We start from the raw sequence: 72089 nt of genomic DNA on the forward strand, positions 1-72089 counted from the left end.
GGCCAGGCGCTCAATCGCTCTGTGTTGGAAGAATGTCCGTTGCCCCTCTCTAGGCCACTGGCTGAAAAACCTAACATCAGGTTTGGCTCTTGAGAAACTAACGTATATAGTTAGGAAGAAAGCTTCTCAGTTTTACAATATCTGGGAGATGTTTTTGGAATTTGTTAAAAATGGTGACATTGAAGAGGCATTGGAAATGTGAAGTTACTAATCTGATGGGAGGAATGTGTGCTGTACTCTGCTCCATGTTTGTGACTGTATTTTATTTACGTTATTTTCATTTATTTATTTATTTCAACTAAATTAATATTTTCATTGTTAATCTTGGTCCTTCTTGAATTTATGTTTTAACTCATAATTTAGCCATTATTTATTTCCAAGTGATATTTGTATTATTTATTGTTATTTTATATACTGCCATATGTTCAGGTTGGGGGAAGGGTCATTTATGTATGTAAATTGTGTTAAATGTATAAAACCAATAAATATATGTTTAAAAAAAAAACATTTTTCCCAGACTGCCCAATAACCTGTTTGAGTACTTGAACGTTACTTAGTGATCTAGCAGAAAGCCTTGCAGAGAAAATCCATGAATGTGTTGCATTTTGCTACGTCTTATAAAGCAACAATGACATGAATGATTATTTTCTTCAAGGGAATGAATTCTCCCTTTTCCTTCAGTTCGCAACTTATGGTTGCATTGCATTACATAGTCTCTACTGAGGCTGTAGATACTGTTGATGTATAATGAATGGGTCTTGACTTTATCTTTTCATACTGTTAGTACAAAAAAAGGAATTGTGTGTGAAAATACAACTAGCAAGAGAAAAAAAAGTAGGAAAGGGTTTAGCTGCCTTTGAGTGGGTAATCTTCAGTAACAGTGACTGTAAACCTACAGTGACTTCGGCAGACTGATCGATGGAACCGTCTGTGTTTATAAGATACAGTGAGGGGGGAATAGGAGATCAGTTCTTACCAGTAACTTCACGGAACGACCTGAAGAGAAAAATGTCCCGAAGTAATCAGCTCCTTTTTCCACTGCTCCCCCTCACTCCTGGACACAAAGAGGGACAAAAGGCAGCCGATTTATAGTAGTACAATATTATTGTCAACTAAAAGCAGATAATCAGATGTGCATTACTGTGGGTAGAGAGACAATATGTCTAAGAAGTGAGAAGTTGGGAGCAAACTAGAAAAAAAACAAGACAGGAAACTTTGAACATCATAATTAAACTTTCTTTAACTCTTAAACTTCTAATGCTAAACAATTCTACGCCTAAACAGACAGATCCCTAATTTCACATTAGAATAAATCTAATTGCAGAATCTGCATTTGCGCTTGATATTTGAGTGTGTGTTGGTTGGCTGTGTTGTGTGTCAAATGTCCTTGTGCATACAATTGTGAGGTGGGAGAGAATGAGGAGAGTGAAAGGACATAAGGGGGGACATAAAGTGAGAGGGAGGGTAGATTAACTCACTCTAGTTTACAGGTCCATCGCCTCCTTTTCCTCTCCCTCACCCACCCCCTCTTGCTCCTTACATTCCTCCTTCATTCACCCCCTCATACCAGAAATCTTCCATCTATAAATATCAACAAGAGGGACTATAGAAGAACACACACACACACACACACACACACACACACATTGTAAACACACACACACACACACAGACCAGTTTAAACCAATGAGCACAGTGGCGTATTGTGTCAGCAGAGCCAATACACACTTCCACGGCCATTACTCCCCATGGAAACAGGCGAGCGCATTCGCGCACACATGTGATGTTGACGTCGTACCCGCAAAGCGGCTGCCTCAGACAATAAGCTATTTCAGGGCCAAATCGCTGACAAAAATCCATTTTTCCACCCCGCTAAAAAAGATCAGGAACGAGGGATGGAGAGAGAAAAGCTGAAATCAAATAAACAGTGGCGTACATCTCTCTTAAGCTGGATTTATCTCTGTATTTTGTCATCATTCTAATTTATTCCCCAACCTGCTTACAATTACCGCCTTTTCAAAACTCATATCGCTGGCTTGTTGTTGTTCTCCCAGAGATTGCGTGGTATCTGCAAATGAATGGGACGGGGGGGCTTGCATAAGGTGGAAAAGCTCCTAGTGTACTTTTGTAGATTATCCACTTGATACCGATTCATTTTCTCTCTCCCTCACTTGTCACAGTTTCTGTAAAGGAGGCGATGTAGGACAAACATGCAATCGCACATGGAAGCACGCAGACACACACAGTACTGTAGAGTGTAGAGGAAGGGAGTGGGCTCATCATCTTTAGTTGTGATTACAACACTTGGCAAGCTCTCCTCCTGCCTGTTTGCCTGCCTATTGCCTTACAAATGGATTAGTAAGCCCCGTTCCATTTGTGTGTGTAGCTTCTCTGAGATTTAGGCTGACTTACAAATAACACCAATCAGATTTGGGAGCAGCCGTTGTGTAGTATTTTCCCGGGGAATATTGGGCGATGTGATTTGGGGACAGCACCGCTTGCATCCACTTAAGTTTCGGAAATCCTTGGGACTGTGTGTAAATGTGTGTGTGTGTGTGTGTGTGTGTGTGTGTGTGTGTGTGTGTGTGTGTGTGTGTGTGTGTGTGTGTGTGTGTGTGTGTGTGTGTGTGTGTGTTGTGAAGATTTTTACACGTTTCATAATAAGGAAGTCTGACTGCAACTTTTGGAGTCAGTTGGCGGTTAATCCGCGGGAGGCCTGCTCACTCATCCCTAGTTTACATGTAATACAGAAGAGGACAACGCTGATCTGAGGAGGGAGAGAAAAAGAGGTATTTAGAGTGTGTTACAAGGGGAAAAGGAGGATATTCTCTTACATTGCTGTGTGGTGTTTGTTTCTCTTATTGGTGCAGCTGGCTGGCCAAATGCACAAAGTGGACCCAACGAAAGAAATGCAAAGAACATTGTCTTTTTCTTATATTTAAAATCTTAAGTCTGTGTTTAGAGCCTGGGGATAAGTCTTATCGCTTCTTTCCATTGACTTTGTGTGCTATATAAAATTCACCTCAGGTTGTGTCTGAACACACAGCTACACTGTAGTAAACGTAGAACCCAGGTGATGGACGCTTCATATGATAACTTTCTCCAATTTGGACTCTCAAATTCTTTACATAGAAGAGATGGTTTGCAATTGGTCATTGGCGGACATATGCTAGTCACAAAAGTTGTATTTTTAACTAGGGCTGCCTTTGTCGATTGGTCGACCAATCAGTCGTTTTGTTCGTAGTTGACTATGATTCCTTTTTTTAATGCTGAAAGACTTATATCCAATAAACTTGTGAGCACATCTCTGGTTAACAAAAGATTTAAAATGGTGCTTTTGTGCGATTCATTGAGGACAAACTCAACTATTGATAAGTCGACAAAATAGTATTAGTGTTGGTGAAAGTTCTTTGATCGAGGACAGCCCTACTTTTCACAAAAGTGCACTGTGCAATGTTATTTGCCTTCATAAGCAAACCGACTGTATTGATTCCAATGAAATTAATTGATTTTGAGGTTTTTTTCCAGTCAATGCTGGTGTGAGCACTTTGTTGTCCACCAACACTTAACCACAAAGGAAGTCTTTGCCTAACCTAGTGGTTTTATTTGCCCAAACTTAATAAACTTTATCAGGCACAGATTATAAAACGCTTGCATGAGTCAAATTTGGAATGCAATCTGAAAACCACAAAACCTCAACACAGTATCAGAGAGGTGCTGATTCAACCCTTCGTATGTCTAGAGGCCTCTGTGTTCTACTGAGAGCAGGATACGTCATGGAAATTCTTTGCCTTTCATGTGCTGTGTGAACCTTTGCAGGAATAAAATAATATAACAAAAAACATGTTGATGTATTACAAGAGCACACTGCAGAATGCCCCCTTTTTTGCTTTTTTTTAAAAATTATTTTCTTATTGTGCTTGGCATCAAGGATCCAGGTCAGTCCATCAGGGTTAAGAGATTTCTTTACTCAGGCACTACCTACATGTAAAACATTTTTTTTCATTTCCATTTATTATTCTTTTTACAAACAAACCCTGTCACACATGCTATTTTAGAGAACACCTTAATCTGCTTTAAGTGCCTTGCTCCTGAGCATCGCGACTGGCAACTATCTGGTCACAAACTCTACTCTATCATTTATACATTAAAAAAAACAACCATTAAAAAATTGAGAGCACCTTTTGAATGCAGAAGACCATGGGGTGTTTGGTACATGGGAAAAGTGAGTGCGTATGTGCCCGTGTGTGTGTGTGTGTGTGTGTGTGTGTGTGTGTGTGTGTGTGTGTGTGTGTGTGTGTGTGTGTGTGTGTGTGTGTGTGTGTGTGTGTGTACCAACACATGTGTGTCTCCCGACCCGAGAGTACAGTTTGTGTGAATAAAGCTCTAAGCTGAGCTTCCATTAAGCCTCTTTCAACACAATGCCCTTCTCTCTCAGAAACTCTGTCTGATGGAAATCTGCTTTTGTTGCCACAGTTCAATGTCCTTGCTATCTCCTGATGGAAGGAGAGAGAAAAGGAAGTCCTGAATGGGCCTCTATAGTTTTATGTTCCAGACAGTTCACGCACACACATTTTTTCGCCAAATCACACACACTCCTCGCCGCTCCACAATGAAATCAATGCTCTCAGTTTTCCTCTCTGCGCACAGCATCTCACAGCGCCAAAGGCTTCTTGTGATCAAACACCACATCGTGTTCTGCAACTTCTGATACCGATGCTAACACAGTGGCGCTTTTGTACTCTGGTGTGGCCGCTCACTCACATTGTGTTCAGTCGCAATAAAGGATGCCTTTTTTTTTTTTTGATGGGTGGGTTTGATAACGTTTTCTTTACCGTTAATAAAATATTAACGTTCATTTTATTATTTCAATTCAAATGTTTGCTCTTCTTTTTATCCTTTTAGATATTCTCTCATATTTGCTTTGTCAGGTAGAATATCCCAGAACCTTGTATCTTGTGCGTCATCTTTTCAAAATAAAACCTGCAAACTAAGACGTCACTTTTGCTCTGGTTTATGCTTTTAGATGCTTGTTTAAGAAAACAGATGCACTTATGACTTCTGGTGACTAGTAGTTCTCTTGAATACCTATGTTGAATACACTTATTGTAAGTCGCTTTGGATAAAAGCGTCTGCTACATGACTGTAATGTAATGTAATATATTGTGTAACTCAATTCAACAATGTAAAACATAGCACATATAAAAAGATTTTACCCAAACATTATCTTTGACCAGAATCTTGTTTGCAGTGACTTTTATTTAGCAGAAACTCTTTCCCTAATATTGGAGAATATCTAACCTAATATGTGTAACTTAAGTTGTTTTTTTTGATTCTATTAAATGATTTCTTCACTGTCTGTGCAGTCATGTTTGTGTGTGTTGGGGTTGAGTGGGTCACACAAGTGAACACATGTCTGGAAACATGGCGGCTTTGGTTTGGATAGCGGCGCTGAGCTGCTGCTCCCAGGGCTACCGTGGGACCAGGAGTGTCCGGGGATAAAGCCTGATTGTTGGGAAGATAAAGACTGCTAACAGAGTGGACAGAGAGGGGAGGGACCACAGGACGGTCCTGCCAAAGGCTGCCACACACACACACACACACACACACACACACACACACACACACACACACACACACACACACACACACACACACACACACACACACACACACACACACACACACACACACACACACGAAGGCACAAAGATGTGAACCCAAACGTGCCCATAAGCAGCATTATCTACAAAGATTCTGCGTTCGCTTTCTACGGTTGATATGTGTCAAGTGTGTTTCTTATTTGAGCCACATAGAAGATTGAACAGACTCCAAATATAAATAAGTTAATGCACAAACAAACAACGACCTCCAAATTAAAGTTTCTGATTGTGTGTCCGTCTGCACATCTTAAAGGAAGGCCCACAAAAAAATCCATCAGTTTAAGTATATGCTATAATTTTATATTTATACCTTACCGTGAGGCAGCTAGAAGGATTATGTTTCCGACGGGGAACTGAAGCTGTTATCTATGCTCTTGCCAAAGCCACCAGACTCCTTTGAAAAAAACAGGGAGTTGTTGCTCTACTGCTGCCTCAATGTTTGTGTTAATTCCAACTTTGGTATAGACCAAATAACACATATAAACTAACCAATCAAGGCAGCAGCAGACAAGTGAGAGCATAAAGAACCGTTTCAGTTCCAGAATATTTAAAAAATATATTTTTGGTGCCCCCGTCCACCCTGGATTATCATAAGTAACCGGGAAACTGTTATTAGAGATTCTGTTGTTGAATTGTTGCCATTTTACTAATTATTTCAGCACTAAAAATGTATATCTGTTCACCTTTATAGTGCTGTGGTTTGGAGAAGATATCTCAGAGACGGACATCTCAAAACCTCTGCAATTAAAACCCAAACTATCTGCATAGCTAGATACCATCCATGAGCTATACCCGCTTATCCTTGAGGATAGGGAGGGAGGGCTGGAGTCAATCCCAGCTGACATTGGGCGAGAGGGGGGTGCGCCAGTCAATCACCAGGCATGACTAGATACCACTAGAGGTAATTGATAAAAAAAACACCTCTTTATGTAATTAGAGTGCACTAAGACTTTAAAAGGGCTATAAACCTAAGATTTATTCTGAGAATGATAGAGCTATAACACTGTACGTACAGAGAGCGGGTGTGTGTGTGTGTGTGTGTGTGTGTGTGTGTGTGTGTGTGTGTGTGTGTGTGTGTGTGTGTGTGAGCAGCTGCAGCAGTTGCAGCATCTGTGAGAGGGGCCACAATGTTGAAGTCTAATCTTGTTTTATCAAATTAATAGCGTCCTTCGCATCATTCCTGCATGCATGCGCACACACACACACACACACACACACACACACACACACACACACACACACACACACACACACACACACACACACACACACACACACACACACACACACACACACACACACACACACACACAGTTGCATCACATCTTCACCACTTAATCACGTTACTCGCCGCAGTTCAACACTCTCGATGCCCATCATCCTCAGCAGCCTTGCACACACTGTTCAACTCACATAAAAAATATAAAGTACACAGTGTATATTTGCTGCAAGTAGGGACATAACTACATGCGCATATACACTCGATACACACTTATTATAAGGTAAAGGTCAAAGAGGATCTTTGTTGCTGTAGAGACATTGCTCATAGTCTAATCCTGACCATTATATAAACTGATTATTGCACATAGAAATGAAGTTACTTCTCTCTAATTGTCTCTTGAAGGCACAATTCACTATTCAGAGAGCATTAATAATAAAGGAGTAGCATTGTGCTGCTTACTATACTTCTTCGTCTTCAATTCAGTCCATGTGTACCACAACATCGGCGCGGCACTTTAATTTATTCCTTCAATCCATTTGAAAAGGATTATGGCTGTAACGCCGCATTCTGTAAATGATCATGTGAACAATAATAAAAATGCACTTCATTATATCCCATGGGCAAATTAGTGGCCCAGCGCATTATATGAAACGAAGGCTGTTCTAACATCACACAAACAATGAACCGTAGGGTCCAAAGATGTCATCGTGGACCGCAACTTATTGGAACAAATGTGCTTAGCAATTATGCATCGTGACATCAGGGTATTGTGTTGTTTGTTGTGTGGACAAGGACGCATCTCAGTACCTTGACCCCCTTCTCAGCGCCGGCCAGCAGCTATTCAAACCAAGGGTTCCTTTTGAAATACGACATCACTACTTTCCTTTACCAAGTCTAAATCAACCCGGGTAATTAGAATTATATAAACAAGGAAGAATGAGGCCTTTTCTGTTGCGCCTTTGTGAGACAGAATGGGTAGATTGCATTTCTGATGGATGTCAATAGGAACACCAGATACATGGTTGTGAGACCCTGTGCGGACCTTGAGCAAACACACAAACATGTGACGGAGGCAAACTCGCTTGACAAACACCAGACTGCAATTATGTCCTTTTCTCTAGGACTCTCCAACAGAACGCATCCGGGCTGCATATTTCTGTCCGAACCCGACCAGAGTACCAACGCCGTGAATGAAAGCTGAAGCACTGCGGGCGTTTTACAGGGTTGTGTTCGGAAATAGTTATTTAGGAGGAGCGCATCCACTGGTGTAAATCCATAGCGTTGTTGAAATATCCCGTACTATGATGGAAGAGCGTGCTTCGTCCCGCTTGGTCCTGCCAGACTTGGGTTGGGTATCCACACCTCACCCTCAAACCAAAGCACACATTGAGGAAGTAGTTGATCTGCTTGTATTTCTTATGTCCATTCAATACATTGAGTTATTCTCAGTGCCATTTCCTCTGCTTTATTAATCGATTAAAGATCTCCTGTACTAGCATGACTCCCTGACTTTCTCTCTAAAAGCTCCATATTTGGGTGAAAAGATGGCATTTTGAGGTCTTTAGCTTCTTTCTGACATGCGCTATAATCTGTAAATGCTGTTCACAATATTTGAATAATGAGAGTTTCTCTGGCAACCTATTTTGGAAACCACTCTCGGCATGGCACAATTTTAAATTCTTAAACACTATTTTTTCCACATTTTACTTTTACTACGAACCAATCATTATCTTGAACAAGCCTAAACTGACACTTTAAATGGTGCACGGAGAACATTTCCAAGTTGCACATTTGACTTTGAATTGTGTTTACTTTTTCTTTACAGCATGACGCAGAGAACGGCCCATAACCTCACACACGTGTTGTCATGTGTGAACAATACAAAGCATTGTGGGAGCATTGCATCTCTATCTACTATCATGTTTAGTTGAGAAAACATGGATCATGACAAAGCAATTTTACTACTTTAACAGCAGGACAAACCCATTCAGAATCCATGATGTCTAAGAAGTTGTTTTTTAGTAACGTCAGAGATGCAGCAGTAGCAAAGCTGTAGGTAACATCCTGAAGGACAGAGGGAACGAAAGATTAGGAGAAACGGACAAAGTGATCCACTCAGCCTTGTTTTCCTCTCTTCTCCCTCTCCACCTTTCCCTCTCTCTCCTTCTCTCTGACAGTTGCTGTACCATTAACACCGCCTCCACAATTAGTGTCTTCTCACCGGCTACACACTCGCACACAAACACGGTGACACCCCAGGGCCCTGCACAACCCAAACAGCATAATTAGACATCCCCTAAACAAAGCACACACTCTGTAATTACTCTGTAATATTACATAGCACAGGGGACTCAACAAAAGCCATTTTCCCTGGATCAACCAGTGGCACAGTCACACACACACACACACACACACACACACACACACACACACACACACACACACACACACACACACACACACACACACACACACACACACACACACACACACACACACACACACACACACACACACACACACAATACTCTTGTCCCAAGTGTCTGTGACTGTGTACATTTCTATTGATTTCACCAGACAGAGAATTCCCACTGGCTGTTGTCTGGCTTGTGAGTACATGATAAGCGTGTGTGTAGCAAATATTGTTCCTGTAGGTGTGGTTGCTTACATAGATGAATGTGTGTGTCTTTGCTGAACTCAACAGCGCACGAAAAGGCAGAGCAACTGAACGTCTTCCTCCTGTGTTGCTCAGTCCAGGGAGGCAGCTGAGAGCAGAAGGAGCTCTCACACATCCCAACACCATCCTCTCTCTCTCTCTCTCGCTCTCTCTCTCTCTCTCCTAATCTCCAGAATGGGACATGACTAATTCCTCCAAACAGAGCGACAGCATAAACACACTGCGCCCGATACCGTTGTTGACACGACTCCCCTCTGCTACCTACCACCACCGACAGCCCCCCAAACACACTCCCCTCTGTTCCATCTCCCACCACATCCCCCCCCCCCCCCGCGCGCCTTTTTTCCGCCTCCGTGCCCCTAAGTCAGTGCAGATATTGCTCCAAGTCCAGCGGCAGTAAATTAAAATCTCTGTGCCAAGCCAAGTAGTGTGAAATCACATTAGATCTTAATCAGGGACTATTGTGTCAGCCTTGAGTGTTATCTTTTGTTGTGTACAGTTTTATTTCACAAAGTATAAGCAGCCATCACGGTGGGGAAATATCTGTGAGTGACTGTAAGTTTTGTCTTCTTGCTTAAGTGTCCTTAAGCAAGACGGCAGCTGATCTTTTGGCTGATTTGTCTCTCTGCTTCCACATGGAGAGCTCTGGATGATCAATAAAGTCCCATCGCAGTGCATCACGGTTACTTCTCGTTTGAAGTTCAGGCGTGTGCTGTCGAACTACGAGTAGCTTCACTTTAGATAACAGGAGCACATGAAGGATGAGCGTGACACCGTGAACGATCTCCATGTTACGAGTTTACTTTAATGAGCTCCACCACATTTTACAACAAATAAAAACGAACACCCTGCCTTTAATGATGTCTTTTTGGCTTAAACACCTTCTCTTCTTTCTTATCTCGCTCTGATCCAATCAAGGCATCTCAACAGGTCTTTTCCAAGTTAGCAACCTTAGGGATTCCTAGCTAGTCAAACAAAGAAACTGTGCAACCTCTGCAGTTGCAGTGTGTGCAAAGATGTGGAGAACTAAATTGAAAACTAATAAATTACGACAAAAAATATTGAGCTATAACTCCTGAACACCACATGCTGCAATTGAGAATGCATGAAAACTAGTTAGTTGGCTAGCTGAGAAGATAAGATAGTCAGCTTAATGTTACTAGAAGGATGGCGTGTCATCCAAAATCAGTCGTAACAGTTTTCCTCAGTCTGGTTCACCAGAAACTCCTTTAGTTTAGAACACATATGGTCATGACCTTGAGCTCACCGTTCGCTCCCTGAGAACCAACACCACCACCAAGCCGCTGGAGGCCCAGGCCCTATTGCAAGGCCGACTGGAAGGAATGGAGGCACAGGAGAACCAGGACCTAGAGGGGCAGACTGTCAGACCCGGCTGCCGTATAATAAGAGGTTTTCTAAAGGGAGTCTGGAAAGCTAAATTTTTGCGACCCGAAGCTGTGGTGTTCATGAAAACCACTAACAGTTTTGTCCACAGAAGGTCGGAAACATCAACACACAATGAAACTCTTGTAGTAGCTTTAAAGTAACGGATGTATGCAAAAGTTAACTTCATGCAATGGATAAAAGGTTAAGATTAATACGTTAAAAGTAATGGACTGACATTAGAAAGAGTTAGCTAAACACTGTATGAAAAGTGCTGTAGATGCTGTAGAGGTAACACAGTTGAAACCAGTGAAACTCAACCAAGCTATTATGGTCCTTATGGTCCGGCAGCTCCTAACTGGCATGATATTTTTCATTGTTGGTATCACAAAAGTCAATGTAATTTCTTTATTTTCTTTTTCTTTGAGCTCAAATGACAGTTGACACCGACTTGCGACTTTAAAAACGATGTCATAGTATCCCTTTAGGATGATATTTTAAAGGTGTTTTCAAAAATTGATGGTTGCCAACAAGAAAATGAGCATGCTCTTTTTTTTCCTGAGATGTGTCCCTGAGGGCGGTTTGGACGCGTCACATTTTTTTCCGAGAAGCTGTCAAAAACTTGGTTCACACCATGCAACTCGCTTAAAGTTCGATTGGACAAAGTTTAAAAAAAAGAAAATAGGAAATAATCCCACAAACTTCTGTGCTACTGGAGCATCGACTCCTGCATTTGTTTTAGTGTGTTTTCTCCACCTCCAATTGAAGGCCATGAGTCTCCTGGTGAGAAACTTGTGCAAAAAAACATTTACAGAAATACATTAACACACAACTCTTAGGTGACCTGAGGGAGACCTCCACAGCACAACCATTATAGTACAACCAAGTATTGTCAGAGCACACAATCTGAAAGGACTGACAGGACATTCAGCATGCAGAGTATTCATGCAGAGGCTGCAGCAATAATGAACAAATGTCTGACCCTCACCACCGAGCCTTGACCGCATTGTTGATGGTCACACTAGAGCCGGGCTCTTTAATGAAACACGTATACATGCTGTGATGTCCACACAACATTGTTCAGGCACTTCTCATACAAATACAGATAAATTCAGTGGCACAAAGGAGAAGGCAATAAGTTGATCCAAATCAATTTGCAATGCAAATGATACATAACGAGGAATAAGAAGCGTCTAAATCCAAACAACTCTCATTGAGTTGTGAGTAAGGTGTGAGTTGTTGTAATAAAATAAAATAAAAGTTGTTTACACGGAAAAGGTTGGCAATTGAACTCTGGTCAAGGGAGCCGAGAGAAAAATCTATACGGGGCCGTCCACCACCGTGACCCCCAAGCATCCGCTTTACCTCTGCACGACTTCATGGTCACACTGCTGTATGTTTCTATTTCTATCTGACTATCTTTGATGCACTGCTGGTTCCTCCTGAGAGTACCGCACGCAGTAAACCAAATTTTATTCTTCCAAGAAAGTGAAAATGATCCAGTTTGAGGAGCAATCTTACAAACTCGGTGCGACAGTGACAGACTCGGTGTGAGGAGGGGAAAAGCCTCTTTTCCAGCCCATCTGCTCTGACATGGCTTACCTAACATGCTTTAGCTGATCACATTGCAGCAGAACAGTACATGAAGACATGAAAGGAAGGACCACGCATGGTCGAGAGCAGCGAGCCAGCCTTGATACACACAAAAACACTTACAGAATAAAGGCCTATGAGCACCTGTGTGCGAGTGAAGGCCTGTTGACAAAGTGTGTTTGTCTCAGTACGGAGGCAGCACATTACGTTTCACATAATGCAGCTGTGACACTGCTCCGCTCCTCTCCTAGCTGCCTCTTCTCCCCTTCCTCTTCCTCTCTCGCCCTCTTCCTATTTCTAGAAACTAGAGACAATCCATCAATTTTCATAGTTCTCCCCTCGCCCTGTCGATGCTGGTCCGAGCAAAGAACCGCAAAGATACAAAAGGACACAAAAAAGTGAAATTATTGATTTGATGTCAGCATCAATTAGAGAGGACGAGAGCAGAGGAGCGACACAGAGAGATCAAGGGGAGAGAGAGACAACAGCTGTCATAACACAGGTAAAGCTCATGGAGACGTGGAAAGAATGTAAAAAAAATGTAGACTGAGGAAGAAATATCCAAAAATCCAAAAAATATATTAAATAATGATATATTACATACATAGGTGTATGTGTGGCTGTGTGTGTGTCCACATATGTGTGTGAAAGAGCTTGTCACTGCTTGTGGCGATGAGCGCACATCATTTCTGTACCAATGCACACTGGGAAAAGCAGCAACAGCATCATGCAAACACAGAAATGCACAAACATGCCAGAGAATGCCATCAGCTATAAAGCAATGCACATTTTTTTTATCAAATTATTTTTATGGATTGTTTGTTTGTTTTTCTATCTTTTAGTTTGAAAGTCGTTATGGAGGATGGTATACCAGTACACATTTTTTTTTACTTGAGTGCGTCTTTGCGATGTTTCCAACCTAACAGGAAACGAGAGACATTATACAAAGCTCAATGCATTTTGCTCCACAATATTTTTTGGGGCATCTGCATGTCTCGATATCTACCTGTTGTTTCAGAAGTCTGGCTGGTTGAAGTTCAAAAGGTAGAAAAAGAAAAAGTTGGCCTAAGAATAAAAGGTCTGAATTGTGCTTCTTCTGTCCGAATCAAACGTTGACATTATAATCCTAATTGCCTTGCTTAAGGACACTTCAACAGGCCAGATGTTTGTTATTGAGGGGACTTGACTCCGAAACCAGGGCGAGCTGTAGCCGAGCATGACATACATGCATAATAAAAGATCTGCTTGATGAAATGGTAAGCGACAGATGTTGTGGAAAAGGAGACACTGTATTGATCTCCTCCACAACATCAGAGGGTGAGGAGGAGAGAGGAAGAAAAGATGAGTATGGATGAATAACTAATGAAAAGGGTGACTCCATCAGAGTCCAATGCGTTTACTTCACTACCCTCAACCTATTTGAACTACGATGGTCGGTTCACCCAAATTACAAAAGAACAACATATTTTCACTTATCATCTAGAGATTTTCAGATACCCCATCTGTTTCTACAATACAATTACAATACAAAGTTAATGGAATTCCATTTGGTGTGCTTAAATTAAAGATTTGAAATAAAAAATAAATAAACAGCAACACTTCAAACAGGAAACAATACCCTGTTACTGTGGATCAGAATAGAAAATTACAAAATAAACATTCATTGTATCAGAATGTAGGTAGAAAATGTACAAATGCATCCAATATGTGGTTAAATGAAACCAAAGCTGCTCTATAAGCATGGCTAGAAGATACTTTCGGGGTAATTTAAGTGAACTGACCCTTTAACGTTATCCTTTTCCCCAAACTTTCACTTAATCATTTCACTCAAGCTCTCACCCAAAGAAAACCACTTCAGGTTGTGCAGACCAATCAAACACAGTGCAAGAAGCAAAGAGGAGCAGAGAAGGCAGAAGGGTCAGGATCTGTGTTCGCCATCTGACTCCAGAGCAGATACGTCTAGTGGAATGAGAAGTGTGTGTATTTATGCATGTGTTTGCATCTGTGCACATGTGTAGGAGACGGAAGGGCAGGGTGAGGATACTGTTATGTTTTTCAGAGGACATGATGTCTCATTGCACATCTACACAAACACACACACACAAACACAAACACACACACACGCCGCGTGTCACTGCGCATTACTGTTGCTTTCTGTGGGCGCTGCGTCCAGACAATGACAAGCAGGCAGGAGCCACAGCATAATGAGAGAGAGCAGGGGCCTTCGCTTCACACACACACACACACACACACACACACACACACACACACACACACACACACACACACACACACACACACACACACACACACACACACACACACACACACACACTTCCACGCGCACTCACGAAGGGCAGTCGGCTTCACTCCGTCCCCTAGCCTCTCAATTACCCAGCAGGCTTTTAGTGCCACTCCGCTCCACTACAGCAAATTACCCAGGGCCCTGTCTCACTTAGAGACCTGTGACTGTGTGTGTGTGTGTGTGTGTGTGTGTGTGTGTGTGTGTGTGTGTGTGTGTGTGTGTGTGTGTGTGTGTGTGTGTGTTGTGTGGGTGTGTGGTGCTTGAAAGAGGTAGAGCAAGTGTGTGTGTGTGTGTGTGTGTGTGTGTGTGTGTGTGTGTGTGTGTGTGTGTGTGTGTGTGTGTGTGTGTGTGTGTGTGATGATGATGTGCTAAAGCGAGGGCTCTGAAACAGTGGCTGGAGCCCAGCAGAGGCACGTGAAAAGCTAATAAAAATGTTTGAATGCAACTGCCATTAGGCTAATACCTCTCCACAAGTATGACACACACACACACACACAGACACACACACAAACACACACGCACACACACACACACACACACACACACACACACAGACACACAGCGTGAGAGGAGGGAAGAGGCAAGGGTCAGCTGCTCTCTTAGATCAAATGTAGCTCACCGGCTGGCTGTGAGTGCTGGCTTTTATTGAATGAGATATTAAAGAGTTGTTAGCTCAAGAATACTGATACAAATGGCTACTGATGGCCATTTAATTGTGTGGCAATTTGGGACAACTTCAGAAAAGTGTGCTCCCGCACTCATTGCCATGTTGCACACATTTTTAGATCCTTTTAGATGTTTGGGTAAGTAACAATGAATGCAGGTGACTAGCACAAACCACATCACTTGCTTGCTAAGAAAGCTCCCAGGTCTAATCTGTTTCTGCCTAGAGGTTGAATTTCGATGGCATAATAGGTTATAATATGCAATATTGGCATTGTGTTTTCTTCAGTCACTGGCATGAGGCTAGCAGCAAAGTGCTGATCTACAGTACTCGACCTTTTGTGAAGTCATACATTCATAAATCGCGCTAAGCTGAGAGTATTTTCATTTCCCGTCTGCTTTTCCACACTGCCACCTACGAGAGGGTGACTCGTATGAGTCACTTTTTTATGGTTGAGAAGTTAGAAGTTGGTCTAAACAGTTGATGCCATTGTTTGCCTTCTAATATTAGCAGCTGAGAGACATCAAATGAATAAAACACAAGGACATCTTCCGCTGACTCACACACACACGCTTTGGCACCTTGTGAAAGTTAAGTGAAACTAAATTTCACTTAACTAGACACGACTTGCAATCAAATAAGATGATTTGTGCACAAATAAGACAGAAATGAGTCAGACAGAGGAAGCACGGTGTGTTTGTGACTGTAAAACATTGTGAGTCCACACACTTTTCCTTAGCTGCCTTGTTAGCTGTGTTACTGTGTGTGTACAAGGTCATGTGCACTCCACCAAATGTTTGTGTTTGTTTGTGTGTGTGCTAGTATGTACATGTGTCCATGGCTGTAGATGTGCATGCCTTTACTGGGTGTAAGTATTAAGAGATCTATTAATTAACCAGCAGCTCGGGACCTGGCGCAGGGGCGAGAGACGGAGAGAGAGAGAGAGAGAGAGAGAGAGAGAGAGAGAGAGAGAGAGAGAGAGAGAGAGAAAGAGAGAGGATCAAAGCAGGGGTCTGTGGCCAGGGGGCCCCCTCTGTGCTTAGATGAAATGCGGCGGCTGCAAGCTTTAAAGACTTCCTGCCATTAGCCTGGACCCTGTCCCCTCGCAGGCCTGGACCTCCTCCTGCTCCCCACCCCCACCCCCAAGACAATGAAATAGAAAGAGAGGAAGAGAGATGGCAAGACGAAGCACAATGACCATAGTGACAGTTATATAAGTGAAAAAGACCCACAGACAAAGCAGACTGCCATTACCACAAACACAGTGCAGCTTATAAATAGACAGAGCTACTGATTGAGAGGCCACACTGGAAGGATGCATTTCAAAAACACAGGTTTTTCTCTGCATTTTGGCCCTCAGTCCACACTATACCAACATCTCTCACACATGAAATTACACCTAGTGACCTATTTATGTTGAAATGTAAAATCAAGCTTTTGTAAAGCGTTGCGGATAAGTAAAAAGATAAATCCATGAGATGATTTGTGGGTCAACAGACAAATAATCTGCATCAGTTTTGATCATCAATGAATTGTTGAATCCTTTCTTAAGCCACAATTCACTGGTTCCATTTAGTCCGGTTGAACCGAAACATGGAGCTTTCACCCCCTTGGTGCTGTTTGTATGGGTTGGTGTGAACGCTGGACTCTAACTCTGGTGTGGACCAAACAACAGCTCTCTGGTCTGCCTCGAAGGGGTGGCCTGGCACTGCTGTCAAGCGAACTCCTTCACAGGAAGGGACACAAAGTCGCGAGGAGCCAATCGGAAAAATTTACAATTCCCACCGCACGGTTTACAATTTCTGTACTGTTTGAATTTCTCGTTTGAGAACGCAAAGTGGAACAGTTGAAATACCGAAACAATGTGAATTAATTGCATTGGTTTGATTCAGGAACTGGACCTTAAGGTGTAAAACCCTCACTAAAAGGTGAATGTTTGCTGGTTTACTTCAACCTTGTGGTAACTGTGTCCAGCTTCTTTGCACCCTTGCTGTGCTCAACCGTGGCTCCATCGAGTTTTCACTGTCCAGTGGAACTTATACAGTTGTTTTTGGTGACGTTTTGTCACTTTTTGCAGCAGTTTGCGGTAACAGAGGCCCTTTTTCTGTATGTTAATACTGTCTGTCAATCTTCTGTTTGATCCAACCAGTGTGGTTAAAGTTATTCTGTCATTCAAATGAGACATAATCAACTTTACAGTAGGGGAACTATTTTCAGCCTGGTTAAAAACTAGCATCCATAATCCATGATCAAATCACTGTGCTATGCTTGTTAATCTGAAAACAGAAAAATAAGTGAGTTAAACTTAATCTAAATTGTGAGTTTAAGTGTATTAAAAACACAGTTTATTTGCTCAAAGACTAGATTAGCTGGGTTGTCTGTTCCACTCTTCACTAGACGTCCAACAGGTTGTGATGCACAGTTTTGCTTGCTGAGAATAGAGGAGGAAGAAGGAAAGATATAAGATTTATTTCATGTTGGTTTGTTTCTGTGTAGCTGAAAATTGTTTTTACACAAAAAAAAATGTAGCCAGCCAAGTGTGGACGGGGTGTGTGCCGGCATAAGTGATGGATGTACATTTTCACATTCTTAAACCGTTCATAACCTGAGCACTCATTCATACTTGAGCTTAAGTGTACTTTTTTTTGTGAATTCGTGGCCCCCTTAGATCAAGCACCTCCACCTGGGCTGCATTAGAGAGAGGAAGTGTCTTTACTGTCCTTTTGCCAGGGCGCACACACAAAAACACTCACACTCACACACCTGACAGGGCCGGGGGCGCGATCTGACCATCTCTCTGGGCGGCGGTGAGCAGAGGAAGCTCACCAAGGGCTAACGAGGGAGGATCAAAGGGCGCATTACCATGCCTCCCCTCTTCCTCTCGCTCCCTCTCCCTCCGTCTCCATTCCTCTCTCTCTCTCTCTCTCTCTCTCTCTGCCGTTCACAAGCAATAAGAGACCCGCCGGCTGCCTGTCCTTGTGCTTGTTAGGCGGTGACAATAGGACGTGCCCTGAGCCAAAGGAAATGAATTATTTACCCTGCTCCCACTTGTACTCTTGAAGAAGAGAGAAAAAAAAAAATCATTTTTCTTGTATTACCATTAAAACCATGGCCCTTGTATAACTCGCACGCCTTGTTCTGCGGCCTCAGATGTTAAACGCTCGGAATAATTCTGTTCTCCCGCTGTCGGAGAAGATATCCGTCCTCTTCGCCTGCGCGGCATACACACACAAAAGTGGAAAAAGGACGCATACTTGAAGAGATATGTTCATGTGTATTGTGTAAGGCTACTTCAATGTACACGCACACATGCGCTCAATCAAACGAATCTTTACACACTTAAGCTCCGGTGGCAATCAGGGTGAACAGATGAAGGGCAAGTGAGGGCGCAGGGCCACACAGTGGAGATTGGAAGGTAGGTGCTTGGAGTTTGGAGTGTGTGTGTGTGTGTGTGTGTGTGTTGTGTGTGTGTGTGTGTGTGTGTGTGTGTGTGTGTGTGTGTGTGTGTGTGTGTGGGTGTGCTGTGGGTGGGATGCTGCTCCTGACAAGCATACGTCCGCTAATTAAACTGATTATAAAGAGACAATTAAATTCACAACAAGACTTCATCTCCCATGACTGTCACAAGCTAACGCTGCCCTCACCCAGAGCTGACGAGAGCTGACATGGGCTGACACGAGTGCAGCCGTACAATGTGTGTGTGTGTCTGTCTGTCTGTCTGTCTGTCTGTCTGTCTGTCTGTCTGTCTGTGTGTGTCTGTGTGTGTCTGTGTGTGTCTGTGTGCGTGTACTTTAAGCCGCTTTCTGCACATTACAATATGCCCTTGGTAAAGTGGCTTCCATAATTATTTCCCTTATATTCCCACACGTCCTCTCTGTCTCTCGCCACCTCTCTCCCTTTCCCCAATCACACGTTTCCTCATCGCAATTCTTCATCACACCCCTTCCCTCGTCCTCCTCTTCTTCTTCTTCTTCGCCTCTGTCTTCTCTCATCCGTATGGCCCTCCTTATTTTCCGTCTCCGCTTATCTCTCTTCCTCACCCTGTCCTCAGTCCAGGCCCTGCTCTCTGTTCTCAGGAGCCGTAATGACTGTCTTTGAAACAAGGGGAGGGGGGAGTAATGGTCACCTTGATAATGATGATGGTCATGTTGGTGGAGCGAGTGAGAGGGCTAGGGTTTGGGGGGCGGGGCCTGTCAGCGCCGGCTCACCTCGCTTGCTCTCCTGTCCAAACGTCGGAGCGGGAGCGGAAACGGCTATACAGGGGAATGTTCTTTTCTTTTATTTCCTTTTCTTCTTCCTCTATTTTCTCCGTTCCATCGTTAGATCAATACTCAGAGAACTGGGGCCGACACGATGTGCTGCGGGCTACACTGGGGCCTGTGTGGGCCCCAGACAATCCATGTCTATACACTTCTACTGGTGGGGAGGGGGGGGACATGAAAGCGCCTTCATTAGCTGCGCCAAAAGACTCGTATATTTCTCACAGGGCATAAAAGGCCATTGTAAAAACGCCCTCTGTTCCCTTTTCAAACATAAAACGTGTCAGACGGCACAAAAGGATTCCAGTCGTCAGAGAGAGAGCGGGGATCATTACCGAACAAGTCGGCAGAGCGGCAAAGAGAGCGCAGCGATGAGAGGAAATCGTGATTGCAGGAATATATAGAGAGGGGAATGGGGAAAGAGTTCTGATGAGTAGCCTAAAAGAGGAGGCTAGATGCAAAAAAAAAAGATGGATGAAGGAGGATAAATAGCCTTGAAGAGGAATGCTATACATTCACACATCGGAATATTTCCAGGTAGTCCTTTGTGCTTCAGGCAGCTCTGTGTATTTTTTCGTTCTGACTTCCTGTGTGTATAAACCTTGAGTTAGGGGAGCATCTGCTCTAAAAGCTCCTTTCTGGAGTCCTTGGACAGATAATGACTGCACCTCTGGTCTATTATCAAACACACAGGCCTTGCATGCCGTTGTTCCAGCATCCCCCAAAGCAGAGCCTCCGCCATAGAGCCACCTTTCTGGATTTCAATGGTCCCGTACCCCAAAGCAACTCAATTACTGGTAGGGTGCCACGGACAAAGCCGTCTCAGTTTCGCCATGCCCTAACCGTCATTGTTCAGGTAGAATTTCCGCGTTTTTAGGGAGGTTGTCCCTTGTTGAAATGAAACAGGAATTCAGACGCGGTTTAGTTCTACAGAGACAAAAGAAGATAAATATTATGCTTTCAGATATCAGTGCTGAGACCCCTGAAATCAAAGAAGCTGATCGAGCTTGACCTCGGCTGCGTGCCGCACAGCGGACAATGTTGTATCTGTTACGCAAGCTGTCTTTATGCGATGAATCCCAGACAGCAATGACCTCTCGATCCACGCCATTATCCCGCCAGAATTCTTTTCAGCTTTTAAACCTAAAAGCGAATGAGTCCCGTATCCATCAACGCAGTGGCCAATATTTTACAAACACTGAAAATAAAATAAAAACTAAGGTGAATAGAAGAGGTGGAATGAAAGGGCTGGAAAGACATTGAATGTGAACAAGATATTTATCTTTATCAAAACTATTGCATTCCAATTCGCCTTAGGGTTTGATAAGGAATCCAAGTAAATGTCACATAAAAACAGTTTTGTTCTTATTCTTTATTTCTTCAAAAACACACTCGTCTTTTGGAGAGGGACTCACTGATCCAAAGTATTTAAATGAATTAAAAGACGGATGTTTTGTGTTAGATTATTTCAAGATAGTGTTTTTGAGTCAAAACTATAGATTTAAAGTTATTTATTCCCTGACAAAGAATGTGACATTTTCGAAAGAATTGTTGGCCTGTGCTGTAGCACTGATGGTCTGTGTTTTGTGCTCCTGTGCTTCACTTCAGATAGTTGCAACTCCAAAGCTGTTTCTTAGGATTGACCCATTTAGGACTCAGTGTGCTGATAAGACAACGAAAAAACAACACTTTAGAAGGAGGGGATATTGGGCGGGTGGTGGTCATGTAATGAAAAAAGTTCCCATATTTGTAACGGAGCGGATCATCTTGTCTGCGCGGCTTAAAAGACTCATTACATTATTAAGCCACAGTGCGGTGATTTGTTTTCGAGCACAACAAGGCCCGCTGTGCTCAACGCTAACTACCCGTGTTAAGCTGTGGGTGTGTATGTGGCGAGGGGGAGGAGGAGGAGGGGTTGTAAAGGAAAACCGACCATCTCAGAAGACACGTCCGAGATGGAGAGCCACTGGTGATCTGCGCGGAGAAAGACTGGAGTATTAGTCCAACAGCCAAGATTACATGGTGCTTACAGGAGGTCAGGCTCCAGAGAGAGTGCAGGGGAAGGAAACAAGAGGGGGGGGGGGGGGGGGGGTGTACAGCAAGAGAGGAAGTACATACAAGAGAAGATAGTGGAACTGCCTCGAGTTGTCTTAACAGCTTTTCTATTACGGGGGCTCTGTGTGTTTGCGTGTGTGTGTGTGTGTGTGTGTGTGTGTGTGTGTGTGTGTGTGTGTGTGTGTGTGTGTGTTTGAGAGAGCTAAAGAGAGCCTACAGTAGTTCTGCTTGTTATCATGACATGTCATATTTGGATAACAGCAGTCTATGTCTCATTTTTTTTTTTTTTTTTTTAATCTGAAAATGACATGTACTGCTTAAAAAGGTCACTGTTGCATTAAAGTTTCGGTCTAAATGAAAGTGATTTTTGTATTGAAGGATTTCAACTTCTAGCCTGCAAAGAGGACACTTCTTTCCTAGGATGAAATTATGAATGATTTCATAACTCGTAAACTTTGTTCAACAGTTTGTCCGCGTCTGAATGAGGACGTCCGTTTTAGATACGTTTTTCTTAACACAGAACAACTCAAGTTTTGAATTGAGTCGATAACCATGGTTATGAAATGTTTTTTTGGGGTTGTGTATTCGGGGAAAGTACTTTCTGGATAACAGAAGGACAGACTTACTACCTCCCACCTGTTGTCCCCATTATTTAATCAGGACACACCCCTGAATGAATGCATAAAAAGGTGAGAGTCAGGTATAGAGTGCTGCAATGATGACGTATTTTTGAAGGCCAACCGGGAAGTTAGCGTCGCACCAGTTCCCTCGATTTAAAGTCAATGGGATTTTTCTATTGGATAATGGGGGTTCATGAACAAGCCATGTAACAATAAAGGTTTTGTTTTAAATCAAAATCCCACAGATACCAAGCATTTTGGGCACAGCAGCCTGTTAGCAACCTTCTGAAAAAAACAACATCACGTAGGGATAAGCAGGTGTTTTTAATAACGTAAAGTAAACCTTTTAATCTTATGGTCGTGATCAAGACATCTGAAAAAGCCTTCTGGAACTGTCCGATGGCGGGTCACCCAGCTGTACTATTCTCTCAATTTGATTGTTGTCATTATTACTTATCTTTATTTTTGGTTGTTTTTTTCATCAATAGGGATTTTGTGCAGTGCAGTTGCAAGGACATGTGATGGAAGGACACGCTGCATCATGTGTCCTGCCGCCTTGGCCGAGAAAAATTGCATTCCTACCAGTTAAAAATGCCCCTCAGCATTTTTGTTTATGTCGTACTTATGTGCTGTCATGTGCCTCTTTATACCCTTTTGAATACACACATTGTAAAGGCTTCAGCGCATGAAATTCATATGTTAATCTGTTGTGCCGGGGCAACATTAGTTCTGACATGTGTCCGCATGAGTCCGATAATGCCCCAACAAGCGTTATATTAAGTTCAGTTCAATCTTAAATATACTGTGAGGGTGCTTAAACACATTAAGGGCTGCTTGACCAATGTGACTGGGACTGGGAGTTTTATGTAAAGTGAGTCCAAGTGTATCTGAATACTGTGTTCAAAGTGCAGGGAGGCACAGCTGATGGAGATAACTTATCACTGCCTGTCGGGAAGGGAATACTTCTGTCACTTGGCTGGAGCGTATGATTGCAGGTGTATGCAGATTCTATCGGCGGCTGGGGCGAGTCGGTGAGTACGGAGGCTTATCGGGAGTTTGCAGGAGCCGGCTCTCCTACAGCGGGATCCACAACAACACCTGTTGAAAAAAGGAGCGCGGGAGCTGCTGAACTCGACGCGATAAGGAGGCGACGCATCAGTCGCACTGAAGAGCCGGGATGTTCGGAGAGATGTCGCTCGCACACAAACAAGTTAAAAAAAATAAAAAAAATAAAAGGATGGCGGAAGTTGTCATTTAAAATGTTTAATTATTTTGCTCCGAGTAAACGCGCACATAGAAGCCTTGACAATTTATGTACCGTATATGCTGCTGTTCTCTCTTTTTATGTCTATTGTTAACAAGGTTGAAATGTAGAAAACCAGACTGGCCACGTTGCATCTTTGTGAAGATTAGCAAGCGGAAAGCACATGTGCTCTGAGGGAGGTTCACCGCGATAATTACCAAGCGCTCCCGGTTGCATCTGCCTCATGCTAAACTGGTGGCAGGCCAACCGACAACACGCACCGAAAACAACAGTCCCTCTCTGCTGGCACCGCCGCTCGCTCGCTGCTTCTTCTTCTTCTTCTTTCTTTTTTTTTTAAAGCTCTCTGTGTCGCTCTGCCTTTTTCCCTCCCTCTCTCTGGCCCCATCTGTCTCTCCTCCTCTTTCATCTCTCCGTCTTCTGCATCTTTATCACATTTCCTTCTTTTTTCTTTTTGCTCCTGAGCTCTCTCCACTCCTACTCTTGTTCCCACTCCTCCTCTCTCCGTTCTCGCGCTCCACTCTGCAACCCGAGGCCATGTGGTCCAGGCGAGGAAGCAGGGTGACAGAAGCCGGACCCTTTGGTGTCGCAAGTTCCTTATCTCGCTTACGAGGTGCTGCCGTGCATGCGCACCAAGTGTTTGTGGGAGTGTGTGTGTGTGTGTGTGTGTGTCTGTTCTCGAGGGCAAAGTGAGGTGTGAGAGGATGATGCACTTGATATACTGTGAGGAGAGGAGGAAGAAGTGAGGGAGAGGAGTGGAGGGAGAGGAGGAAAGGAGGGAGGGAGGGAGGTGGAGGCCAGGACTGAGCTGCTTGCGCTGAGTACGCCTCCTACTGGACCTCAGTTGAGCCATCAGAGAGCCATGTGGACCATATTGAAAGAAAATATCCACTTTATTTAGTCGTTAACTGTGAGGTTTTTCTTTGTCTGAAAACAGGAGAAAAACACCAAACTGAATTGAATAGAAAGTTGTCTTTAACACAGGCTTTATTCCTGTTTCCTGTCATCGTCATCACATTATATTGTATGACATCTGTGTTTGAAGAAAGGTTAGTAATATGCAAACACGATTTTGAATGGCTTGCTGAAACCTGTATGTATATATTGAAGTCTCCAGTATAACTCCACACTGATAACTGGGTGTTACTAAGAAGCTTTTAAAGCTTTGCCTGGTGTAACTAGTTGTATGTAATTTAATGAGGGAGATTTAACATTGCAGCTTTGAATCATGGCTAATATCATTACAAATCACTTCAATTCTAGGCTTTTCTTCTTGCAAGATGTTTCAATATCTACATTATCAAATCAGCATAATTAGCCTGATATTTTTCTTAGACTTTTTGTATTATTATTCAGTTTCTGCTTTTGTGATATTTCCCTTGTTTTGATTAACAACAGATGGGAGATGGAACTCTAGATCTATCAGTGTCATTGAGGGGACTTTGAGCAGGACGCTAAAGCCCAAGTTAATATAGAAGTATATAGAGACAGTATAAACAGAACTGCTAGGCGTCCGTGGTGTCTGCAGGTGTGCATGTACGCGTCCATTTTGGAGACCAAGGCTTAGACCTTAAAGTTCTCACGGGCATTGAGGCAGTTGGTCCAGCAGTAGAAAGCTTTGGTTGGACTGGGTGACCCGCAGGTGTGAATTCAAGTGCAAGTGTTAATGTGTCTGTATACTTCTTCTGAAGTGCTTGTTGGATGGTCAAACATCTCACCTCACAGCATTCAGATGTTGGAAGTAGGGCTTCGCAAAAATATCCATATAGCTTACTATCGCGACCATTTTTTAAAAAAATGTATCGAAAGGTCAGCGTCTTTTTTATTTTAATCCTGTTTTAAACAGATTTAAAAACAGTTTAATACAAACTCCACCTCCACTCCTGTAACGCTAGATGATGCTGCCTATTGGCTTCTAAGCTACAGCGTGACCTCCCCACCTGACCTATGAACCGGCCAAATTAATTAATGTGGTCAGTTAGAGAATACAAGAAAAATAATAGTACAGTATGTATATGTTATTTCAAATGAATTGGTGTGCATTTGAGGAAAAAAGTGTTTATTTTCATATAATTTTTTAAGGCAAGTGCATGTCAGTTCAGTGTGTTGTCTGCTGAGTTACTATGTGCAATGAAAATACATTTGAAGTAGTTTTGATGCAATTTGTCCACTGAGTAATCAATATGTTGTGTACGTATTAAGACAATCCAGATTTTCATAAAAAAAAAAATAGAGTACTACAATATATTGCAATATATGGTATCGTGACAGGTGTTTGCATTACGTATTGTATCCAAGGTGCTTGCCAATACACAGCCCTAGTCTGCAGTGGGGAGGATGTGTCTGAAACAGGAAAGATGGATGGAAAACAACGATGAAGAGAGAAGAAGAGCCCCCTCGTGCACAGATTCCCGGGGTAAACATATACCTAAGCTGAGAGGCAGAGGTATTTGCCTGCTCCTGCCTCTCTGAAGCCTGTAGCCGACAGACAGAGCAGAATGGCTTGACTCTTGGATCGGAGCCCTTTTTGTGTGTTGGGCACAGACGCCGAGCAGACATTGCACAGCCGTTGCGTGGACGTGGAGGCCTCGGGTCGCCGCTACACTGTTATTAAAAACAGTGTGATAGCATGTGGGCTGTTCCCTCTCCTCTCTCCCGGTTTCTTCTCTCTCTCGTTTCTCTCCTTGAGCACAATCAATCGCTCCTCTCTTGCCCTCTTTTCAGTAATAGAAGGACAGCAATCCTCAGTTTCTTTTTTTTCTTCTCCTGTGTTTACCAGTGAGGCAGCTTTCACACAGCCAACCTGCTTTTTACCAGAGCAGTCCCAGAGGCCCTCTCTGCCACAACCATACATTTCCTTCACTGTTAATCCCATAAATTATCATCTTTCCCTCTCCTTTTCTTGCCTTTTTTTATGCCCTTACTTCCCACTACACTCTCACCCTCTCAGTGTTCAAAATCGCAGCCTTATTGTGAGTCTTCCTCAGCTGACTTGAGCACCCACCACCCACCACCCACCCACCCCCAATTGGGAGACAAGTGTTTTTCAAAGACGCTCACTTGGAGGTCCTTGAGGAAGACGGCTACAATTCTCTGGGTTTTCAAGTCAACTGTAGGCACAAAAAAAAAAAAGAAAAAAGAAAAAGCATCCCATCATTCAGTGCTACTAAGTGAAATGGCAAGCATTTGGAACCAAAGGCTCTTTTTCTATATCGGTCTGTCTGTCTGCTCTTTGAAGTGAAAGGTTTTTTTAGAAATGGTTGCCGTTTTGGACCTTTTGAAAATGTCACAGTGAATTTTTTATGCAGGTTACACTCTTCATCCAATATCGAGAATACAAATTGTATAAACACACAAACACATATGGAAAAATACTGTAAATTGTAATTGTTTTTAACAGGATTTTTTTTCTGTTTGATGATTTACTGATATGTACTACAATCGAGTGCTTGCAAACTGACTCACACCTAGGAAACAACTGCAACAGCCATCAACTATCTGCAGAAATGATGGCTTACTCTAACAGAGGCAAAAATCCTCATTTCGCTCTCATTTTCCCGTTCACTTTCCCCTGAGAGCTGTAAAATGGGTCGTATTACAATACCTATCACAAGCCCCCTTTTTAAAAAGTGGATACAGATGCACGCACACACACACACACACACACACACACACACACACACACACACACACACACAGACACATGCAGGTATTCAGGAGCGAAAACATTCACATTACAAAGACTTGTGTTCATTCAAGCGTAAAGACTCATATGCATAGGCAAATTGCATGCAAAAAGTCAGTCCCAAAGATCTTTAAACCCAACACGGCTTGGAACAAAGTCACAAACACACACACACACACACACAATAACAGAGTGGAGCATTCAAGCCAGGCTGCTTATAGGTCAGTACAGTAAGCAGGCCTATTCAGTTCAGTCAGTAAGGCCTGTCCGTTAGTTATCCATCGAGGTAGTTGGTCAGTCAGGAACAATAGTAAAACATAACTGAAATATCTGTAAAAGAAAAAGCGATAGATTTCTGAAGAGATGCTTCCTAAAAAGCACTCATTCATTTAGGATGGAGCCATAGTCAATCAAGCCAGCAGCTACTAAAGCTGAGGAGAGACTTTTGAGGTTTTTGTTGCTTATAACCCTAACCATACCTTAACCATAACCACAAACTTGCCTTGAACGTAACCATTTCATGGTTGTCATAAACAGATATTGTAGAAAGTGAGTTTTAAAACACTGCCACTGGAAAAAAAAATTGGAATTTCTGCCTTGTTTACCGCCCAACATATGCCTCAGCCAACCAGTCAACCATGTTAGTCCAACAAATTTCATCCTATTTGAAAATTATGTGAAATTGTTATAATTAGCATATGAATACTTGAATAATAATTTATAATACGTTCAACCTTGTGTGCAAATGGACGTTTATGACAGTTTGAAGAAATTTGCTCACAGTGTTCCTGAGATTCTGTGTTCCCAAGAATGGGACGGACATGAGGTCAGAGTGATCTTGACCTTTGACCATCTGAAAAAAATAATACCTCAGGCCACGGCTGTCGCTGGTATGAAAGCATTTTAGACGAACATGTAGACCCTCAACTCCAACTCGGGTCTCGCATCTCAAGTTGCTAATCAGGCTTAAAACAATGAGCAGCCCACAGAGGTTTTTTTAACAGGTATCTGTTAGCTTCAAGGGAGCCAAGGGAGCCTGGAATTGAGGGAAGGCTGCATCCAAAAACTTCATGGAAACTTTCCAAAACCAACAATCTAACATCTCTGCTACTTTACAGGTGTGCACAGGTGTGAAAGTAGGTGGTATTTGTTTTTTAAGCTCTCGTTCTTTATTCTTAACACACCTGCTTCTGTCACTTGTCATGGGTGTGAGCATGTGCAACACCATGGATGTTTTAGAGTAGAGACTGTCTTGAAGTGTTCATCAACCATGGTGATTACAAACAGGTGTAGACTCCTTCGCCATAAGATGTAGTTAGACTACTATATTCTGGAGAAGAAAGTGCATTATGAATCGTCCGTCATATCAACCATGTAGCCAGTCAGTCATCAAGTCGGTGGGTCAGTTTCATTCTCATCTACTCAGTCCCCCAGTTTTGGCAGGGAGTCAGGTAGTCAAGCAGTCAGTCAGCCAATCAGCTGGTCAATCAGTCAGAGAAACAGGAAGGCAGCGAGTGAGGCATTATTCCTGGCTGCAGTCTGAGCTGATTCTCCCCCGGCCCGGCCTGCTCGCCTCCAGAGACACGGGCGAAAGACTGGGAGCCAGGAGGCCTATCAAAGGTCCGTCCACAACGGGCCTCATTACGGCTTCATGGGGCGCAGTCACACCCCGCTCCAACCATCCCACCACCCGGGCCCCAGAAACCACTCTGCTGTCCTCTTCCCCCCCCCTTGTTTCCGTTTTCCGATACTCGCTCAGTCTCACTCGCCCTCACCGTTCTCTCTCTCTCTCTCCGCTTCCCTCTCTCTCTCTCTCTCATCTGTCTTTCCTAGAAGGGGGCACGTCAGATGTAAACAAAGCCCCACGCCAGCCACTAATTAAATAGATGAGCGGTATTAACATAACCTGAAAGCCCCAGCCAATTGTACCCCCCCTCCACTTCCCTTTAATATCCCTCCTCCTCATCCCTCCATCCATTTTTTGAATGTTTTTTTTTTTCCTTGTTGTTGTGATCCGAGCAGCGAGCGCCAATTGTGGGCAATGTAATTACCATTAGGACAGAAAGCCTAGCATGTCTTTGATATGGTAATGATGCTTCATGTACACCCTGTACACCCTCCAACCCCCATTCCTAACCAGCACACACACACATGCTCTATCACCTCCCTCTTCTCTACACACTTCCAAATAATCTCACCCATGAATATCAAGTGGGGCAACTCGTCAACACCTGATAGTGACGGCTGCAGTTTTGCATGAAATGCTCGAGGGTGACGGGAAAGGGGTGGGGGAGCAAGAGGGACGGAAAGAGCGTATGGGTGATGGATAATGTGACAAGAGGGCAGGGTTGGGGGGCAGGGGTGTGGTACGAACATAAGTGGCAGAATTACACGGACAGACAGAGAAGGGGAGGGAGTGATAAAGAGGAAAGTGAAAAGATGACTAAATTGTGACTAAAGAGGAGAGGAGGTGGAAGGGCAGGAGAGTAGTATTCTTGTCTGGGGAGACCTCGGTTATGGTCACACGCTAGCTGCATGACCGTCGGCTCCTGCTTTAATTATTAATTGCACTTGTCAGGCGTCATTAAGGCCTCTTTAGCACCACAGTGTTGGCCTCGCCGGACAAGAATGCCCCCCTGCTGCTTGCATTGTTCTACTGACATTTTCTTTCCCTTTCTCTTCCTCTCCTAACCCTTCCTGCCTTGGTCATAAAGACCCCATGCCTCCTTCTCCCAACACCCCGTACCTCTATCTCAATCTCTTTCCGCTTGCATCCGCCCTCGCCTCTGACTCCTGCTCCCTTTTCTCTCCATCATCTCTCATCCTCTGTGTCCAGGCTCTGGCCTCCAGCCCGAGGATGGAACGGGAACAAACCGACTGCCCCAGCTCCCTGCTGTCTCCCTCTCATCCCGACTACACACACCATCCCTCCAATGCCTCCGCCGGTCCAAATCCTGCAGCCTTTCCCCCTCAACGCCACGTGGCCCTGGCCAGCCTTTACAAAATAGCCATGGACCTGGATCCCATGTAGAAGAGAGTGTGACAAGTCTCATGGGGACAACAATGCACAATGTCAGATGCACACAGTGCCCTGTACATACAGAGTCTCGCCTTTGTGGTGGTAAAAAAAAAACAGAAGAAACGATGCCATTGGCTCTGCAACATGAAGCTTATGCCAGCAGAAGGGGAAAAAAATGGATTTAACCCCCCCCAAAAAAAATCGCCCAATTAAACTTCAAAAAAAGATACAGTATACAGTCCACGTAATCATGTGAAATTGTGCTGTACAAAAAAATGTACAGCCACATTATTCATTGGAGAACGGATTTACAATGCACATATAGTGCAGCTACTGTATGCATGGCAGTAACCTCAGGTATTGTGTGCCAATATTGGCTCCCAACCTGGCAAAGGCTGGCACTGTTAGTGTCCATACATTTTGTGCATTGTGTGCAATTTGGTCTCAATACCACAAACAGGTCGAGCAATATAGTGTTTGCACTCAGCACATAGTTCCCTATAATAGTATATTCTGCCATGTCTACGTACACATATTACTACTGTCGGACTCACGGTGCACAATTATTGTTTTTATGATATAAATATATATATGTGTGTGTGTGTGTGTATCTGGAAAATTGTTATTTAATATTTAGTTTGAATGCAAAGGCAATTAATATTTAAAAAAAGCGAAACTACATAAAACAGCGTGATTTTATATATTTCAGACAAACAAAACATGCCATTGTAATATTCCTAGCAGGATTTATGTAACACTATGGTGCAGTAACAGGGTTGGTGGAGGTGAGAGAGGCTGAAGGATGGCAGGCCTCGCTGCTCGCTGCTCGCTGCTCTCCGTCTCCGTCGTCCCGCCGGCTCCCCAGTGGGCCACGGAGAGCAGAGGGAGCCCCGGCCGATCAGAGGGGAGCCCAGATGGACTGACACGCATACACACACAAACACAGGCGTACACACACACACATACGTACACACACACTCACTCAGTCACTCACATGTCATATGTTATCCCATCTGCACTGTCACCAAGCTGCCTGTAACCCCAGGGCCTTGCGGGGGATACACACATGCACGCACACAGACACACAGACACACACACACACACACACACACACACACGCAGTTTGTTCTCAAACAGTCACACAGAAAGGTTACCTAAATGTGTTACTGTGCGAGCACACATACACACACAGCAGAGGTGTACCCAGTGTGTAATTGGAGGTGAAGATAAGTGCGGCCTCTCTTGTTTGCTTGAGTGGGCACCCGCATTGTAGCAGTCATAGACACACACACACACACACACACACACACACACACACACACACACACACACACACACACACACACACACACACACACACACACACACACACACACACACACACACACACACACACACACACACACACCTCAAATATGGGCTCTTTCACATGACTGATAAAGCTTTCCTATAGGTAAACACTGTTGTATGATCCACCATGTGTATTTTGTCCTGTGGAGGCTGACAGATACTGAATCCATAAACACACTAGTACATTTCTGTACTTGTGTGATATTTCTATTTTACAGATGACATAAGAGTTTGTGATGGCTGTTGCAGTACAATCGGCAGCAAGATGGTTGGGGCTATATTCTGAATACACACAGTGACAATCATATCAAGCATCACGGAGAATAGTGTATATAGATACTGTTGTTTGAGAGAAAAACAAACTGTCATGCAAATGACATGTAGCAGGTATAACGTTTATCACGTTCACTGTCAAACACAAAGCAAAGCTGATGCTGAGGGAAATGGTTCTAGTTTTGAAGGAATTTTCTCATAAATCAAATTATTTGAGAAATTGTAATTGTGGCCTGATGATCACGCTAGATGACAAGTTAAAGCTACAGTTGGTAACTTTAATTAAAAAAAAAAGTTTTTGTTATATTTGCTCAAACTGTCACTATATCATGAGAGTAGCACATCAGAACAATAATCTGTGAAAAAAAACTGGTTTTAGTAATCTTAATGGCATTTGCAAGATTCCACAGTGCCCGAAAACAACCAACCAGTGCAGAGGAACGCAAATGTCAATCTCTGCTCTTGAGGCGAGTGATCTCCGATCAAACTGTCAAACTAGGCATTGGTGAGACACGTGTTAAACCCACTGAAAAAAATGATGGCCCCAACCATGAAAAGAAAACCTTAAGCGACCAACAAACAATACAGCTGCTAGCATCAGCATTCTATGAAATGTCCCTTTAAAACAAATCAATTTAAAACAGAATTTAAATGAAATCGTACACAGTTAAAGAAATCATAGATATGAAAATGAATCTCTATTGTCTGCTCACACAAACCCACACACAGAGAACTCCAACCTGCTTATTTATCATCAGTCACATAAGAGGATGAGCTAAAGGGCCTAAATGTAAAATTTACATGCATGAAACAACAAATGCACTAACACACACACACACACACACACACACACACACACACACACACACACACACACACACACACACACACACACACACACACACACACACACACACACACACACACACACACACACACACACACACACACACAGGCCTTTGTCTAACAGAATGAGACCAGTAATCTTTCCTCCACTTATCTTGGACGTGTCAGCTAAATGGGAAGTGAAAAGTCAAATATGAGATGTCACATTTAGTTTACCTCCCTGCCTACTCCCTCCCTCCATCCCTCCCTCCCTCCTTCGCCTGTTTTGTTCTGCACATCTCTATTTGATTGCGTCGCCCCCGCCTCAACATGACGTTCACACAATACACACTCGGCTCCCGCCTGGGTGATGGTTGTGTATCGGCATGTTGAGTTAATGGATTTTATACGGCGCGCGGCACGTTTAGTCTGAGCGTGGAGTAAGGGGGTCTTAAGAAACTGACATAGAAAGAGACAGAGAGAGAGGGGAGAGGGGGGGGGAGGGGGAGGAATTGAAGGGAAGGAGGGAGACTGAGAAGACAAAAGGAGATGCAGAATATTCATCTTTGGGATTTCATCCTTCCAGCTATCCCACGTTGCCCTAATTATGACTTTTCTCTGCTGCCACATAGTTGTAAAATCACTTTTCTTCATATCACACCTGGTCAGCGCGTAGCCACATCGGCAGGAGCCAAATCCAACCAGGTACTTGTGAAAATTTCACTCACACTTTCCGACTCCAGTAATCCTCTTTGGCTGCAACTGACTTTCAGTGCTGTTTCACACAAATTCCAGACTCTTTGTGTAGAGGCTTGTGTGGACTGCTTCAAAAGTGATGTGCTGTGAAACAACCACTGCATTTAACGAGCCAGGATCTGGTTAAGACCAACCGTTTGTTATCAAATTATAGGACAAGTGATGTTGCAGAACTGTTAAAGTAAAGGGCTTTTTCACACCTGGATGTCCCAACCAAGGCATTTTTTTTTTTGGTACATTGTATACATTTGATCCGGTTAGTTTTGGTTTATGATTGCAATAATGCGTGCTCGCTAAAGAACTCCACCCGACATAACTACGTCCTGTGGTTACCATATCCTGTTTGTGAGCTGCATCTCCCTATTTTTGGGTTTGCAGACATCTTGCATCCTCTCTGTCTCGTTTTTTTTTCTAACTGACTCTTGAAAAAGTCATGGGACCAACCAAATATCAATTCAAAATTTGGTCTCCTCCTCTCCTAATGCGCTACTGTGCCTTATTTCGTTTCATTGCTTTGTTTTTGCCTTTTTCCGACTGTGAACCATTTGTGCTTGGGCTTGCGGACCATGGTGGGGAAGCAGAGGAGACACTTTGTTTTGCCTCCAGGGCCGTTGATGCTCAATTTAGGCTAACCCCCTTTACTTAACCCAACCGTTGAGAAGCAAGATCAGGAACTTTACTCGGGTCCTGGGGAGCTCTCTCTCTCTCTCTCTCTCTCTCTCTCCGACCTCACACAGATATTCCTTAAAGGTGCTGCGCTACTCCTTTAACATGACGCAGGCCAGCCAGAACTTCCTGTAATTGGTCCAAAAGTTGGAGCAATCGAAATAATTCTCTCACACTAAAAACAAATCAGACCATTGTTCAAGTTGTACCAGACCGAGACCACCTCTTTGCGTCGGACCCAGATTTGGCTGTTTGGTCCAGGGGAGGTTTCCAAACTGAAATTTTGGTTTGGATCAAACTGAAAAAGTCCAGACCAAACAAGGTCCAGGTAAATCATGTAGCCACATTCTGCTGTATTCTTCATAGCAGATATGAAGGAAGCTTATCATCTCTGGTGCCACAGAGCTATATGATCACATCGCAATAAGCTGATAATTCACAATGTCAATGTGTCATCCCCACATCCATCACAAGACTCAATGGACTCTTCCTTAAAAGCTGCACAGTTGTGGTCTCTCTGCACCTCTGAGCGACTGTCTCAAACTTGGTTAATTACATAACAGGGCACTTTGCAGGTGTAAAAATCACTGCGGTGCGTTGAAAAGTCCCTCTGGAGACTCCGACCAACAGGAAATTGCAGTAAAGAGTTTAATTGTAGAATTGAGAACACTGGGAGGTATAAATTATTTCACCGGCACTCTGGAGAGCGTTTTCTTTGTTCCTGTCGGTGGGAGAGATAACAATTCCTCCCACCGTTAACTACCTGCCTGCCTGCCGACCGGGTTTTGTTGTGTTTTGTTGTTGCTAATAGGCCTAATTGGCCATAACCCAGGCACCCAGAGAGAGGGGGGGGGGGTAATGAACTACCTGCTCACTATCTCTCTCTCCTTCGCCTCTGTTCTCCAAATCACTTCTTTCTCCTCAAGGAAAGAGAATTCCACAGAGACACAGAGAGCGCATTAAGGAGGCTCAGACAACATGAGGCCCGAAGCTCTTTGCACACATACACAGGTAAAAGGGGGGCAGAGGGGGGGGCGCATTAGGATTTGCGAGTGTCCGTGCGGTTTCCCCGAGAGCGCAGAACAAAGCCAGGTAATGTTTATGGATGACGATCTTTAAAGGCCTGCCGTTTACTGAGCAGCACTTTGATACTAAAAAAACGCCCTTGATTATCACCCGGGTCAGGCTATAGAATGCGCGCTCTTGATGTTTAATTGATGTGGCTATTTTGTGACAGTTAGACACGTCACGCTGCCGTTTTTTGATCTCCCCATATGCCATATCTTATAGCAGCGGATAGCCATTGATGTGAGATTCATTTGTTCTGCGACCGTGAGTAGAGATCTCCGTATTTGATCTATACGCATGTGGTTCATCTTTAACTGTAAAATCCAACGTTCCTGCTCACCAGGAACAAAGCACGCAAAAACTATACATATGCGTGAAATAAGCACTATGTTACACGAAAAAAACACACACTCCACAACACTGAAACACCTCTGTGTCCTCATGTAGAAATGTTGTGAATCACGGTGTGTTGTATTAATATTCCTCTGAGATAATGGCAGTGAAACCGCCCTGCCTGCACTCCGTGGGAATACTACGAGAACAGTATGTCAGTGGGCAGATTGTTTGCGCGTGTGTGTGTGTGTGTGTGTGTGTGTGTGTGTGTGTGTGTGTGTGTGTGTGTGTGTGTGTGTGTGTGTGTGTGTGTGTGTGTGTGTGTGTGTGTGTGTGTGTGTGTGAGCAATGGGACCTGAAGGAACACGGCGAGGACAATCTGTCGCCCCTCCGCCTGGGCCCTGGGTGACAGATGATGTGCTCCCACTGCTGAGCAGTGTGTGTGTATGTATATATGTGTGCGTGTGTGTAAGAGGAGGGGGTTGACCGTATGGCGACAGCTTGCAACAATAACAATAGCTTCATTCCAGCCATATTGTCGAATGTTTCAGATGTTTCAGCCAACATTAATACAGAGATCGTCCTTGTCCCGTGTCGACGAGCTTCCACACTGCTCAAGTGTCTTTAAGCTCTGGATCTCCAGCGGCTGGGCTTGTGCTGACATTCAAAAGAGAATTCATCTCCATCATGAGGTATTAAAAGTGCTTAAAGTGCTGTAGAGAAGCGAGAAGTCTGGTAGTCTATACTGGCAGTCTACATTATTTAAAAGGTACTGGGTGAAAGCACAATAACTAATGAAAATATAGAAACATACACATTAAATGGCATTATCAATGTGAGGAAAAGTTCAAACGATATTACCTGAAAGTACATCAAATTCTTATCCAGACTGAACCAATTACGACAACAATGGTGAAACAGTGGTCCTGTCGCTGCTGCCACTTTTCTCATTAACAACATAGAAACCTCCTCTAGTGTCGAGATATTTTTACACTGTGCAAGATTTTCTAGTACATGAACAATGCTGCTTTCCTCGCAGCTCATTGTCTGCTCGGTTAAAAGCAAGTACATTATGAGCCATAAGAGAATGGGGCGTCCACGTATAAAAAGCCCAGTTTGATTTTTAAAAGTCAGAACTCTTTACATGCTTGAGGACGACATGCGGTCAACCACAACAGGATACAGGACGGCAGTGCTTCATATTGTATTTCTGGCACAATGCAGAGGAAATCAGATTGATTGGGGTTTTTTTTCACAAAAGGGGAACCAGTAATTTTTTAGGAAATAACGTATTCCAGTTCCTCTGTTCAGACTGCATCAAATCAGCTCAGTGTTAGAACACATACTGGAAGTTCCTTGGGGAATTAATAGTCTGCTATCAAGGCCCTTATTTCGCTCTTCCTCTAGTTTTTTTCCCTAAAAACAACTGAACATCAAGCGACACCAGGGAGGGGAAAGCAACAGATTTATGGAAAATCTGGTTTTCGTTTTGAGAAACCCCAAATGCAACACACATCACCTTTAAAAAGCTGACCAGGGGCGAGACGGTCCTTTGAAAACACCGCCCCACATATTCCCTTCCACTATCTCTCAGCTGTGCACGGCTGCAGTGACCACAGGCTCGTCCTCTTAGCATTGCTCACCATTGTATTTACAGTGAAACCCAGGGATAAACTTACCCTTTGTTACCAAGCACTTAAGACCTGACGTGTGCTGTATACATGCTGCAGAGTGGGGGTGGGTGTGTGTATGTGTGCGTTCATCCTTGTGTGTGTGTGTGTGTTTCGGACAGCCGTTTGTCTCTTAAACTCAAACAAAAGAGCGTACATCCTCCATCGCGGCTTTATCTGTTTATGCCATCAGCTCCTCTGCACCCACATGCTTGTAAACACACAAACCCACCCACTCTGTGTCACACACACACACACACACACACACACACACACACACACACACACACACACACACACACACACACACACACACACACACACACACACACACACACACACACACACACACACACGCACATTAGAAAAAGAAAGCACCCAGGTGGGGGGCCAATGTTCCACGTCTTCGACACGGATTAGTCCTGGTGGAAGTGAAGAGTTCACGTCTAGTATCATGTCTAATGTGTATTACTGTATATGAATGATTTCATGATCACGAGATTTCTGGGATATTATGGGAAATTATCTAGTTCTCTAAAAGTAAGTCATGGACTATCACATATATACACATGCACACACACAACTATGAAAGTGAATGCAAATGTTGGACACAGAAAGGTCGCTCTTTTAACCACCTCAAAATGTATTTTATAGTCCTTTAAATACGTTTTATAATAAGTTTTATGTTTTTGTAATGATCTTTGTATGAATTCACTATGTATCCATTATAAATGTGTATACTGTACATGTTCCAAAGACATCAGAGCGTATGGCACGAACGTCCAAAAAATTAAATGTCTACAGTTCTGGATCAAAACACAAACTGAATGCTAAAGTCTGACAATATAACTGCACACAGTACTGATAGCTAATTTGATTCAACAGGAAACGTTTCCATCTGACAGAGATCGTTGTCAAATAACCATCACAAAGCAGAACAAGGAATTGATCCAGTCAAAAACATTCGTCAGCTAGGTTGTTGTGATCCACCTGACTGATCTACTCCCAGGCTGGGACAAGAACACCACTAAATGGAACACATCACAAACGCTGCCACATAGGAGGATGAAACACGTAAATCATTCAAAGGGAACTACTTTACATGTTCATTTTTGATTATTGTTATTTCAATTTTTTTTATTTTGCTTGTTCATATAATCAAAGAAAAGTCAGTTCTCACAAGGCCTCATCCATTCGAGCCATCTGCTTTTAGAAAGTCTCCGCTAATGAAGCTAAGTTGTCCACGGGAAAAAAAACTTTTATGAAGTTACAAAAAGAGGGGGTCAGAAAATGCGTTACCACATCTCCCTGTCATTCGGAGAGAGCAATAGGTTGCACCCAATCTACTAACCTCATTAGAATTCTGCATAAAAGTGACCTTGAACGCACCACTAACAGTCCCTGCTTTCTTCTGCGTTGTTACTACAAAATAATGCAATTCAACCCAAGAAAATAAATGTCAAAAGAAAGTTGCAAGTCTCTGTAGATTCATGAATGGAAAGCTTTCCCTATAACTTCTTCACAATAAAAGCATCCCAACGATTTGCCTGTGGAAAGCCTTGTATTTGAACAGCAACAGCAGGAAATGCTCGATTTGCATCAGCAGTAACTTCATCTCTGACATGTGTGAAAAACTGTCAGTAAGTAAAAAGTAAAATGAGGTCGACATGTTAATGTGAAAGCACAAACAGGGACACAGGAGGGAAACTTAACTCCCAAAACTAAACTTTCCCTCTTATTACTTGCAGACTCACATATCTGTATACAATGCGAGGAAACGGTCAAGGTTTAGCCGAAAAGAAAGTGAACGAAAGACTGCAGTTTAGGGGCAACAGCAGGTAGGTGAGCTATTCACAGAAAGTGTGTCTGTCCCATTAACTCATGGTAACAACCAACTCTCCCAAACCTCCGCCGCTGACCCAGAAGCTGAACGGGAAACCAACACACAAAAAAGTGACCCAGCGCTGGGGCCGGCGACCCCGTTAGCTGAGCCCTCGTCAGTACCCCAGTTTCACTCTGCTGACATTAAAGACAACTGGACTGCACGGAAACTGCATCCAACCCAAGGGCTCCATTCTGAGGCTGCCCGCTTGGCCCTGTTTCCTGGACAGTGCCGAGGAGTGAAACCCATATGTCAGACAATATAATGCCCTGTGAAGCATGCCACTTTGGTGGCGTCTGACAGGAAGGAGAAAAAGAGCACACACACACACACACACACACACACACACACACACACACACACACACACACACACACACACACACACACACACACACACACACACACACACACACACACACACACACACACACACACACACACAAACTGATTTGAGGACAGGACTTTCTGGATCGCCGCTCTGGCAGATGAAGAGACAGCAGTGACATAGAGTCTGTTTCAGTCAGAGTGTCGGTGTTTGTGCACGCGTGCATGTGGTCAAGTGAATGTGTTTACACACATTCGTTTGCGTCTGAAAGTTTGTGTATACATGTGTGTCCGATGAAAATGTGCATTTGTTTTTTTTGCTTGTATATGCGCATGTCTTCAATGTGTGTGGGTGTGTTTGTGGGCTTACATAGATATATATAAATGTTTATATGTGCCACTCTTTGTCCTTTGTGCAGATGGCATGATGGCATAAGATATCGTGGGTCTTTGCTTTCCTGTTCTGTCCTCGTCGTCCCTCAGTACTGAGTCTTTCAGGAGCCATATGTTCCAATTACACTGACCTAACTCACACCTCACTATCTGACAGTGTGTCAATCAATTTACCTGTCGGCCCCTCTACTTTTCTACCCTCCTTTCTATCAGCCCTCACAAACTCAAAGCCAAATTTTTCCTTGTGTCATTTTTCTTAATTTTACTGAAAATCTAGAAAAAGTAGAGGAACAATTTGACCACAGTGGTACATTTCAGTGCAAAAATAAATAAAGCAGGCTCTGTGTTGAAGCTCCATATGTCTCTTTTGTCTCAGCTGTCCTTTTGCTGTCCCATGGCTTGCATTTTCCAAACAAACAATCCCATTTTCCCTACCCTCCATATGCTGTTCTCTGACCATTTTACCTCTTTGGCCCTCTCACACCGCTCACGGTGTCCCAATTTAAACACTAATTCAACTCCCACCGCTGAAAAAAACGGGGCATACAACAGAACAACGTAGCAGCAGAGGACACATGATTCCAGACAGCAGTCACATGGGTATTGTTTAAGCTTTGCATGGTGTTGCACTTATGCATAAATGAGTTGTAGCAAAGGTTGATCTTGTGTTTCCAAAACTCTACATGGAAGCAAAGTATAACAACACTGAAATATTATAATACACACACACACACACACACACACACAAAATAATTGACCGGATGCACTCAGGAGACTGATACTTAAAAGTTTCTAGGCCACATCCAGCTTGAAAGTCAACGACGTTTAGCCAACCACATGTTCAAAATGTACCACAACTAATTTTTTTGTTCTTTTCCCACGTTAAAAGCATAAATGAACTACTACATTTAACACCTGACACCAATTTGGCCTATTCTAAACCTAAAGGAGCACACAGTTTCAGTAACGATGGATAGTTAAATATATTTTTGTTGCCCTTTGATTGGGACCGATTCCTGTCTCATCTGCAAGGAGAAAGCTGCTGTTCTCCAGAAATACAATCTCAAGCAGCATTACTCTGCTTAACATGAAGTGCGAAGGGAGAATTTGGACAGAGGACAGTTGCTCGGTCTCAGAGGGAAAAATAAACACTGGTCATGTTGCTCTCTGTCCCACAGGAGATGTCGAGTCCAATGAGGGGATCTTGTTCCTTTAGTGTTTACCTGTGTATCTGGGTTGTTAAGTCTGGGCCCGATGGAGTTTCCTACACTGTTTTTGTGACTCCCATTTCTCTTATTGAGGAGAGAGGGCTGAATTTGGACATTCTCATTTGAGCCTCAGTATTCTGTTAAATATGGAAGAAACTGCTCATTCTTTTGAAGGTGTTTACTAAAAATACATGTCTTCATTGACGCATATTACAACATCAACTTTTTTGTTTTCATCCTAAGTGTAAAGAATTGTTGTCAGTGCGCCTTACAGGCCTCTGTACCACCCACCCCTCATCTCACACACACACACACAAAATCACACACACCCTCCTCCCCCTTTTCCCCTCCATGTCAGATGTACAGATATGATGCTTACCGGCTGCCCACTGGCCCCATAGAGGCCAGCAGAGAATACCGATTGGCTGGATGCTGACTGTGTAGTCATGGAAACTGACTTGAGCCCTGTGTGTGACCTCACGGCGGCCACATAAAAGCCGGGCAATTGAGAGAGGGAGCGAAGGGGGGATAGGGTCTGTGTGTGTTATGAAAGAGAGGGAGAAAGGGAGAGAGAGAGAGAGAGAGAGAGAGAGAGAGAGAGAGAGAGAGAGAGCATGACGGAAAGTGTCACCCAGCCCAGTTCAATGCGTGTTTGTTTGTCACAGTTTAAAAGCAGAGTCCCTTGAGCACTTACATATTTAAATGCAGCATGTCTGTCTCTGTGTGTGTGTGTGTGTGTGTGTGTGTGTGTGTGTGTGTGTGTGTGTGTGTGTGTGTGTGTGTGTGTGTGTGTGTGTGTGTGTGTGTGTGTGTGTGTGTGTGTATGAAAATAGCAGCTGACCTACAAGCGTCCCGGGAGAGGTGGCTCGGCTGAAGAGTGGAGACCCATCAGAGACACGAGCAACCCTGGTAAAGAGAAAACAGAGAGGGATTTAGCTGGGTTTCATACTCAGAGACACAGCCAGGTTGACAATAACACAATGACACACACACACACACACACACAGATGAAACACTACTACAGAGATGTTACAGTGGCGAGAGGGCGGGAGAGGACAAATGAAGAGCGGAGCAGACGACATCATAAAGACTGAAGGAGAGTGGAGAGCAAAGCAGAGAGGAACAATTGAGGAAAATCGATGACTGAAAGAGGAAACGAGAGAAATAAAAAAGGAAGAGACAGGAACTCTTAAAGAGGAGAGAGAAGAAAGTGAGGCATAAATAGAAACAGAACTGAGCAGTGAAGAAGGTGTACAAAGAGTAAAGGGGAAGATCTAGCTTAACAACTGCATACACTGTTTAAAAAAAGTGTTTGTTCTTGTAATATCTTTTGTTTTAAATATGCACAGCAGAATGAGTCTTTCGTCCAGAGAATCTTTTCAATGCCAGAGCTCCCTTTGTTAGGAGGCTGTTCAAAAGACTTAATCTTCCAAATTTGGAAATGGAACTTGTTAATTGTTTTTGCCGTTGTGCTTGTTTTCAATGTTCAATTCATTGTGGACTCATTCTGGAGTGGGGAGTTGCCTGGAAACCTCAAGACTCCAGGAAGTCACTGCACCAAGCCAAGAAATAGTCTGGCTCATAACTTACCATGAAACCACAAATTAACATTTTTAAACTAACAGGTTAATTAATAAGTTATAGAAGTACTGGTAGGGGGGTTGTGTTCTGTTCAGACAGAGCCAAGCGTGTTGTTTCTAGTCTTTATGAGAGACATATTTATTCCATATTAATGTGATATTGATCAGCAACCATCTTCAGAACAGAGTTGTCCAGTCTATTTTAGTCAGGTTCGGTATAACCTAGTCCAGTACAGTCCAGTCCTGACCACTGCAGTCCAAAAAAGCCAAGATGAGAGCTATTATTATATGAATGTATATTTCAAAATATAGTGGGTGGAGGAAGTTGAAAAGTCTCTTATTGCAGCGTGTTAACTGGGTGTGGTTCACCTCACTCCTTCACACTGTTACTCCCTTCCTCACGTGTAGATGGCAAAAAAAAGATGCTCACTGATGCACTCTATTGCCAAAAACCGTCCTCAACACTCAACCCAAAGGCACATCGAGTACAGACTCTGTGAACATGGACACAGCTAATGAAGCCGGGGACAAAGACAGCTCATTACCTGTGTGAAATACAAACTGTGGGTAAACATCCAGATCAGTGGATCTCCACTTGGCACGCCTCAAATGCCTTTCTGCCACGTCCAGCCGCAAAAACCGGCACCCTCCTCCCCTCGTTCCAACCCGACGCGTCCCTCTTAAACATCAGCCATTAGATAAACACTCACACACGTGCACACACACACACACACACACACACACAAACACACAGACCGTTCCATTTATTACTCTTTAAAAAGGTCACTGTTTTCTCTGGCTAAGCGCCCCGCGCTATTGATAATTTTATGCATAAACAAATGGCAAATTTGTGCCACATAAATATGTATTAGCAATTAATAATGGTGTGTGTGTGTGTGTGTGTGTGTGTGTGTGTGTGTGTGTGTGTGTGTGTGTGTGTGTGTGTGTGTGTGTGTGTGTGTGTGTGTGTGTGTGTGTGTGTGAGGGGACGCCAGGTGCATGCCGAGTGGGACTGGCTGGCTGGTGGTTGAGCAGCAGAGCTGGACTGGTGGCTTTATGTTGCTAGCTGGTCTCCCTCTCCTCCAATGTGTCTGCACAATGGCCACTTAGGCACACACCAGCAACAGGGCTTAATGTCCTCTCTTCCTCTCCCACCTGGAGAACAATGCATCCATTACATTTCACACACCAGGGAGAGCAAAGTAGGACCAAACCCAGGCTTCAGTCTATAGGAGCATGACAGGTTCATGAGGGGAAACTCCAGCAGGAATCAGCTGAGGGTCAAGCAGAGTGGGTCATAGATTGAGTTTGCTTAGCATTTTGGCTGTGTTGAGCCAACAAGGATTCCTTTTTTAAACCCGATTAAATCTTTAAACCATGTTGCACCAAACTATCTTAAAGTTAAGAGATATTAAGTTTAAACTAGTTAAAAGCAAAATAAGAGCCTAATCCCACCCCACTGCACCCTACAGTATATCTTTGTCTAACTTTCCCTCATTGTCGTATGATAGCGTTTATACAGCAGAGGTGTAAAATTCAAAATTCAAGGTGTTTTTATTCTAAGATGATATGTATGAATAAGGGGTTGCCAAATTCCTTAAAAATAATAAAAACATTTTTTTTTGTATTTTTTATTGCATCATCTACTTCCTATTTCAATGGTTGGCACATAAGTTTTCTTACAAAATATGAGAGTATATCTTGTTTTGCAGTGACAGTTATGAGGCTCACTATTGATCCAGTTAAGTTAGGGGTGATTAATAAAGGATTTAGCTCTAGGTTAAAGTGATTTTGGAAAATAATCCGCGTTGGATCATTTGACGCCAATAGCACACACTAAACACTTAGTTCAGAAAGAAGAAGTCAACATACAGATGTGAGCCTGGATGTGACAAATTTTATAAAACTAGTCTTCTCTATCTTCTCTAGACTACTGATGTGTGCTAATGCTGGGAAATAGGACAGTATTAATTAGGATGCAATGATGCATCTTTAAAGATTTAGCTGATGCTTTACAGAGCAGGGAAACACATTGTAACATGGTGATGTATAGGCTGTGTGACTTTTTAAGATTCCCACTGAAGTCATTTGTACCTCTATTGGCAATACAGAGCTGTTTTCTATGAGTGATTTTATGTTTAGAGCACAAGGATGCACATGCACAAGGAATAAATATTCCTGTTAATGGTTTGAGACTATCCCACTAATTAACAGGTGGCGGTAACACGCCGAAACACACAGCGGAGCCCCATCGCAGGCAGTGAAGAAGACTGCAAGCCAATAAAACTGGATGTAAACAATGAAGGATTTTAAATACTTTTGCAAAGGAAAGGCACTTGACAACTTTGTTAGACCTCAAAGATTGAACATGTTGTACTCGCTCACCAAAGCTAGCTGCATTTCAGAAGCTACTTTAGTGAAAAGTGATTAAAATACTGTGTGAACCCTGATGAATACATTTGAACCAGCAAGGGATATCTAAGAAAAAATATATATTGTGCAGGAGTTGCGGTGGCTTTGTGTGTGTGAATGTGTAAGTGTGCGTGTGTGTGTGTGTGTGTGTGTGTGTTATGTTGTCCGTCTGGCGTTGTGAGAGCAGGCTGGCTCCCCTGTAGAGCACCATCACTCTGCTTGGCTAAACACAATCACACAACCTCAACCCAACTCAAACGGCCCACTGAGAGACAGAGAGAAAGAGAGAGAAAGACATGGAGATTATATATATATATAAAAATATATGTGTGCGCGCGTGTGTGTGTGTGTGTGTCCTATGAGCAATTGTAGGACAAAAGGCAGCCCCATCTGTTCCATTGTCACAGGGTCTTTAATACGGATCAGATAAACATGACATTTGGGATGAGTGGCCAAGCTCACGTCACAAGCCCTGACATCAGACCCTACTGCCTACGACTGCGCGTGTGTGTATTTGTGTGTGTGTGTGTGTTTATGTGTGTGTGTTTATGTCCTCCCATTTCTATCAACCTGAAAAAGCAGTGCAAAAAGCAGTATGTATGATGTGTATGTTATTTTCAATCTTACCACTATTTCAATCATCTCTCTGAGTGTTTGTCCTCTTTGTGTGTGTGTGTGTGTGTGTGTGTGTGTGTGTGTGTGTGTGTGTGTGTGTGTGTGTGTGTGTGTGTGTGTGTGTGTGTGTGTGTGTGTGTGTGTGTGTGTGTGTGTGTGTATTAGTTGTATAACCCGCTCCATTCTCAGAGGTGCATGGCAGGGCTGTCACACTGGATCGGTGGCGGCTGTGGGAGGATTAGCGGCCCATTGGCCTAATCAGAGGAGGTAATCAGACTATTCTCTATCATGACAACAATCAGCCGAGAGAGACACACATCTGCCTATTGAGCTCAGCTCTAATGCCATAATAGTGATGAAACATCTGGTCATTTGGGGCTTGATGCAATCAAGAGGAGGGATTGGGACAGTTGCAGATGGCAAACCTATAGTAATTATGTCTTTTAGGGCAACAGAGGGATTCGCACAACACTCAGGTTCACAGGCTCCCCTGCTGCAGTGACAATGAGCTCACCCGGCGAGAAACGCCTAATCCAAAGCACCCTACTGAACTTTTAATTTGAAAGATAAAGACTAAAATGGATGCCCACGCTGCCTTGGCTGTGTAATTATTCTGTTCAGTATGCAAATTTCTGACCATATACATGAAAATAGTTGATAGGTGCCAGGGTATTTTTCAAAATGGTCAGGCTTGACATAATCCTAAAGGACAATGCATTAATTTAAATGATGACCTTAAAACTTAACTTACTTTTAGTGTGATGAATTACCTTTTTCCAAGTCTCAGTTAATCAAATTAATCAGATATTGATGAATAGTTTTTCAAGTCTTTTATCAAGCAAAAATGTCCAAAACGTGACAGTTTGCTGCTTTTCCTTTTTTTTTTTTACATCATTGCAAATTAAGAAAAATTTAATAAAAACATTAAATATGGGGTTCCTTTTTTTTTTTTTTTACATCAGGACAAAAAGGTTTACTGATTTCAATTTTTTTTTACTTTAGAGGTGGGTTTCAGGTGATGATCTGCAGTCAGAAATACATCAAGCAGTGTTTGGCCATAGATAGCTTTGTTCCTCAGAGCTCGTTGTGTTATACACAATAATACTTTCCCATTTTCCCATCTGCTGGAGGAAATGCTGCCAGCGTTGGCGTTACCCTGAGAATATCTCATGGCAGCCGAGGGTGGAGATAATTTGAGTTCTGAGACCTTGATTGTCTTTTGTTGTTAACTTCTCACACCAAATTGAGTACAGATTTTTTGTCATTTTATATGTGGAGTGATTGGTGATCTTGGTTTTAACCAGAAGAAAAAGTGATGGCTGTCAACTTTTTCCTGGTGAAGAGTATTTATCCAATTTTTAAAGGATGTCATACCCGGATAAGACTTCTCTGTAGTAAAAAAAAAAAAAGGCTTCTGCCACAGAGGTTTACCCTGGTTTGTTTCCTTTGCGTTGCCCACTCAAACCAAAAAGTGTAACCAACGACCACGACCACATTCCACAGTGTCTGAAGCTGCAGCCGAGCCGGCCAAATTACCTGACTAACTACACACACACACACACACACACACACACACACACACACACACACACACACACACACACACACACACACACACACACACACACACACACACACACACACACACACACACACACACACACACACACACACAGAGAAAAACACACATGCGTCTAGTCTAAGTGAAAACTGACCCCTGCTGGATACCCCCAAAGAGTTACCAAATTAATGCCCGTTTGTGTGTGTGCATGGATATGTGTGTTTCCTGTCTGGCCCTGTGTGTGTATGAGTGTGTGTGTGTGTGTCTGCTCTGAGACACAGAGTCCAGTGAAACGCTCCAGTGGAATAAAAGAGCCATTGTTCACCAAGGTGGTCCCTGTAGGACCACCAATCTTTCCCCTTTACACACACACACACACACGCACACGCATAGACTATATACATACAGTACACTCACACATTCACACATAGACACACTTTGTAGGCCGCCAGACAAACACACACTCCCCTCTGCCTAATCACAGCTTTGTGCTAGAGGGTGGCAGTTGCACAGAGGTAAATATTTGGGTGTGGGATGTAAATGCCTGGTCTGTGTAAGTCACACACACACACACACACACACACACACACACACACACACACACACACACACACACACACACACACACACACACACACACACACACACACACACACACACACACACACACACACACACACACACACTTATGGTCGTCTGTGTAATTCAGACATAGCTACTTCCTTCCTGTGGGGTGATGATGTTTAGTCTCACTACACCGCAATCTGATTGGTGCGTTTGATCTCATCCACTTCCTGTTTAGGAGCGCTCCAACCCCCTCCTCAGGCTCAGATCTGGGATCAGCCTCCATCGGATAGATGCATCTGCACCACTAGTGGGAGGCTTGATAGCTAGTCTGAGATCAGATCCATCTGCCGAACGGCTGATTCATCTCGACTGTCCGCGTCATCTGGCAAATGGGATAGAACTGGATAAATGAACTGGTGTTCTGAAGAAAACTGTTGCATCATCTCAAGGCTGGTTTTGTGTTTGTTTGTTTTTGCTACGGGGATAATGTGCAGAAGGGAAACGCGCCTCACTTTGTTTGTGGTGACACATTATTTTAACTGCCATTTTAACTGCTTTGTGATTCTTGCTCCGGCTCAGTCCAGCCTGTTTCTACGAGCATTAACAGAACATTCATAAAAGGACCCTAAAGCCATAGCCAAACACACAAAAGACAGAGTGAACAATCTGTTACTTAGAGTGTATACACCCAAAAAATGTTTCGTTTAGTTGGTGGGAGTGTGTCAGAAGCTGCAGGGCATAAAGGGGAAAACATGACTCACGCCTTTATATGCCGTATAAGCATTTTGGCAGCAAGGCCAGATTTATTTCCATTACATTCATACAGTAAGAATTTGGGGGTATTTGGGGAAGAAGTGAATACGATCTATTCAGTCAGTTTGTAGAAAAAATGGCTACAATTTGTTGCTTTTATTAAATAGTAACAGAGCTTTACTTTATAGAAGCTAATGATTGTACATCCCGTTAGAACTAATACTTTACTAAAGAGGTGAAGCAACAATTCCAGCTCAGTATCCCTAGTATGAATTATGTCTATATTGGATGAATGAAGGCAGTGCTCCACTGCAGAATAAATAGAGGGCGACACACTGGAGTGGATATTTTTGCGTTATTTCTAGCATTAAAAAAAAAAGGTTTGGGCCTGTCGGGGATTCCTGTTTGCACAATTAAAGGGGAAACACTGACGATATTTGTTATTGGGATGCAATAAGTACTTTATGTTAAATAAATATTAAGTTAATGGAAGTATAAACATGTCTACGACAGGGCCTGCTGTGACTCAGCCAACAAAAGCTGTGTGGACTGGCACTATCTTTTTCCAAATACAAGAGTTCATCCACCAACCCAACGTTCACGGAGTATTTTTTTTAACTGTCTGTCCGTCTGATGAAACCCTCCAGTAAACCTGTTGATGTCCAGACCAAACAAAAGTCTTTGTGCAGCCAAAAGCTTGCAACCACTTCAATACAACTGCACACTGGACAGCTTATTCATCTAACTGAGGCCCTGGCCCAAGGAGAGGGAAAACCTGATCACATGGTTAAGAAAGTTACTGTTTGGATGCTGAATGCCTTTTTCTCTGAGATACCAGGAGCTGAAAATCAAGATTATACAGCAGAGTTTATCTTTAGCCTGAAATGAATGAAAGCTATTGCAGGAAGAACATTCTTGTATTGAGGTCACTTAACAAAATTAAGAGATAAATGAAGGGTGATTTACTAAGGGAAACTCAAGCCGACAAAAAAAAACTTCTGCATTTTGAAACCTAAATGTTGGCAGGTATGTACAAGTCATTTTATTTCACCTAAATATGGTTTAGGAGAAATGATTTGTAATGTTTTGTCTTCTTAAGGTTTGGCTTAGTATCAGTACTTGACAGGAAAAAGTTTTCAGCCCTCAGATGTATGAATACATAATTGAATGTGCATGTACACTGAGTGGATTCAGCGGTTTGACTAATTGAAAAGAAGTGGTCATTTATGAGAACAATGCAAGTAAGCAGTAGTTAAAAACAGCATAAAAATCACACTTATATCACCACTCTCTGCTTCGTTGTCCTAAAATAAAAGAATGAGAAACCTCTTTCAGAAGAAAAGGGAAGCAAAAAAGGGACATGTCACAAAGAACAGCCTTAAAAGAAGAGGAAGGAATTGAAGACAAGACAAATGTGATATCTCTAAAATGTTGATTCCGCGAAATGATGCAGAATGTCACAGAAATAAAGACAAAGTTACATTCACACCAGTGATCTTGTGGCGCTCCCTTTGAAAACATCACGACACAATGGCGAGAACAAAATCTCTCCTTTTGATAAAGTAAACAGAGTTTAGAAATGATGTTTAAAAGGGAACACCTTTAAATGTCAGTGGTGAATTCTTGTATTTTTTACAGTTTTGTCTGCAAGAGACAGCAATGAGAACTTACTTAACTTCCCCAAATCACGATAAACAAATAAAGGCAGACAAAAAAATTATAATAACCAGGAGGGATTTAGGAACATTTTCTAGAGGAGTCAGGACTCCACTGTCTTTCCTCATTTGTTAATTTTGTTGTTCGGTGAAGCAATATTCACATATTTATCAACTTTGGCCCCCGACTGGTTTAAGATTCCCCATTTCTTCATGTGTTTCATCTTTCAGATATTGTGCTATACATGTCATTTCCCTCACACCAAATGATTGAATTATTCTGTACAACTGCAACCATTGATAAACAAGTTAACCTGCAGTGGCTAGAAATGTATGGAATGTCAGTGCTTTCATTTGTTTACAAGAGTTACAGAAACATTATGTGCAACGTAGAGACATACAGTTCATTTCTCTGCATAAAGTCTGGAAGTTACACACATATGTCAAAGAAATCTGGTAAAAGCAGAATAAACGCATTTGACATGTGAGGATCAATTCATTGGCACTAGAGCTACAGTCTATCTCTGATATAAACTACACAATCACCATGGAGGAGGTCAATTGGCCGTAGCAATTGATTGTACACGCAAGACTTGACTGTTTGTATTCAGCTGTGGCCCAACACACACACACACACACAGTCACACACACACACAAACACACACTTACTGCAGGGTTTCAGTGAGAACTATGGACTAAGCATGAACTATGGATTTGTGGAGGCTGGGATCCATTGCGGATTTGCCCTTTTGACCCAATCACTGAGAGTTCTATATTATTTTTGCACAACAACTTCTGTAATTTCTGCTTTAGGTAAAGTGGAAGAGGAACGCAGGGAGAAAAGAGGAGAAATAGAAGAGGAGAAGGCGAGAGTTGCCACTGCTTCTATGCAACCATCCAGTTAATAAAACTTCTCACTGTCTGACACTTTGGTTCAGGAGAAGCTCAAATTGTTCACATGGTACTTAAAACTGATGGGAGAACTTGGTTTATTTAAATTTATTGTAGAGGTCAATGGCCCCCAGAAGACAAAGCCTGAAAAGGTTTAAAAATTCTGTCTGAAATGACTGCTAGAGATACAAACATATCTTTAAAAACAGAACGTTCAAACTGAACTGACCATACTGAATCACCGTTGTCCCTGCCTGAACCGGTAGCTTTCAGCAGTGGAGCTCCACTTACTGGTGAATGAGAGCAACAGTTTCAGCTCAGTTGTGACACCCAACACGTTACTTCCTCGTCCGAAGCTTATTAAAGAAAGACCACAAAAGCCACAGAAACAGCCTTGAAGTGATCAGGCTGCTGCAAACTGCAGTCTGCTGAGCTATTAACCTTGTGTGCAGCGCTGGTAAAGTATCTCCTGAGCTGAATGAGACTGAACGTCTGAAGAGAATAATTTGTGAACGTGTTGAGGATTTCACCAGTGATGCTCTGAACGGTCTGGGTTGCTCGTTATTTTAATTCTCCTGAGCTCTGGCAACCCACCGAAGGACCGGAGGGGAGATTTGGGAGGAGAGGACGCAGTGTGTTGTGCACACTCTGCTTCTACCGCCTACCTGTTGAACATTTCCCTGCTGGCAGTCACCAGACACACACGGACTCACACACTTTACCCCACAGAGCTGTGACAGGGAGAAGAAAGGAGGAGGAAGGTTGATAAAAACACTTAGGGCTGTCTTGGGTTTGACAGGGTGTGTTAAACACACCAAGCAAAGATCCTACAAAGATCCTACCTCATGTCCACTACACACACACACACACACACACACACACACACACACACACACACACACACACACACACACACACACACACACACACACACACACACACACACACACACACACACACACACACACACACACACACACACTGATGTCTCTATTCATTTAGACTGTCACACTCACACACCCCCAAGAGATCTCACTTCCTCTATCAGCCGGCTAAATTACAGCTCTCCTTCTTCCTGTCTCTCTCTCTCTTGTCCTGTCTGTCTGTCTCTCTAACCTCAGTCAGAGAGAAAGACAGCAACAAAAGACACACGTTTGGCACGTTGGCTGCCGCTGTCTTGCCGCCTCTCGGGCTCTGTCACAACAACTGTTGTCTGAAGACGTCTAGGAGGACCAGTTGCGCTTCTTAATGTTTTAACGTGATTAAATGTTCCAAGTAGAACAACGACATTAGGGAGGGAAATATCATTTGTGGGTCGGTGCCCTCGCCTGCCCTCTAAAGACAGACGAGCACTGTCTCATGGTTCTGTTTGGCTCACACCAAGTCAGGTCAGCTGGTTCAGCTTCTAAACGTATCACTGTGGACAGTCCGTACAGACCTCACCTGACTGTCAGCCGAACAAATTAGCGATAACAACTTTGCTTTCCATGCCAAATATAATGAAGGCATTTAATTGTGTCATTAGGAAGGGAACATTCTGGAAACTACATGACATTATTCGTGCATGCTGCTGGTGCTAGATGATAAGGTGCAGGCAAAATGTTCACATTGTAAACATGCCATCATGTCAACTATGAGTCGCTATTTAACAAGACTAAAGTCTACAGCTTTGCTAGCAGCTCTACAGGCTGTACTAAGGCGCAGCGGAGCATTGAGCTAAATGCTAACATCAGCATTAGTACATGGTCACAATCATCATTTTAGAGTTAGCATGCTAATATTTGTTAATAAGAGCTAAAGTAAAGTAAGATGGGGGTGATGGGATTGCATTAGTTTTTGCCGTAGTTTGGTCATAATGTGAAATTTTGGACAAATGGAATTTTTTTGTGTGTTCCAATACCAATTATTCCATACTATTTAGTATACCAGAAAAATAATTAGTAAAATAGGATGCTAATGTATCACATACACTGATGTAGAAAAAACATCAAATCAAGTGAATAAAGTAAAACAAAATATGTATAAAGCCAGAGGCAATATTTATACAAATCTCTACCAAAAATAGAATGTACTGAATTTCAAAAGGGTAGAAATACTTCAACAGCATATATATATATATATATATATATATATATATATATATGTATATATATACATACACACGCTCTCTCTGACTCTCTCTCATACACATATACATGTACATCATACCCAGATGCGGAACAAGAGCTTAAATTCTATCTCAGCGTGGTAACAAACACTATTCATAAGAGATTAATTTCACAAGAGGATTATTCTCCACATTAGAGATAATAGGAAGTAGTAGGGGGATGGTGGACAACATTTGATCTCACAAACATCTATCTAATCCCAGGTGTAACACATGTTGGTGTTCAAAAGGCAGCAGTATGCGGGCATGTGTGCATGCTTAACCCATGAGTGTATGCCTTTGTGTTCTGTGGGTTCTGTGTGTGTTTCCCTACCTGCTCTACTTTAAGTGTGTGTGTTTACTGTGGGTGTATGGATGCTGATACATTCCCGTAGGCCATAACAGCAGCTGTGCCCCCTGGCCCTCTTCCTTACAGTGATATCATTGATGTCAGTTTTGCTACCGTTTATCTTTGACTGACATATCCAGTTCATGAAAGAGCTTACATTTGCCGTTCTGAACGTGCAGTGTCAGGCTGGGGAGTCCTTTGTCTCAGAGGAAGTGATGTGATTTACATTTCTGGTTGAAAGTCACAGAGATCTGGGTGGTTAGCATGGCCGACTACGGATGACAGAGCTGTATAGAGTGAAAAGAGATCCAGCTAAAGCAAAGTGATCAGAAAAAGGTCGCAGCGGGCCTGTCCATACTGTTTGATTGATAGATGATCGCTGGGAAGCAAAGCATATAACCTGTGAAATTGGATCCAACAAAATCCCGCATTAGTGTAGATACTGATTATGAATGCAAAATGAACATCACAAAAAGATACTAAACTTAATTACTCAACAATGTCCCATAAAACAAATCATCTTCCCGCGTCATGCTGTTTCGATGGTTATTCAATTAGAGTCTTAGGTGTCTTTTTCAGTTGGAACTTAACTTAGCAGGCTCACTGCAGAATTAACACATGCGCTCTAAAGAAAGCTCTCTGTTGGCAAAACGTCATCTACATTTCCACTACTTTCTTTACAAAATACTGTATTATACTTTTTTTCTACCTTAGGTTAAACTGTTTTGAGCGCTTAAACTATAAGACATACACTCTGTCTAAACATGTTTCTGTGTGTCCCTGACTTTCTGTATTGTAGCAGGATAAAAGCTCTAGATCCTAATCCAGCTAAAAAGTTAGAGCATATTCTTGATGAAATATAGACCTAATTAATGCAGCTAGAGCCTCAACTAGAAATTGTTTTCATTAGCGATTCATTTGCTAATTATATTCTCCATTAATTGACCATGAGGCATGTGACTCTAACGCCCACTGAAGCAACAATCTGATCTGTGTGGGACGATGAGGAGACTGTGTTGTTCCTCAAATTAATACATGAAACAAACATGAATAATATTCATTATTTTTGCATTAAAGTATTGGCAACAAGCAATGATTCAAATCTTATTTAGAAAATGTGTGTGAAACTTAAATTCTGTTAAAAATACACCCTACTAATTTGAAACGGAAGCTCGACTAAACGCTAGATAATTTAAGTTGTGAACGTAAACATTATAAATGGCTCCAAGATTATTTCCTGTTGCAGTGGATGTGAATGACAACAGGAAGTAAACATGGACCCAAGCTGTTGCCTAGCAATGCAATGCTGTCGAAACGGTCTACACACAGTCACACTGGCAGGTTGTCTGTGTGTCTGAATTTGAACCTACAGAGATCAATCTGTCCACATCAATAAGAGTGCTTAAACTAGACCACAATGTCTTCCAGGCTCTAAGGTACAGAAGCAACACGCTGACTCGCGTTATGTGTGTATCAACACAAATGTGCAAATATCCTCTCTCTCTCTTTCTCTCTCTATCACAAATTCTCTAGAGCCCACTTAACATGAATGGCCTCTGCCTTGATCAGCTCTTCGCTGAGACTTAAAAACACACACACACACACACACACACACACACACACACATATAGGAATTAACATGCATGCACACACACAAACAAACCATGTAAGACTTCTCATCACTTGAACAGCATTGTCTGTCTCGGCAGTAATAATCAAATCAAGGATGCCTCTCCTTTTTTAGCCTCTCTCTCTCTCTCTCTCTGTTTCTCTCTTTGTTTCCATCTCTGTCTTTCTTTGTCCTTCTCTACCTCTAATGAGAAGCTGGTTGCCGCTCTGTGTGGTTGTTTGGTGCTCAATTCAAATGCTTCCCCCCTCTAATGAGGGTCGGACCGCTTGAGTTTCTCCAGGTTAATCTTAAACAGCAGCAATAAAAACTTGCATTGACTTTACACCGACAGAAAACTGTTCTAAGATTTATAACAGATTAAAACAACTGCTATGGAGAGGAATCACCCTAGATGTATTACTGTGGAGCTATATGAGCTATTTAAGCATTAATTAATCATTACAGCACAAACTGTGGTGCTTCCTGTTGCACGGATGATGTTGCTGTTCATGTCCCTGCACTATTTTGACATCCCCTTTATTTTTTTCCCTTTGGATTTACTAAACAGGAGAAACATCTTTATCATTCAGTCACTCCACCATCTGTGAGAAAAGCATCAGCTCATTTAACTTTCTGTTCTTTCTTTTGCAAACTTCTAACAAAGGTGAAAACATTTCTAGGAGGCCAAATATCTCATAAACAGTTTTAGCTTGTAGTTTTTAGGCTCACTTCAGTTCAATATGCAATTTTTTCAAAAGTATAGTTGGCCCGATCAACCTTTACCGGCCAATGTTCCCATTTCAATAGTTTGATAGGTGGTCTCTATAAAAGGCCAATCAGATGATCTTTTGTCTGTAGCTTACATTACATTACATTACAGTCATTTAGCAGACGCTTTTATCCAAAGCGCCTTACAATCAGTAGTATATTACATATCATTCACCCATTCACACACTGATGACAGGCTACCATGCAAGGTGCCACCATCAGACTCTAACTAACATCCAGTCCACACCGATGGCAAGCCTTCAGGAGCAACTTGGGGTTAAGTGTCTTGCCCAAGGACACATCGACTGCCGAAGCCGGGTATCGAACCACCGACCCTCTGATTGGAGAACTACCTTGCTCTCCACTACGCCACAGCCGCCCCGTAGCTGTGTATATATGACCCCCCCGAAAATGAGTTGAGAGCGTTGAGATGCCCCGATCAGGTTTTTTCTGTCGATACCAACTGTCGATGAGCCATGTAGGCTGAAAAATAATTTCAACCAAAAATTCTAAATATTATCATTTTACTTTATCATTGTCATCTATAGTTTGCATATAACAATTCAAATGATTAGGACATTTGCACATTTTTCGAATATTTGCTTTGATTTAAATAAAGGTTGGCATTTGTAGTTGAAGTGATTTGTTATAATCTGCTTAGTGCTAGTGTTAGGAAATGAAAAAGGGCATAACTCCCTCTCTTATATCTATTTTATATTGCTGTAAAAAAAACATCTTCTAACAACTGGATGTATTTTCAAGTGTCTCAACAAAAACTTCCTTCAAGATAACATTTGAACACATCCTAATAACGTTATAAATTACCTTTGCCAAATACACATTTTTAACTGAATAGAGCTTGAAAGTGATTTGCGACCAGACAGCAAAATATGTTTTCCAGATTATCGGCCAATAACCATCCAATCAATCGGGGCATCCTTAACAATAAATATTGCTACTTGCTTCAAATAGACCACGTGAAAGGTGATCGGCCCCAAAAATCCGGATCGGAGCCCCTTTAACAAAAGGTGTTCATTTTCTTGCATCGTTTAGTACCAATATTCACTTACACACACTAGATGCATGTGTTATTGCGTTATCATTATTGGATTATGTTTGTGTGTTCATTTAGAGTCATAGGACAGATGTGGTTGATGTCTGCATTTAATCGTTCACCGAGTGTCAGCATGTGTCTGATGTGTCTGATTTTTCTATTGTCACTAGAAAATCTTTGCAGTTGTTACAGTAAACCAGTAAAGCAGGAACAGAGGTGTACCACTTTACCTTAAAAAGTACAAAAAAAATGTTTTTTCCCACATCCACTGTTTCAGAAGGTGGTGGTTAGTACCTGAAGGCACCTTTGTCAGCTCAAACAGGAGGAAGGCACGAAGCAGAATCCTGCACTGTAATGTAAAAAGTAATTTTAAAAGATGACACGGACACGAACACGGCTGCAAAAAATCACACATTGCGTAAACACGAGGTGGCGAGATGTTTGGACGGACCGACTGCGCACTCCTCCCCTCCGCCTGCACAGAACTCGCAGCGCCGGCTAATCATCGTCATTACAGCTGTTTGAAAAACTGTTTCCAAACAGGCAATCAAAGCCTGTCTCGATAATTAGCGGAGGGGAAGACGTCTTTGTGAGCAAACGGCTCCTCTCCTCCTCCCATTGCCACCAATCTGAGAACACAAAATCAGATCTGTCTCCGATGAGAACACAAAAAACCTGTACATGTGTTTTTGCATGTGTGATTCTTACTGTGTGTGTGCGTGTGTGTGTAAGTGCGTGCACCGGTTGCACTTATTGTGCTGCCGAGACAGCTTGACTGAAAACAAACTGACAAAAAACATTTGAAGCAGAAAAAAAACGAGGAAAAAAACAAAAAACGCACACACACGCACACGCACGCACGCACGCACGCACACACACACGCACACACACACACACACACAACAACCTGTCAAGAGCGAAATGCCTCTAATTTTTCTGTCATCTGCCAGCCGTTTAACAAGACGGGAGCGCTCTGCCCCCACACTCTTTCTTCAAGCCACGAGAGGCAGAGATGGAGGGAGAGAGAGAGGAGGGGAGAAGGAGAGGAAAAGATGAGGGTGGGAAAGAGACAGACAGAGCATCAGATACGTCTTTTTCCTGTCTCAAATCAGTCGACTCACTTAACCTTTTATTTCTCTCCAGGTTGTGGTCCTTTTTCTCTTTCTTTTAATCAACCCCCCCTTTTCCCAACCTCAGACGGCGGAAGAACAAAGTGTATATTTGTAACTATCAGGGGAGGCAGGGTAATAAGCACTTAGCCATTGGCCCTGTCTCTCTCAGACCAAACCTCCAGCTCTCTGCCTAAAACGCTCTCTCTAAAGGGGGGAATGGTGTTTATAGTTAAGGTCCTGTTCACTTTAATATGGCACATTATGCTGATGCTGCTGTCAGCTTAGATGAGGACGCAGGCAATGTGTGTGTGTGTGTGTCTCAGCATGTCTATTCCTGTGTATGCTGGCTTTTACATTCACTTGTGTGCATGCATGTGTACATATACAGCAAATTTGTGTGCATGTGTGTGTGTGTGTGTGTGTGCGTGTGTATGCGCTGTCAGCTTGCCTCCTCTTGCTCCTCCAGCGGAGCTGAGGATCGGTGGAGACAGGCGGATAGATGAAATATTTAACTGTCGTGTGTTTAAAAGAACAACAGATGCTTTGTTCTGCTAATTAGCACCTAGCACAGAGAGCAGCTACAGTACAGGTGTGCCTGTGGATGGGATTGTTATCAGAACTCAGCTGGGGCTTTAAGCACCCCCACTTGATGTGCCAAGTCCTATACGGTTTGCTCTCCACTGAACAAGGTGTAACGAGCAGGTATCCAGCGTCACAAAAGTCAGTGGAGAGCTTCGGCCAAAGACCAGCATGATGTAAACCACTGGAAATATAAAGCAAAGTCCATATTGATTCTATAAACAAAGGATAAAGGTGGAGATTTTAGGTGGTTTTAGTCAGTCAGTCGGTCATCCTTACAGTCTGCCCCACGCTTTGGTCAAGACCAAGGTATCGTGATCATTTCTGGCAAGAATGCATTGACATTTTGATGATTACTCACTTTCTTTAGCAACTTTTGTTGCATGTGCAACAGTGCTAACAGTGCAAACTAGGGCAACAGTGCTGACAGTGCAAACTAGGGCAACAGTGCTGACAGTGCAAACCGTGTAAACCGGGGTGGGGACCAGAGGGTGGGCTTTACGTTCCCATAACAACACCATGGATCGCGATGGCCTTATCAGCTGTAGCAGCCCGAGGAGAGTAGTGAAGAGTGGAGGGCATTAGCTAGTCAGTGGAACACACAAAACACGGAGTCACGTGCATTCACATGCATTCACATGCACACGCTGCCGGACCGGCGACGTAAACACAGAGAAGCTTTAAGGGAGCACTCAAAGAATCTGAGCAGCAAGAGGTTACTGTTGGGAAACTAGTCCCCCTCTTAACAAACACACACATGAACATTAAATCTCAGTTAATTTAACAATACTAAAAGTTTAGCATTTAAGGTAGTTATATCACTCAAGTAACGTAAGAGGAGAGCATTAATGCAATAACCTGACGAGGTCTGAGGAGAGTCACCAAAGCTGCATGCTATAAGGATCCTAAAAGAAATGCAAGGAAAAGAAAAACAAAACTATGACCGAGCTAGAGGTTTAGGAAGGATTCTCTCACTAGTCCTCTGGAATGCAGTTTGGCTTGAGGTAAAGTGGACAGGCAGTTGTGGAAAGACTGCAATCCATTAGCACAGTTCAGCCCAGTCTGATAGTTTTGTCCTTATATAGGGCAGGCTGGCGGTCGGTCGTATATAACACCCGAGTCAGACTCAGCCGCAGCAAAACATAAATTAAGACGGAGACAACGGGGGCTGGTCCGAGAAAACCCAAGACTAAGACTGTCTGCTCCGATTCTGTCACATAAAACTAAAAGAGAAAGAGAGCATATGGGGGCAATGTCATACTGTACACAATGTGGGTCATTATTACAAACACACTTTCATATCCTTTTGTTGGTGCCTTTTTCAGGAGCCCAGACGTCATTCTCTATAACAGTGACAGGAGAGGAAGAGGCTTTGCATGTGTGTGCGCGTGTAAGAGTGTGTGTGTGTGTGTGTGTGTGTGTGTGTGTGTGTGTGTGTGTGTGTGTGTGTGTGTGTGTGTGTGACAGGTCGTTGCCCCCCTTGTCGCTCTTCTGCCCAGAGATGCTTGTCTCCTCTCCTCTCCTCTCATCTGACACTTAATCAATGCACTGGAAGTAGCCTTTCACACACAATCTAATTATATGGAAATGAAGGGAAACCAGGGGGCTCGATGCTAAGTGCGCTAGCACACACACACACACACACACACACACACACACACACACACACACACACAAGTACTCACTGTGACACGGAGAGACGGAGAGCTGTAGGAAAGTAAAGAGAGGGAAGGTTACAGGCAAACGGGGTCTACGTTAAGTGCTACTCATATCAACAATACGGCTGTAACTGTAGTAGGTAAAGAGACAGCGCAGCTAGAACACACACACATACACACACACACACACACTGCTCACACTCTGCTACGTCTCTAAAGTAAGCCTACATATCATCTGTATTGTCTGTTTATTGGTCCCTATTGGGCTTTGTTTCTGTCCATTTATCAGGCTATGACACATGCGTGGAGTTGTAATCTTGGGCATGAGTGTGTGTTGATGAAGGTGATGCTGTGAGGTAGAGTAGGGTCAGGGTTAACTCGTAGAATAAATCAGGCTTGTGCAGCCATTAAAGCCGGGATACTGCTCAGGCGATCGTCCAGGGAATCATCCATAAAACGCGCCTGCTCAGCTCTGACTGCCGACTCACACTGCACCGTCACCGCTCCTCTCTTCATGCTGCTGGCTTTGGGAGTCACCACACGGGGGTTACATACTGTAATGCTGTAACATTTTCCAATTTGATGGCATAAGGTCATTCTTTTGTTGTTGATAAGTTATTATCAATGCCTTTTCTGTGTTTAACGGACCTGGTGCTTATGGCGTACAACGTTGCCATGGTTGCATGCTGTGCAACTACCATATCAGTCCAATGGCAGTTGTGTATATAGCCTGCAGCACAGTCGGTGTCACAGCAAACACAGTTCACAAAGAGCAACTGATGACCGATATAATGAACTTTATACTTAGAGGCATATTTTAATATTCAATTTCAATCCATTATATAATGAACATGAATGTTTTGCCGAAAGGTCTCCACGTAACTGGATGCTGTGTCTTGGTCATTTTGGTGTGTGTGTGTGTGTGTGTGTGTGTGTGTGTGTGTGTGTGTGTGTGTGTGTGTGTGTGTGTGTGTGTGTGTGTGTGTGTGTGTGTATGCGAATGTCAGAATATGTGAAAGAAAGCGAGACGGAGAAGATCATGATTGAGTCAAGCAACCTGACAGCTGTCAGTTGAACCTATTTCAGCTCAGACACACACACACACACACACACACACACACACACACACACACACACACACACACACACACACACACACACACACACACACACACACACACACACACACACACACACACACACACACACACACGTCATTAGGAGCCATGCTGAGCTGAGCAGTAGTGAGTTGATTGGGTCACATGTTTAATCCCTGCAGCCCCTGTCAGCAACAGACCAACAATACAGACGACATCACCTGACACACAGACAAAGAAACTAACACACACACACACACACACACACACACACACACACACACACACACACACACACACACACACACACACACACACACACACACACACACACACACACACACACACACACACACACACATATGTAAACACACACAAAGTGCATGCAGTTTTTACAGTCATGAGTGGGAGAGCATCTGGCAAAATAAACAAAGCATATACAACTACAGGTGCAAAGCCTGCAAACACACACAGGTGCACACAGACAGACGGATACGAGCACCCATGCACTCAGACATCCACCCCTGTCACCCTGCAGCTCCAGCTGTGTGCCAGGTAATTGAGAGTGTCTGTAGCAGGAGGCAAGACAGAATAAGAAACAACCGGTGATGAAGTCTGCAAGTTTGAGGTGTCGAGCAATAAGAGACTTTTGAAAGAACATTGCTTTTATTTTTAACAGCATTCTGGGTGCTTTCTACATGTAATATAGGGTGGAATTTAGTAAAAGTAAATAAACACATGATCCTTACTTCAAATTTGAATTTTTAAGGTAGCGTAGCCAAAGAGGAAGAGAGAGGACACTGGTTCTAGTCCAGCAGTGAGCCATGCTGGACCACGTCATTAAAAGAACACAGATCAGAGACAGAGAGGACAAAAGAGACACAGGAAGAAATAAGAGGATGTGGGCCAGAGAAAGGACTGGCCGTGCTAACAATAAAAAATAAAAAAAGACCAAAAGATTTGAAGTGAGACCAAGCGATAGACGGAGACAAAGTGATGTAGTGTGTGTGTGTATTCATTATAAAAGTGCTCTGATTGTTTGGCGTCCTATCAGGTGGCATCAAACCCGTGCGCGATCTGGAGGGGGAACTACAAAGTGGATCCTGGGGCCTGCAGAAAGAAGTCTTTTTGATCGCGCTAATTAAAAGGCATTTTGTTTAAAACAAACAGACACAAGTCTAATTGGCTCTTTTCCATAAGAAAGGGTTGGATGTTGAAAGTGGAAGAACGCATGGCTGAGAGAGGAAGTGTATCCGTGTGTGTGTGTGTGTGTGTGTGTGTGTGTGTGTGTGTGTGTGTGTGTGTGTGTGTGTGTGTGTGTGTGTGATGTTGTGTGTGTGTGTAAGGTGATGGTGATGTTGGATCAGAGGGAAGCTGTGCTCAGCCTGGCACATGCAGAGCATCAGACACACACACAAACACACACACACACACACACACACACACACACACACACACACACACACACACACACACACACACACACACACACACATTGTATTACTGTGTGACCCATAATCAAGGGTAGCCATTAACAATGTGATCATACAGTAAGAAAGCCGGTGCAACTATGTGAGGAGATAACAGGTGGAAAAGACAAACGAAAACAAACACACACAAAAATGACAAAGAAAACTGCTGTTATGTTGAACATATGGTAGAGTTAAACAGCCCCAAACGCTGTGTCAACTTTCAGTCTTCAAGACTTTTGTTTTATCTTTGAAAGCATGATGCATTCCCTGTGTTTGCCTCACCTGTTCAATGCTTTAATGAAAATGTGATGGATTAGAACTAGAAAGAGTTTTGTTCCTTCAGTAATCGATGTAAAGCAGCTACACTAACTATCGTCAGCAAGTGTTGTGCAGAATCTTCACGATACCCAAATCAAGCTGTGTGTTATAGAAATAGCAGAAATAGTTTGTTCTGCAAAACGAAGCGGTAACCTCAAGTGCTGAAAAGTCTTCAGCTGTCATTGTAAAGAAGGCGACGGATGGAGCCATCCACTGCAAGCTTCACAAGCGCTCTTCAGTTCAATTTTCCAAAACATTGGAAGAAATAAAAAAATTAAAAAACAGTGGAAAACACAGGCACAGCTCTCTCCTCATAAATCTTATTGGCTACATTCAACAAAGTCAATAAATACAAACTAAATACAAACGTTTGTTGAGTTTCAGCTTTGTTTATCACAGTGCATCAAATCCTTGATGAGCATTTGCACTAATACACACATACACACACTGCACGTATGTCATATGTACACACACACACACAAACACACTAACACATGCACACCTGGGGCTGAACAGGGAACAGATTGTCTCCTTCCATCTCTGAGTCATCACATCACGGCCTGCAGCTCCTCCGGCTGAGTTCACACTGTTCTGCTAAAACTGACTGAAGTAAACTGAGCCGAGCTGGATCAGAGTGGGGGGGACAAGTCTGAACTACGCTGGACTGGACTGGACTGGACTGGACTGGACTGGACTAGCCCAGCAAAGAGATATAATCCAGTCTAACCAGGGCATTTACGTTGTGAGGGTTGTGTATTTTAGTGATGGTATACTCAATATTAGACTTTTGGAAGTGTGTGTGTGTGTGTGTGTGTGTGTGTGTGTGTGTGTGTGTGTGTGTGTGTGTGTGTGTGTGTGTGTGAGGAGCCCCGGGAGGAGAGAGGATTTGAGCGTTAAGTGGTGTATTCCCGTTTCTCTCCCTCTCTCTCTGTCTCTCTCACACACACACAGACACACACACACACAGACACAGACACAGACACAGACACACACACACACACACACACACAGACACACCGACACACACACACACACACACTCCAGAAGTGGCACCCAAAGGCTATTTGAGCCGTGAGCACTGTAGGGGATTTTCCTCTTGCCTAATCTCACTCTATCATTGTCAAAGAAATACTCCTGTAGACACAAACACACTTTGTGTGTGTGTAAATGTACCAACTCTTGCGGAAATCGAGCATGTCGTATGTGCTGTGCAACGTAAACCATCATCAAATGCTTTTCCTTCGGCTTAACCTCAGAATAACATCCAGAATGCAATGCTCCTACCTGTTGTTCATGTAAAGACAGGCACAAATACTGTGTGCACTCATATGCAAAAAGGCCCACTTCCCATCACAAAACCAAGCCATCGAGAAAACGCACAAACACGCACCTTCCTTTCCTCCCACACAAGGCCCAAAAACACTCACAATATTCAGCAGTTGTATTTGCAACCATAATAGCGGAGCGGGTGTCTTGAATGGCAGAGGCGACAGGGGGCAATTTTCACGACGTACACAATACACTACATTAGAGCCGCGCTTCCCTGTCTTTCTGCAGCTAAACATTCACTTATCTATATGATAATAGGAGGCAGCAGAACTCAACGTGACAACAAGAGAGAGCGACGCAGCACAATGCCAAGCGGCGCCCGCAGAGTGATCCTGAGATGTAATCTGCTCCGAAGAGAACGAGAGGAAACAGGAAAGGAAGAGCGAGACACACGTCTTTATGTGCGAAACAATTTGTTTGGAGTTGGGTGGATTGACAGCGAAGCTGTCGACAACAAAGCGCAGACATCAGCCCATTGTCTGGTCACGTATCTTTGGAGGAGATACTGATGCAGAAAATGGGATGAAATACAGGAAACTGTGTGATACAGGAAGTACTGACAGCCATTACAATCGCAGCTGGTGAGTGTAAGTGGAGTGTGATTATAGACTCGCCGCACTTTGGATGAATTAGTGTTTCTCTCTAATGTATAATGTATGTTTGAACAAACATGACCTGCTCTACGTGCAGCAAATGCAGCAAAATTGTGTAAAAGTGGATGTTTGCACCTGCTGTCATTGGGATTCTGTGTCCGTGTGTGAAAGCTTGGATCTGTATGTGTGACGAGCCTTTTGAACTTCAATGAAACAGTTTGGGAAATGTGCTAATTTGCTTTCTTTTTGAGAGTGAGATGAATTATCAACCTTGTGTCTGTGCATGATGTGAGGAGTCAGAGTCAGGACATTTTAAGCTTAGCTTAGCATACAGACTGAGGGCAGGGGAAAACAACTAGCATGGCTATGTCCAAAGTTCAATAATGCCTTTAGAAACTGACTAATGTGGACTAAATGTGGTACGTAGCTTGTGTAATGTACATGCAATGATAATCTGTAAGATTATGGCAATTTACATGGTGGGACAATTTTTTATCCAACAACAGCCAGACTGTTGGCTGTGAGACATGCGAGACAAACATTGGACCCCGACCTTCGTGGTTGATGATCGATAAGGATTTGCAAGGGATCCACTTTAAGTGTTCCACCTAACTGCCTCAACGAAAAAAATGCACAGATTGCAATTTCCTTGGCTTCTCAAATTTTTTAAAGTCTGACCTGCCTATTCTGATTTTTGCAGATTCCAATTTCTATCTAAGAACTGTTATTGACAGCAGGCTCCAGACTTTTTCACTACCGTCCCAGAACAGTCCCAAAAAATAAGCCAATCGATTGATTCAGTACAATGCTCCTGACTGAAGTGGGATGAATGGTTACAGAGTCACTGAAATGAAATGAACATTTTTCCCTCTTTCACTTCAGGTTCAAAAATTGTGATAGTAGGTTAAATTGTGTACAACTATGATACACGTTCTGCTCGAAGCAGGTCATTTTTGTTCCCGACATCCACACGTCGGTCAGTTCCGGCCATTATCAGGCTGATATTATGAAGTCTGGTCTCAGCATTTAACAAACAAGACACATTATGCTAAAAAGCTTAATGAGGTGTTGGTAGGTGCAACTGCTAACTTCTATTCACCGATCTGTAGCACACATTCTCTCTCTTTCTCTTCTATATTGTCAAACACAGCAGGTACATCAGTTGGCTGAATGAAGGTGATGTGTGTGTGTGTGTGTGTGTGTGTGTGTGTGTGTGTGTGTGTGTGTGTGTGTGTGTGTGTGTGTGTGTGTGTGTGTGTGTGTGTGTGTGTGTGTGTGTGTGTGTGTGGAAAACTGGAATAAAATCATGTGGCTATAAACTACTTTCATAGTTCACTTCCTGTAACATAATCCGCAAAACTCATTTTTGCCATCCTTTTGAGCTCAGCTGCCTGTTCCTCGGGTAGAGTCAGATTGACCTCTGATGGCGCATGCTGTACAATGCGATACATCACATCAGTACAGCCTCATAGAAAGCAGCGCGGCTTGATTCATGGTGGTATTAAGAATCATACTGTCTGGATTTCTAAAATACCCTGGTACACCGCAATACCACCCGAGCCTAATTCATGTTCAGCACATTCCCCAAAATATTGAACTTTTCCTTTAACGCTGGCATGCCGCCACAAGACAATAAGACACAACAATCAGCAAAAGACAGAAAGAGCGAGCAAAGTACAGGAGCAATCACAAAGGAATTGCACTTTATCTTGGCTCATATGATCTATTATTAATCCGATTTTGCATGGACCCTTACATTTTTTGGGGGGGGGGGGGGATAAAAATCACATTGAGCAAATTAATGAGGTAAACGTAATGATCTGAGATGATCAAAGGATATCAGTGTTGGGCAAAGTATAGCCACCAATTAGTAAAACAAGCGCAGGAAAGGGACTAAAATATGCACCGCCACGCCTGATGAAAAGACAGGGTCAGAGAGAATGGACTAATTTCACAAATGAAACGACGTGCACCAAGACGGGCCCACGTGTGTGTGCGTGTTCCAGGAAGAGGGGAGGGGTGTATGCGGGTCATGTTTAGATTCCCCCTGGGTCTATGAGCAGAGAGAGTCAGGGAGGTCCCATAAGAGCAGCAGGAGAGGAGCTGGCTTGACTTTGATAACAATAATAAGGTATTTCCCTCTCTCTCTCTCTCTCTCTCTCCCTCCTTCTCTGTCTCCTTTTTTTTATCCCACTTTGGCACAATGAGCACTGCCGCTCTCGTTTGATCCATGAAAGGAGCTTGTTATGGTTTTGTTTTTTTATTTGAAGAGTTTGATGCACAAAGGAACAGGAGGAAAAAAAAAAAAAGTTAGGAAATAGGCTGCATCTGTCCAACTTGGACTTTGGTTCATTAGGAAGGCCTCAAGGGGTGTACTACTTTTCGTCGGTTTTTGTTTTGGTATTTTTTTTTGTGTAGGATCTTTTTTGTTTGTTTTGAGGGGTGGGCACTACTTGACCCACTGATGTGTGTAGTTGTGTTCAAATTTTGGTCAAATTTCCCGTGGAATGTTAAATCACTGACCCTTTAATATCCTGACGCTTATTAAGACAGTTTAACAGACAAAAATATGTCAAAAATATGATCTCTGAAAAGATGAACCAGCAGTTCACGGAATTCTTTGATGTGTGAGATTCTGTGAAGCCAGGAGCTACGTTTTTTGTTTTTTTTTATGCGGCGCAAAAGTCGGTCTGAACACATCGACAGCTCTTCTGGTTTTCTTTGGATCGTTACTTCTGTCTGACTTTTGCATTGCACCAAATGCAATGAAAAGTCAATACCAGGTAGTTTGCTATCTGGAATGGGTGATGAAGTTGAATGCTCAACCCCACAGCTTTTCATACTGCAGACAGGATAAGCCTATTAATAGTTTGCAACATTAATTAAACAATTCATTCATTCAACAATGGGTTTACTTGTAGGTCACCATTAGGTTGTGTTCCCAAGGCCGGCTCAATGCAAACGATGTTCATATGAGATCAAAACTTTATTCTCATTGTGAGATCATTTTTGTTGGTCACCTGTGAAGACAACTTGAAAAAAATATCTTAAAGGATCTTCAAATTTGGTAGGTTTGAAACAAGATTAAATCCAAATGAACTCTACTTCTGTAACCGTTGGACGCCTTCACACAAAAACACACACACACACACACATTGTGATCTCATCCCTTCTCGTCCTCTAGGCAGAAGCCCCTGGAGTCATAACAAGGCCATTTGCATAATATCTTGAGAGAGAAGGGTCACGCGTGGTTAACGTTGTGGCGAGGTTTAGGACACAGAACTGCTTGCATATGATGAGAAAAAACATCATGGTTTAGCTTAAAATATGGATGCTTGTAACATAACTTAAACTGCGAACGTAGTGGCCATGTGACTCAGTGACAGAATGTTTGTATGTTTGTCTGTAAAATTCACTCAACTTTTGGACAAGATCGCTGGTCTCCTGAGTATAAGTCCTGTGTTTGTTTGACCCATCCAACATCCCTCCCTTCAGCCATTAGGGGATTTTGTGGAGTTAGCTGAAAGCTGGTGCACCTCATACGTAAGTATCAAGACGAAAGGGTCACTGCCCAAGCGTTGGTATTTAACACCCTGAGAGGGAGACCAGGCTGCACTAGAGCCAGCTAGCAAAAAAAAAAATAATTCAGTGTTTGGTCACACATTACACATAAGTCTCCCGACTCTTCTCCTCATCTCTCCTTCAACTATTCATCTCAATCAGCGTCTTCTCATCCCGCAACATGCGCTGCAGCTCATCTGTCACAGTTTGCCTCTCTATCTTTAAGGAGATTTGCCATCTTTTAAAGTCAAACATTGTAACAGCTCACTTACTAAAAGCCTCCACGGGGAACGAGAGCGTGCGGCACATCTATCAATTTAATAACAATGGATCACTTTGCGCTTACAAAACAGAGAAGACACAGGAGGTGGTGTGGGAGAGGAGAAGGAGAAGGAGAGGGAGAGGGAGAGGGAGGGGGGAGTTAACAGTTCCTTCTGATGAATTTTAATCCTGACCTCGAAAAGAAAAAAAGAGGAACAACTGAGAGGAGTGGGTTGGTAATTTGGTTTCATTCTATTATTTTATTCTTGCTTTGTGTATTCTCCTAAGCCTCTGTGTCACTATGTGCTGAGGGAGACAATGTTAGGACAAGCCACTTAAGCCCATTAGTCTAATAATTCATACGTCTTGGCAGCGCACTCCTCAGCCTCGTCCAAAGTCTGCAGAGAGATGCAGGGAAGGAGAAAAAGATAGACAGATCATTAGATAGATGGATCGACAGAGAGAAAGAACAAAATGGGGATACAGACTACAAAGGAGAGACGAAGACAAGGAGACTCACAATGTGTGTACTTAAGTAGAACAGTACTAAAGCTTTTATGTAGTACAGTGATGAGGTGAATCCAGGTAAAACTCTAAGTTTATGACTTAACAAATGAGAGATGGATGGAATGAAAGGACTGGAGGACAGAATACTGTCTCTGTTTACAATGTGGAGTGTTTCCATCAACTCGATTGTTATTTAATGTCCAAAAAAATTACTTTAAAAAACAAATGGGAAAAAATATTTCAGGATCCGCAAGTCTCTAGGATCGGATGGACCATATGTTGAAAGTGATATCATAACATTTGTGATAATTTTCTGTCAGGATAAGCATCAGTAAGTGGGAAATGTAGGCAAAAGTGAATCCCAAACATGTATATCCCACAAAAAGAGTGAAAAAGTTATTGCAATGGGAGCTTTCTGTGTGCAGAAAATAGTAAAGTGAATTGATCACACTGACGTTGCATGCAACTAATGATTCAATTCCAAAAATGGACAGTCCTTCATAAGTAATTAAACTACTACAGTTATTTTCAGAGAGGTCATGTCTTGTATTAAATATTATTTCTCAAATGACAAAAACATCCAAATCCACTTCTCAATTGTTTATCAGGCTGATTTTGTGAACCTACATTATCATTCAACAAATGTGTTTTTGATTGTCGTTTACTGTATTTCATTCACTAAAACAAACTTCATTTCAAGTGTACTAACATCTCTGAAGAACTGATCCAATTTACACTCAGCTGCTATATTTCATCAAGCCATAAGTCACACAGACTGCGATAGATGTACTGCGATAGAGAGAGAAGAGAGGGATGTGCTCCAGCAGGCCGCCACATTTTGGGGGATTTGTTTACTGCTTCCTGTCTTGTACGAGATCAACGCCCCGTTAAAGCCCTGACACTCTCTCAATCATACACACACACACACAGCTTTCTCACCTGAGCCCTCTTCTAGTGATTGTGTGTGTTTGTGAGTGTGTGTGTGTGTGTGTGTGTGTGTGTGTGTGTGTGTGTGTGTGTGTGTGTGTGTGTGTGTGTGTGTGTGTGTGTGTGTGTGTGTGTGTGTGAGACGAGAAAGAGAGAGGGTACCTCATCAGTCGCATTGGGAAAATTCCACTCAGAGACTGACAGATGTCTGTCTCTGTCTGACTCTTACCTGCATCTAACAATGTGCCTCGCTCTGCAGGCCTCAGGGTGTGTACACACACACACACACACACACACACACACACACACACACACACACACACACACACACACACACACACACACACACACACACACACACACACACACACACACACACACACACACTGCCAACACACAAAAAACAGACTCAAACACAAGTGTGTTTGTGTGTGTATTTCGGTGTACAGTACATGTTTTCATCCGTCTAAAACGGAGCGGAAACCAATCCCTGATGCTACAACCCGATAACAATATCCACTGCTGCTTGGCAACTGATACTGTTGTTGTTAATCACAGACACACTTCACATTTAATGCAGTTACAGTGTGACTCAGCAATGAATACAATTGGCCTTTCAAATGAATTGAGCGGGGCAATTCTAGGAAACTGAATATAGAATAGCACGGAGAAGAATAGGCCTTGTGATGAAATCCATAGCCAGGAGTGCAATATGTCAGAAATTCAAGTAAAGTAGCTTGATCTTTCCCGTTTGTCATGCGCTGTATAAATCAAAGTTAGGTCCCTCTAATGGACAAATCACTTCACCTCATTAATGTTCTGTAGGTCAGCTCAGCCCTGCCTAATGGTCTAAGACAACACCGCTCAATAACTCAACCGGTTCAGTAGTTTGTTTTAGCGGAGAAAAAGTAGATCACACAGGAGCAGAGTTTCTGCACCAACAGGACACAGTTTTACGGGAAGTCTCTTCAGACCAGACCTAACAGCTTTGATTTTTGCAGCGGCGAGCTTCTAACATCCTTCAAATTGTCAATGAACAGGGAGGGCAAAGTTTGTCTCTAAACTCTTAATGAACGAGGCTAACTGCTCAAGGAAGTTCCCGCGGCCAAAGTCACAAAGGGGCACACTTGCACACACAGCGCTGAAGCCATAAAGGCGGGCGTTAGCTGGCGGGACGCCGAGACATGTAAGGCTTGTTAGAAAGGAAACGGCAGGAGAGTTTGACACATACACAGACACAAAAGGATGTGAACTGGATGATTGGCTCATTATAAAGGTCGTGTACTATTACGCAGCGTTTTAGGAGGCCAGCGTGAGGCTGGCATGACAACTACTTGATAGGGCTTCAGTGCCTTTGATTGTTCAATAGCAAAATAATGTTGACCATTTACCCACACTGGCTGCACCAGCTACAACAAATCATCATGGATTATACTAAATAACAGGCACAATTGGCACAGCGCAATTCTGAAAACTGGCCTCAAAGCACATGAACAATCTCCCAGCCCTGACACCCGCCATTCTGTTAGATCTGTCGATTCTGTGTATCCTATTTTGTC

The sequence above is a fragment of the Anoplopoma fimbria genome, chromosome 23, assembly GCF_027596085.1.
Source record: "Anoplopoma fimbria isolate UVic2021 breed Golden Eagle Sablefish chromosome 23, Afim_UVic_2022, whole genome shotgun sequence".
NCBI lineage: Eukaryota > Metazoa > Chordata > Actinopteri > Perciformes > Anoplopomatidae > Anoplopoma > Anoplopoma fimbria.